A 72,089-nucleotide genomic window follows, 5' to 3' on the forward strand; every position below is an offset into this window, starting at 1 on the left:
TAATACTACTGATAGGATATTGGCATGCAAACCCAATAAGACAAAAGGTAAGGGACAAGATAACATGAGAAATGGGACACACAAGAATTTACGTGGTTCACCTAATTGGGCTACGTCCACAGGCAAGTATAGAAGGATTTTACTAAATAATGTGGGAATACAACTTCTCTCTAATAATAGGAGAACAACAAAAATCTCTTTATTACTAAGAGAAAAACACCTCACTTATTATCTCACAAATACCTCATAATTTTGTGGGATTACTCTCTCCTCACCCTCTCTTCTTTCTCTCTACTTGCTCTCAAGTTTCTTTCTTGTGGTGTGTCTATAATGCTTGGATGCATTGCCTATTTATAGGCAAGCATTCATGCAAAAGACAAGGAATAGGGCAAGTAGCACCAATTTGGTGCCTACAATTTTTTATTAAGGTGTAAAAGGATAATTTTACTTTCTCCCACCATTATTGACTTGGGTGGTTGGCTTCACAATAGGTATCTTCCTTGTAAGATGATGTATATGCTCTGAATTATGTGTCTCTATGATCAATATCCATATCCATAAACAGTGCTCAATTTCATGGATGGTGCTTCCTTTCTTTTTTGAAATGTCAAGTCTATCTGGTTCCAAGGCAAAGCAGATCAGGCATCTACTTGCTGCATCGTAGACATTGGTTTGGTATGAACCCCTTTGTCTTTATCCCATTTGTTGAGCCAAAGAATGCATTTGATGAAGGAAAACGGTTTTTTTTTTCCTTATTTATTTGTTTATCTGACATGAGGAAATGAGTAGTTCTCAGAAACAAGCATTTGTCCTTGCAGTATTATGATTGATTGAAGCTCAAAGGTGACACAACTTATAACTGATTATAGTTTCCAAGTTCCAGCAGAAAGGACTAAGGCAGCAAGTTCTGCTTTCTTTTTGCAAGCAAACCACAAGTAGTGACTTTTATTCGGAAAGAAAATTACAGATTCTAGTTGACAGACTAATTAAATCCAGACACTTCTTGCGTCAATCGAAGTGTGGTTTTGCAATGACGTGTAGGGGAACTGTCCTGTGCATTGAGATGCCAAAAGCTTCTGTATTGTCTATATCCTTTGCTGCGAGACCAGGAGGAAGCTTCCAATCAAAGCTGTGGAGGAGTTGAGCTAAGGCAATTTCAACGGTTGCGACTCCAAATGTGATCGCTGGGCAGCTTCTTCTACCTGCTCCAAATGGTATCAGCTCAAAATCTTGCCCCTTGAAATCTATACCGCTGCCCATAAATCTTTCTGGTTCAAAAGTTTCTGGATTTTCCCACAGTTCTGGATCCCTCCCCATTCCCCAGACATTGACATAAATCCGAGTTTTAGCTGGAATGTTGTAGCCATCAATTATAACATCTTCTAAAGATTCCCTTGGGACTAAAACTGGAGCGGCAGGATGTAACCGGAAGATCTCTTTGATAACAGCTTTCATGTAGTTCAGCCGGGGCAGATCACTCTCTTGCACCACCCTTCTGTCTCCGACAACACTTCGTACTTCAGCTTGTGCTTTCTCCATGACATGAGGATTCATGATAAGCTCTGTCATTGCCCAATCAAGGGTTATGAAGGTGGTATCTGTTCCTGCAGCAAACATGTCCTGCAACAATAGAGCAATAATTATACCCTTTAGTTGTAAGTTGTGTGCAAATGAACTCATCTACAAGTAATTTGATGCTTGGAACACTGAAGTTGAAGCCTTGAAGTATAACTAGACCAATAACATCTTCACTGACCAAGATGACAGCTTTAATGTTATCCATGGTGAGAGGGATTTCAGAAGATCCATCCTTCTGAATATCAAGTAGAATGTCAACAAGGTCCTTCTTCTGCTCTTGTTTTCCCTTAGAACTGCGGTGCTCAGCTATCACCTCATCGAAGAACTGATCAAACCGTCTGAAGGTGTACTGGAGTTTCGATTTCATTCCAGTTAGACTGTGCACAAACTCTATTGAAGGAAAATAGTCTCCAAGACTGAATCCTCCAAGCAGTGCTTGAAAATCGTCAAGCATCTTTTGGAACCCGTGCCGATCATACTCTCCCCCTCCAGAGAAATCCCTTCCCAGCGCAATCCGACAAAGAACATCATTGGCATATAGTGCAATCATCGAGCTTAGATTGGTGATGCCAGGACAAGATCCCGCAATCCGACGAATCAAGCGAGCAACTTCTTCTTCTCTAACGAAGCTGTACCAACGGACACGCTTGGCGCTGAGCAGCTCAAGTATGCAAATTTTCCTTATATTCCTCCAGTAAGCACCATAAGGAGCAAAACCAATATCAGTGCAACCATAGAACAAGTGTTTGGCCGAAAAGAGCTGCGGACGGCTGGCGAGTACAAGATCATGAGTTTTCAGGACTTCTTTTGCCAATCCAGCTGATGAAATCACTACAGTTGGGATCTCCCCAAGCTGTAAGAAAATGATGGGACCATACTTCTTGGCAAGCCCTCGGAGAGAGATGTGTGGCATATTACCAAGCTGGTGAAGGTTGCCAATGATTGGCAATTTTGCAGGGCTTGGTGGGAGATTGAGCTTCCTCTTTTTCAGCTTCTCCTTCATGAGAAACTTGAGAACTATTACTAGAAAAATAGTTACAACGAACAAGGCAGTTTTGGAGCACTCTTTCAGCCATTGTAATAAAGCCATTGATGGATCTTTTCCCTGGACAATTCAAGTCGTTTGTAGTGTTGATACTACAAATTAAACAGAGACAAACCCCTTTATAGGAAGTGATATGACTGAAGTTTTGCAAGAAACAAATCCCTATCCTTGGTAGGTGGATGTGCTACATGCTCTCAAACACCATTTATTAGAGTTTGGAACGTGAGCAGGGTAGACTAGTCAGTTGCAGCCGCGCTACTGCGAGGAATTTTTCATTAATATTACTGAACTTAGTCAAGATTAGCGGGTAAACATGGGATCTATCGACTCGGCCTCTAATAAATCAAGCTGGCTTTCATAGCAAACCATGTTGGTGGGGTTCGATTTCTTTTCTAAAAAAAATTAAAAATGATGTGAATTTAATTTATTTTATTATTTAATATTAAAATAAAATTATTAAACTTGACGAGAATCATAATTTAAATCATAAATTAAATTGATTAACTCATTTAACTTCCGATTTTAATTATGATTATAACTGAGTTTAACATTTTAAATTTTTAAATTTTATCTTTTATTTAATTAAATAATTACAAAAAAAAATTGGCAACAAAGACAATGAACAAAATTATTGTTACGGAGAAATGTATTCTTTTCATTCAAATTATCCATTTTTATTCATGTAATTTTTTTTAACAACAAAAATTGTTTTTTTTATTGGCATCATAGTTAATTAAATAAAACACTAGAAAAACGTCTGGAAAAATTACAACAATTTGAAATAAAAACTAAAAAAATGTATGGTTTAATAAAAAATACATTTTCTTATTCACACATATATATTGTTTTTCACTATTGAGAAAAACATTTTTTTTTCATGAAGAGAATTTTTTTTTAAGCAAATACTAATTGTAATGTGAAAACTGGCATCAATTAAGAAATTAAAAAATATGACTTGATGATCTTCCAAAACATATGGAAAAATAAATGAGAAAAATAAATAATAATAATAATAATAATAATTTTGCAGAGGAGGCCCCATTAGCGATCTCCGTGATGGCCGCCGTCGTCTTCAGCCTTTTCCATATGAAGTAATCATCAACTTGGGCTTGGCTATTCTTGTCCAGTTGTGCTCGTTGCCCCCTTTACACATTTTGTTATCAATGCTGAATATCAACAGCAGAAAATGAATTATTTTTTTATTCACTCTATCATAATCTGAATTTGAATCCACTGAATCTTATAATTAATTAAATGATCCATTATTTAAATGGACAAAATATGTCATTTCACTGTAATCTGTTTATTCACTGAAAAGTATTTTTTTAAAAAAAAATTTAAAAAAAAAATTATTTTTTGATATTTAAAAATATAATAAAAAATAAGTTAGAAAAAGTGTCATAAAAAATATAATAAAAAATAAATTAGAAAAAGTGTCATAACAAATAAGTTAAAAAATAACTTATTAATATTTTATTTTTTTAAAATTTATTAAAATAATAAAAAATAACTCTTATAAACTAAAAAGTTGAATAAGAATGAAATTGAAAAAAATATAATTTCATAAATTATTTCAAATAAAATAAATAATAACAAAATAATAGAGAACAAATATAAAAAATAAAAATAAAAGATGAAGAAATTAAAATAATAATAATTAACATTTCATAAAAAATTTATCTATCAAATTTGTTTTTTATTTTGAAAAATAAATATTCAAAACAAAAAATATATAGCAATCAAAAGTTTAAGGATTAAATTTGATATAATCAATAAATAATATGATATTTCTAAATTTTTCACAACTTTTAGAGAGTGTTTTCCGCTCAAATTTTACAGGAGAATACTTTTTTGAAAAAAACCAAGCCAATTTTTTTTTATGACTAGAAAATATTTTATGTTAATCAGCTTTTCTAATAACAAATAAACACAGAAAAATTTTAGAAAGTAGTTTTCCAGAAATTATTTTCCAGAAAACCAACATAGTCAGTTGATGTGTAGTAGCTCTTGTTTTTTAAAGTATTTTTTACTTGAAAATATATTAAAATAATATTTTTTTATTTTTAAAAAATAATTTTCAATATTAACAAATTAAAATAATCTAAAAACATAAAAAAAAAAAAAATCAAAATTTCCCCATCCCCCACTCTAACGTAATGCCAAACGATAACACCTCTTCAGTTTAAAGATTTTAAAATTAATTGAGTGTTATATATACATATAAACAACAGCCTCTTCAGTTTTTATGGGGAGTTTGGGATCCAATTTTCATTTTCTGATACATAAAATATCACCCCATTTTCATACAGTGAGATGGTATTTTATGCGCATTAGATTCCCACTTGTGATAATGCAAGAAACAGACTATAAACGTAATATCCACTCACTGAGAGCTTCAAAAAGTTTTGCAGCCTTTCTTGGTTGTTTCCCGTCTGCAGTAAATCTTACAAGGTGGAGAATGATGACTTCCAAAATACTGAGCTCCCTCATACCTTACTCAATCAATATGTCATTGAATAAAATAATATAAAGCTTTCAGTGAGCCATGTCTCTTGTCCACTTATCATGACAACTAGGTTATTTCCTGTCTTATCGCTCTGACTTAGGCCACATTTTGTTTGTCGTATCTATTAACATTGTTCTCTTTTCATCTTCTTCTTCCTTTTCTTTTTCTTGTTTCAATAAAAGTTCTCCTTGCATAATTAACAATACTCTGGAATGTTTAGGTTTTTACTGTAGTAATTTTTTTTGTTTTTTTGGTTTAAGTTTTTCACTGTAGCAATTTTTTTTCTCTTTTGTTTATTCTTTTTTTTACATGTTTTTTTCCCTATTTTTTTACCTAAAATTGACTTAATCTTTTTTTTTTAATTTTTTTAAAATTATATTTACTAATTTTTTTAAATATTGAGCTGGTTGAAAATTTAACTATGTAGATTTTTTGTTAAAACATTGTGAATTGCTATAATATTCGCTTACATTATTTTTTTATGATTTATTTATTTATTTATTTTAATAGTCTTTGTAGATTTTATTTTTTATACTAAATAGGTTGAGAATTTATCTTTGTAGTTAAAAAAACAATATGAATTGCTACGGTGTTTCTTTTATATAGTTTTTTTTTTCTGTAATGTTTTCCTATATATTTTTTAAAAAAATTATCTTTATCAAATTTATTTTTTCAATATTGAGCTGGCTGATAATCTAGCTTTAGCTTTCCCCACATATTTTTTTTATTTTTTTATTTGTTTTTTTCCAAAATTTTAATTTTTTACATATTTTCTATTTTTTGTTTTGTTTTTTTCAGAATTATTTTTGTTGATTTTATTTTTTTACTATTGTATTAATTGAAAATTTATTTTTTTTATTTTTTTAAACACTATAGCTTTTCCCATGTGTTTTTTTGTTCGTTTTTTTCTTTTCTTTTACATTTTTTTTTATTATTTTTTTACTATTGTATTAATTGAAAAAAAAATTTTATTATTTTTTTAAACACTATAGCTTTTCCCGTGTGTTTTTTTGTTCGCTTTTTTTCTTTTCTTTTACATTTTTTTTATTTTTTTTACTCAAAATTGACTTCTTTTTTTAAAACAAAAATAGTCTTTGTCGATTTTTTATATATATTGAGCTGGTTAACAACTTAACTTTGTAGCTTTTTTCAAAACAAAAACACTATAGATTGCTATAGTATTTTTCTTACATGGTTTTTGTTTGGCTGCAGTGTCTCCCTACATGTTTTTTTTTAAATTATCTTTATCAAATTTGTTTTTTCAATATTGAGTTGGTTAAGAATTTAACTTTAGCTTTAGCTTTCCCCATATGTTTTTTTTAAATTTTTCCTAAAATTGTCTTTCTTCTTTATATTTTATTTTTTTCATAATTTTTTTTATTGATTTTATTTTTTTACTATTGAGCTGATTGAAAATTTAGTTTTTTTAATTTTTTTCTTTAAAACATTAAATTGTTATAGTATTTCTCTACATGATTTTTTATTAAATAATTTTCTTTTTAGAATTTTCTTTGTTAATTTTATTTTTTTCATATTAAGATAATTGAGAATTTAGCTTTGTAGTTATTTAAAACATTGTAGATTGTTACAGTATTTTCTTATATTATTTTTGTCTTGCTATGGTGTTTTCCCACATGTTTTTTTAATTAATGTTTTTTTTTCAAATATGTTTTTGTCAAAAAAAATTTCATACTGAGCCGATTGATAATTTAGATTTTTTTCTTAAAATATCGTTAATTGCTACAGTGTTTTCTCATATTATTTTTAAATTTTTTTAATTGTCTTTGTTGTTTTTATTATTTTTAATATTAAACTGGTTAAAAATTACAATTATAGATTTTCTCATGAAACACTATAGATTGTTATCGTGTTTCCCTGCATGTTTTTTTCATTTCATTTTTTTTATATTTGTCAAAATTATCGTTGTTGATTTTTTTAATATTGAGCTGGTTGAGAATTATAATTGTATATTTCCTCACAAAACACTATAGATTGCTATCGTGTTTTCTTAAATGATTTTAATATTGAGCTAGTTGAAAATTTAACTTTAACTTTACCCACATGTTTTTTTTTCATTTTCTTATTATTTGCTTTTTGCTTTTTTTTTCTTCCAAAATTGTCATCTTTTTTTTTTTAATTTTTTTTGTTGATTTTATTTTTTTAATATTAAGCTAGTTAAGAATATAGCTTTGTAGTTTTTTCCTTTAAAATATTATAGATAGTAACATTTTTTTTATATGATTTTTATCACAAATCCACGATAATACACATAATGTATCGTTGCTTAACCATTCAACTAGTGGTAAATAAGTTTTGTTCATATTATTATTCCCTAATAAAAATAGAAACTAAAGTGGTTTCACCTATGAAGATTGGTTTCACCTATGAAGATAGTGTGTGTATAAAATGAATGATTGAAAATTCAAAGAAGAAATCCAAAAATGTTATAAATGCAACTCCTGCAACTTACTCTCCTTTTACTTAAAATCTAATGAGCTTAGAAGAATATGATGTTATACTTGGTGACAATGTCAACATAGAGAGACTGATAGATAAAAAGGTGCCTGAAAAAACAAGTTAAAAAAACAAAGGTAACACAAGCTCTCATGTTGGTTCAATCTTATAGGATTATATATACATATAGAAATAGAATGTAAGAAGATAGAATTTTTTGAAAAATCATAAACTTTAAAGGAGAAGAACATAGGCGAAACATGAAAAGATACAAATAGAACAAGACATGATTGCTATTAGGTGACATAGACACAGATAGAACAAGACATGATTGTTATTAGGTGACATGCCGACGCAATGTCGCGGGGTAATTTTACCATGCTTCCGTTTAGTGCATAGGATCCTCACTTCTATCACCAATAATCCTTTTTCCAAAACATAATACATTGCCTACTAAAACTTCGAGCATATAAACATATTTGTCAAAGCATACATTATAATATTTCACAGCTTTATCAAAGGACCTATTCCATTGGTCTATGATTTATAATTCATTGATAATTATTTTACTGACAACATCACCGATAAAAATCATTTATCAGCTTTCCTTTCGTTGATAATATCTCATTCCATCACTATATCAATCAGTTAAAAAAATTACCAATAATTTTACAAACGAAAATTGCACGCCAAAAAAAATCCCCGCTTGAAATATATCAATGGATTTATTTTATCGAGAGTGTGTGAAATACTAACAGACTATTTCCATCAATAAACTTGTTAGTGGTTGTGAAATTTGCACCAAGCTACTGTGAAATGCTGATAAATTACTTTCGTCTATAAATTCATCACTAAAATTGACATTTCCCGCTCGGTGAGTATTTTTAAATATTTAGAAAAAATTATTTAGAATACATAATATAAAATTATATAAATTAATAGTAAAAAAACCAATTATGCAAATAATTTTTTTATTAAATATCAAAAAAATTAAAATTAAATAATATTCATTACAAACTGAATGTGTTTCAAAAAAATATTGAATTAACTATTAAAATTAAATAATATTTATTATAAATTAACATAATGGTGAGCCTGGAGGAGGAGGAGGCTAGTTGTTATACAACAAAAAAAAGGAGGCGCACATGAATCACCACTCTAAGATGTCATGTTCATGACTATTTGGAGAAACTGTTCATGATTCGCTTTGAGTTTTGTATACTCCACCAATACGTGGTCGTATTTTTCAGTAAGTTGAGTCATGTGTTACTGCAAGACCATAAACTTCTTAAATTGGGTGTTCGATACTAAGTGGGAGCTCTCAACGGTTAAGACACTATAGGTCACCCGTAAGTTCTCGACCATAACGTTGGAGAGCCTATACACCTGATTTTTATCGGGTCTACCGGATGATCTAACCTCCATCCATAAATCTGGATTAAAATCTAGATAAGTTAAAAGATCGTCCCCATATCTCTTCCTCAACCGGTTATTATAGGTCTCTTAACAATGAAAAAGGTAATCATCATACTCAATTCAATAAAAGTAATAACTTATGAAATAAAATGGTTGAACAAACATACCACAAAGTGTTGGGCATAATTGTCAACGAACTGTTGCGCCCTTTTTTGGAGGTCTTGACTCGACATGTTCATCTCAACAAATAGCTCCATCGGGTTCGACTCACGTCCAAGAGACGTAACCTATAATGAAAAAAAATAATTAACAAAAAAATAATTTAACAATATATTTCATTTAAATTAATCTTAACATCTATTTCACATGTACAACAAACAGAACAGAACTGCCCATGTGTGTTGTCACCGAGCCATGAATTGACTGATTTCGGTTGCCAGCACCAGACTGTGAGTGTTGTGTGAATAGCTCAAACATCACGTGCTAAAGATAGATATATTGCAAAAGAAAAAAATTGTATTAACGTAAGTGTCCTAGTTAGCTTACGGGTATTTCAACTAATTTTATGGATCCTGAAGTTAATGATCATGTAAATCTCTAATTGCCTTAAGATTTGTAAGACTCAAATTAATAACCTCTAAAAAATAAACTTAAAACCTAACCAGTTAAACTATTTTTTATCACTCATAGTTAAACTATTTTTTATCATTCATGTTGATGCATTATTTAACTCAATAATAATTATAATATTGGAGCAGCTGAATTGGAGAGAGAGAGCCCAAATCATTGAAATTTGGAAATATTGAGCATTGCCCATTTAACACAAGGATAGCTTTGTTTATTTTTTTGTTTTAATAATATTTAAAAAAAATATATTTTTTATTTGAAATTAAAATATTTTTTATATTTTTAAATTATTTTAATGTTCTGATATTAAAAATAATTTTTTAAAAATAAAAAAATTACTTTTATATATTTTTAAATAAAAAATTTTTTAAAAAACAATTATTAACACATTTCTAGACACGCAAAGTAACAATATCATCACACATCTCAGGCCCACAAATCTTCCCTTGGTTTCTAGATCATCCACGAGAAATCTTTATAACCCAACTATGATAGATGGCATTAGATCATGGTGCCAAGGATGTGGCTCGTTCTGTGACCGGAGCTCAAAGGTTTTACCAGCAAAAGCATGCACGGCAAAATGACATAAATTCATTATTCTGGTGGTCTCTGATTGGCTACCAATGACAAAAAAAACATGCATATGTATCTAGATGCCAGCGAAGAAAAGAAGGATAATGAAAAATTGACAAGAGTTTGTCATTGCTCGTTCGCATTGATCATGTATTAAAGAATGTGAAACTCGTGTTTGGTATTGTGTTAATTATTATAGTTATAATTATAATTTAAAAAAATTATTTTTAGTTAAAATTAATTTAGTATTTATATATATTTAATTAAAATTATAATTGAAATTGATGTTAAATAAAAAATAGTTTAATATATTTGCTTAAATATACTTTTCAAATTGAGATTATAAAATAACTACAAAAGATATATATTAATATTGATCGAATTGAGATTGTAAAATAACTATAAAAAATATATATTAAGATTGATGGTTTTTAATTTAAATATTATAGATTTAATTACCATTATTATATAATTAAATAAATAATATTTTATATAAAATATTTTTTATTATTTCATTAACTTAGCTACAATTTCATCACGTATGAAATTAATCTGATAAGGACTATAGTTTCCATATTTTTTAAGCGTGCAATAAAATCAAGTAAAATATTATCAGAAATAAAATTAAAATTGCGATCAAATTTCACAAATCTTACACTATCATGTGATGTTCTTTTAATTTATGTAGTTTTATTAAATAATATTAAACATTAGTTTTTTGAGTAAAATATAATTTAAAAAAATTAATTTTTTTACCGAATCAGATGCGGTCTAATGAATACTATTCATGTGAACATTGCTAAAAAAATTCACTTGACACTATTCACTTGAAGTGCCAGGTGAATGCTTCTTGCATTGTAGAAAAATTATAATTCACCTAGCATCACATGACATGGGCACTGTTGTGAATAATACTCATGTGAATTACAAGATAAATAGCTCTTAGCTGCTGCTTGCAGAACGCTGGTGTAAGGGGCAAAATTATGAGGTCCACAAAATGGTAAATAGTTTTTTTTATGTTATTAAATGCCTAGTTTATGCAATTCGCTTTAAAAGCTAAAGTTATTGTATAAACAAACACCAACTCAAGATGTAGGTGTTTGTTTAATTCAAATAAATTATTTATATTTTTTTAACTTAACCTCAAGAAGTATAATTGAAGTGGTCAAATTTTAGGTTTATTTTTTACACTAGTTCAAATCTCACAAATTTTAGGGTCACTCAGGACTTATATGGTCATTAATTTTAAAGCCTGTAAAATTAATCGAGATACATGTAAATTGCCTGAACACTCGTATTTTAAAGCCCGTAAAATTAATTGAGGTACATGTAAACTGTCTGAACACTCGTATTAATAAAAAAAATAAACTATTTATGTTTAAATGAAAAAAATTGATCACATTTCTAAGAATTACTAAATCTAAAACAAAAACAACTCATACCCATATAAGTGATTTGCTTAATAGGAATTAAATTTTCTAAAAACACAACACCAACTTATCAATTGACTAATCAACACAAGTGATTAAACATGAATTTCACATAAATCTCGACCTATCTTATCTTTCAGAAATACTAATAATTAATTACTGTATACTTGAAAAACCCAATCTCCAAACTTACAAGAAACGATCGATAACTTCGTAAGGGTGATAAAGTCTTGAACTTTGAGAGGCCAAACTGAACAACATCCATCCACTATACATTTTCAGCATTTTCTTTCTTACTTGTCAACATGATGATAAATTAATCAATCAAATACTGAAAACCTAGAAAGTTCAAGTTCAATATCTGATGTGAGAAATGAAATCCCAAAAATTGAGACTTTCAACTTCCACAATAATCACAAGTGAGTATGCTAGCAAGATAGCAACAGAAACAAACAGACATAGACTATACTAACTTGGATGTTGAATCTTTAAGAATTAATTTCAGAAACCTTGTCTCTCTTACCAAGCTCACACCATACTCGACCTTTCTTATCCATAGCAATCTCTCTTTATGAAGCTCAAACAATTCTAAAAATATTTACCCAGGGACGAGTAAATGAGCAAATGTTTGTCATCATTGTGTTAAACTTCGTTAGCACAGATTTAGATGACCTCTCGTACAACATCGCTATAGTTGAACTGTTGATTGCTAGGAAAATTGAAGCCAAGAACAAAAGACAACCCAAAAACCAAGAACAAAACCAGACATTACACAAGCAATGGAAGTAGTTAGTCAATACATGACAAATCCTAGTAGAGAGCATTGAAATAATATTAAGAGGATCTTAAGATACATCAAATGTATTTTAGATGCCACATTATGTTATGGAGGTTCAGAATTTACTATCAGATATTATATTGATTCAGATTATATTGATAACCTTGAGAAAAGAAAATTCACTATAAGTGAAGTGTTCATAATTGTAGAAGGAGCTAAGAACTGGGTTTCTAAACTTCAAACTGTTGTAGCTTTATCTATAATGAGAGCTAAGTGCAAGGCAACTACACAAGTTTGTAAAGAAGCAATATCGATAAAGAAATTTATGGAAGAGCTTGGACACAAACAGGAGAAGATTCATTTGTATTGTGATAGTTAGAGTGCCTTACATATTGCAAGGAATCCAACATTTCATTTAAAAACAAAATACATAGATGTTCAGTATTACTTTGCTCGCGAAGTGGTGGAAGATGAAAGTGTAGATTTTCAGAAGGTTCACACAAAGAAAAATCCAACAGATGTTTTGACCAAACTAATCAATATTGACAAGTATACATGGTGTAAATCCTTTTATGACCTAACTAAAATGTAAGCAACATGAATGGTAAGTATAAAAAGGATATAAGAATCACAAATGATTAATTATGAAGACATAATTAAATCATCAAAGTCTTCAAGTGAGAGAATGTAATGATAGTTGGGCACCAATTGGTGCTGCCAAAGTCAACAATATTGAAATGACAGCTGGGCAACAATTGGTGCTGCCAAAGTCAACAATATTGAGCACCAATTCGGTGCCACTTGTCTTTTGCATGAATGTTTGCTTGTAAATAGGTAATGAATCCAAGCTTATTTTGCACACTATAAGAGAGTAGAAAGATACAAAGAAGAGAGAGTAATCTCATAAAGTTTTAAGGTATTTGTGAGAAAGAAAGAAAGGTTTTTTCTCCTAATAATAGAGAGATTTCAGTTGTTCTCTTATTAGTAGAGAGAGGGTGTGATTCTTACGTTACTTAGTAAAATCTTTTTATACTTTTCCGTGGATGTAGTCAAGTTTGGGTAAACCATGTAAATTATTATGTGTTTCATTTCTCATTTTATTATATCTCATGTCTTTTATCTTTTCAGATTTGCATGCTGGTATCCTAAGACCTTCAAATGCACTTAACGAAAATATAGAGAGCTTTCTGGCTGGCTGTGTCAATTAGAAAGTTTGTAAAGTTATTGTAGTAGTTTACTTTCAAGTTAAAATGTTATAGAATTGCGAGAATTTCTTAAGGCCATTGCTTGAAATATTATTACAAGTATCCAAATCCTGTTATCTCTACAGGAAGAAAGAATCCCACAACTCTTGAAGAAAAAACAGATCTCATTACTTTTAAAGAAAAATAAGATGCCACTACTTTCTAAAGAAAAGAGAGATCCCATTAGAATGACTACCGTACTCTTTTCTTCGCGGATTGAGGTGATGAATGCCTCAACTAAAAAGAATCAATCGAGGCTTTTGTCTCAATAATCAAATCTCAGTGTGGGTTCTCTATTAAAGGATTTTTTACCTGAAACATAGCATAATTTATGAAGAACACAATGAAGTCATGTTTTTATAGAAGCGTTGAATATTTTTGGCATTTCACATATCATGAAGGAGTATAAGCTGGTAGCCATTACAATTTCTGTTTTTCCTCCAAGGACTTTTATATGGGAATTGGCAACTATCTAGTGGCTCTTTAAAGCACAAAATCGAATGTTCTTTCTCCATTCCTATAAGAAAACTTTTCTTTATCCTTTTGCAAACCCTATATACCATCCATGAAAATTCGCTTCATTTTGGATAATCCTATTTTTCTAGGATATTAGTTGCCATTAAACTATTTAAATATATATATATATATATATATATATAACTCTTTTTCTTCATAGCTTCTCTTTTCTCAAGGCATTTGATAAAATCATCTCCTGAAATTTTATCTGCGTCAAACAAATAAAGCAAACACTTTAGATTTTCTAAATTGAATAGACAGTTGGCTCAATTATGTTTTTTTTTCATTAGAAGTGCTCAAATTAGACACCGTATGATTTGCTATGCTATGTTGGAATTGAAGGGCGTGTCCTAGGCGATGACTTTAAAATTCTAAAAAAATTCACTTTAATCCTCAAACTTTCATATTATAATATAATTTTGGTATAAAAATTTATTACTTTAGTTTTTTTTTCTTGCACAAGAAAGGGGAGAGAAAGATCACTAAATAGAGATCACTCAATTTATATGATAGTGAGAGAAACATTTTATTGCTAATTACTCTAATTATCAAAACAATCAATGTTTTTATTGCTAATGACTCTAATCATCAAAACAATTAATGTTTATGTAAATAATTTTTTTTGATGAGTAGAAAAATTAAACTTAGATATTTTTCTTTCTTTTTATCTTAAAAGTGTTTAGAAAACATATATGAGTTTAGAAAATATTTTGATTTGGGATTTTAAGACAATTTTCTAGATTTTTTAGCCTATAAATGAATTTATGAAGGAGCCTAAGGTGTTTTCTAATTATTTTAAATAAAAAATAATTTAACAAATCAATTTTATAATAAAATAAATTCAATCTTGATTTTTCAATTATTATAATGACTTCTGTTTAAATAAATTCAGGCAATATATTATCAGCTAACTTCTATTTTTTAAAATCATTTTAGCATATTACATTTTAAAAACATAGGCCACCTTCCTAAATAGACAAAGCCCAAGAGCATCCTAGCTTCTTTATTGTTTTCTTTTTAGTTTTGGTAATTTTAGCTTAAAAAAACAATCATGTTTTTTTTTTTATATGTGTTTTTTTAAATTAATTTTTTTAATTTATATTTAAAATAATATCCTTTATCACTGATTTTTTATTTTTTAAAAAAATTATTTTTTTATATGCATTTAATTTTTTAAGAAATCTGTCTAATTCATATATATAATTTTCATGTTTTATATAATTGAAATTTCTTTTTAAAAATAAAAAATATTTATTTTTTTACAGCATTTATAATAAATGCAACCTTGTGAGATATGTAATTTTCTTTTTAATTTTATGCATGTGTTTATTTTTATTATGATTTAATTAAATAAAAATTAATATTAATAAATAGAGTTATTGAATATAATGGATTTTATTGTAAGATGAAACACTTTAATTTATATTTGTCTCTCAAATTTTCTATATATATAGTTATAATTAATAACTTTTTTTGGTTTAGATAGATAATTCTTAATTTATTTAATTAAAAATATGTATAAATATTTTAATTTATACTTTATTTTTTATATAAAAAAGTTGAAAGGACCTGTATTTTTTTTTGAAAGAAATGTTCCACTTGTAATTAAAAAAAAATCTGATCTACTATAAAATATGAGTTATATAAGAAGTTTTTTTTTATTAGCTTGAACTTTTATTGCAACCTCTTATTTTATTCTTATTTTATTATTGAGAACTTTTATTGCAACCTCTTATTTTATTATTAATGGATATTTGATTTAGCGGTTGAATTATAGTTTTTATATATTTTTTAAAAAATATTTTTAATTTTTATATATTTTTAAATTATTTTAATGTATTTATATGAAAATAAATTTAAATATATTTTTTAGAGAAAAAATTTTGAAAAAATATTGAAACAGTTGTCTAAAATAATTCTGTCAATGAATAAACAAAAAATAAATAAAAAAAAAAGAAATGGAAAATGATATTATGTTATCCAACCATCAAATGAACGGTTAGGATCAATTCTTTTGACCTGCGTGTTTGCAACGCTTCGAAATTATTGCCATGGTCAACAAAAGCTATCTCAACTCAACCACGGTTAAATCCTAACTGTAGCCACCAAACCGAACCGTGGAATCAACAAACACATGTCAGACTCAAATCCACGGATAAAATCAACCCACGTTGTCGGTCAGTTCCCATATTAACTTCATCCCACGTTATTTATTATTCACATTGAAACAAGGGTTAGCTAGAATTCTCTCTGCACCAAAAATCGTGAAAATTCTCTGGATTTCTCTTTGATCATGGAGTTGGAACACGTGACCGTCATTCCCATAACGCACCTGGATCAACCAAGGAAGAGAGCGCGTTTTGGCTGGGACGTGCCTCAGGTATTATCAGCGTTTGACTGTTTCAATTTGTTCTTAATTTGATAGATCTGATGTATTTTAATAGTTTTTGAATAGATCAAATCCTGAATTTAGTCTCGGTTCGTTTTCTTTTTTAAAGATTTGGATCTTTGACTTTTGATTTTTGATCTGTTTCGATTTGTTTTTATTTGCTTACGATTCTAGTTTTGCAGATCTTTGTTGCAATTGAATTATTTTTGCATATGGCTTATACTTATTTATTATAATGTATTTAATTGTTAATAATTTTGTTTTTAGTATGATGAGAATTTCTGTAATTTTTTTAATAGAAATTCAGATAAATTCGTGTTTATTTTTTAACTAATTAGTCAGATTAGAAATGGGGTTGAGTTATGGATAATCAATTTTATATGATTTTTTTTTCAATCCAGATTTCTGTTCTATTATGCAAGAAATATGATATGATATGATATGCATTTTTTTTTTTATAATTTGTTACACTTACAAATGAGTTCTTGGAAAATAGTGAAAGGGGATGCCGAGGGTGATTGAAGGTATCAGGTGAAAAGTTTTGATTTTAATATATTGAGTGGTACATAAATGGATGGCTGTGTGTAGGCCCAGGTAGGAATATTTTGTGGACAAGAGGTTGGAAATGTAGCAAGCTATGCATCTTCAGGAGCAATCTCAGGCCATACTAGTTCTCTGTTTGTTAAAGGAGTGGCTCAAAATGGTTCTCCCCCATGGAGGGAAGATGACAAGGATGGCCATTACATGTTTGCGCTTGGAGATAATTTAACTTCCCGCTGTAAATACACTTTACCACCCATACCTTATAAACAATGAATATGCTTATTTATCAAGTCCTCAAGTTGCAAACCTTTTGCTACTGGTGGGGCTTTGAGGAACTTTTTTCCACCAATTATGGATATAATAGCATTAGTCTATTTAGTTAATTTGACTTCATTACTTTGTTGTATTGAAGTCCTATCAAGGAATAGGTTCTTCTAATGTAGTGAGAACTTTATACGATCCCAAGTTGTTGGAATTCTCATTCCATAGTTGCTAGATCGTCCTCTTGTCTTTGGAGATATTAGAAGTAATTCTACTGAGATTTTATCTTGACAGGTTACTTGTGATAGTCTCTGACCAAGGTTTTTTTTTTTTTTGGTTCTCTCTTGCTTCTACTGTTGCAGACAAGATACACAGCAAAATGGGAGAAGGTATGCCCTGTCACCAATTCACATGCCTTGTAGTTTTCCTTAATCACACATTGTGGCTTTATACTATCTGTTCCTTGTATAGGCACCTTCGGTCAGGTTTTGGAATGCTGGGACAGAGAAAGAAAGGAAATGGTCGCCATCAAAATTGTACGTGGCATCAAGAAATATAGGGAAGCAGCTATGATAGAAATTGAAGTGCTGCAACATCTTGGTAAACATGATAAAGGGAGCAACCGGTGAGTTTCCCTAATCTGTCCTAACCTGCTTTGTTGCCATTGCTGGCCATGTGACCTGCTTTCTTATGCTTCTGTGTCAATGGTTAAATGGGTTTATTCCTTGCAGTTGTGTGCAAATACGGAACTGGTTTGACTATCGTAACCATATCTGTATTGTAAGTATATATGATTAGTTTGTGATGGATTAATTTCCCCAATTCACAAATAACTTGGGGGTTAAAACTTGTGGATGAATGTAAATGGTTTTAACAGGTATTTGAGAAGCTTGGACCAAGCTTATACGATTTTCTTCGCAAAAACAATTATCGCTCATTTCCCATTGATCTTGTCCGTGAGATTGGCAGACAACTGTTGGAATGTGTAGCATGTGTGTATTGATTGCTTTAGCTAGTTTCTTTTTTTTCATTTTTTTTATTTTTTCTTTCCTTTCTTTTTTCTGTCTTTTATAATATTAATGTTTAGTTTTTAACTAAGATGGAGATACATAAATTCACTAATGTTTTTCTGACTCAGGCAAAAAAATTTCTTTCATTTGTCTCTCTTTAGAGTAGCTTGCTGCATTGTTCGGTTAAAATTGAGTAAGGGTTTTCTTGTGATTCATTTACTTATGTTGGTTCTGCACTTCAAAACTTGCAGTTATGCATGACCTGCGTATGATACATACTGATTTGAAGCCTGAGAACATACTCCTGGTTTCTTCTGACTATGTAAAAGTTCCTGATTACAAGGCAATGCTTAGCTTCTTTGCTTGTTATTTTATGTTTTGCTCTTGCTGTGTTCTGTAGTTTCCATATTGCATTTGCTTTGTCCTTCTCCAATTCTTTCTGGATGACTTGGCTTATTAAGGTCGTTTACATATGTTGCTTTGCACAGAACTCATCTCGTTCACCAAAGGACATTTCCTACTATAAAAGAGTCCCAAAATCAAGTGCCATTAAGGTAATTGATTTTGGTAGCACAACTTATGAGCGACAAGATCAGAATTACATTGTATCAACACGGCATTACCGCGCACCAGAAGTTATTCTTGGTAATTCTTGGTCATGTTTTCTCTGTTTATTTTTCCTTTTCCTTTCCTAGTTTTGAAATTTCAACTTCCAATTATTATTACTGCAGGACTTGGATGGAGTTATCCTTGTGATATATGGAGTGTTGGTTGCATCTTAGTGGAGTTATGCACTGTATGTTTCTGTACCTCTACTTAGCTTTTCTTGTTTTCTACTGTGCACTACAATGGCTAAATGCAAATGATTTTGTTACAACTTTGCATATGTTGAACAGGGTGAGGCTTTATTTCAAACACATGAAAATTTGGAACATCTTGCAATGATGGAACGAGTGCTTGGTCCTATACCACAGCATGTACTGAAGAGAGTGGAGTAAGTTATATGTATATCTATACATTGATATATGATCACATGTTATCACTTAAGCTTTCGGGCTCGTAACCTTTTCTTCTGCTTTCATAGTCGACATGCTGGGAAGTATGTTAGAAGGGGTAGGCTGGACTGGCCAGAGGGAGCTGCTTCAAGAGAAAGTATGAAAGCTGTTTTGAAGCTACCCCGACTTCAGGTTTTTGTTTTTCCTACATATTTTGTTGTGTAATCGCTGAGAATGTTGTTCGTTAATTGTTTTTATATTCTTACCATCTCTTTCCTGCTTTTTTTTTCTTTTTTCTTTTTGCAGAATCTAGTAATGCAACATGTGGACCAGTCTGCTGGAGATCTTATACACCTCCTGCAAGGACTGCTTAGATATGATCCCTTGGACAGGTTAACAGCTCGAGAAGCTCTGAGACATCCCTTCTTAGCAAAAGTTCAGCATAGGAGGTGAGGAATAGAATGGTCATGCTAAGAGCTGAGGGCCTGTGATTGTGTACTGTGTTGTTGCTTTATTGGGGCTGTGGCAGTTAATCCAGCTGACAGTGGTGAAGTTCTTACGTTAAGAATCTGCGTTGCCTATTACACCCCAACCATTGGAGAGGTTGGCATCTGTAAGTATCTTTGGCATAAAACTCAGGCACCTCTGCTTAAATGTCAGGAACCGCTGCTGGGCGTCTCGCTTAGTGTGCTTGCTGGGTTTGAATGTATTGTTAGAAGTTGCTAACCCAATTCCAAGAGTGTACGGTAGGGAAATCTTGTTGAGAATTATTAATAGAATGTTGATTTGGAAGCAGTCCGTCCAATTCTTTTTACCGTTTTTGGTTGATTAAACTGCTCCATTCGTTTTATTTTCCTTTTTAATTAATAATGACTATAAATAGTTCTAGTTGGGAAAGCTTTGTTTAGAGAATAATTAGTAATGTTTTATTAGTTTATGCAGGCGTCTGCTTTTAAGATAGTCGGACACAAATCATTTGAGTGCTTTCCTTTTGAAGAAAAATTAAAACATAAAATAAAGGAATACATTTTTTTTTAACAAACTAAAAGAAATAAAAATATTGTCACATAATATTTCTTTTTCGTACTCATTTTAAAAAAATATATAAAAAATTAAAAAATAACTAATAGAATATCTCTGATTACTGTATCCACCACATCTATTCTAGACTGCATAGAGTAATGCTTGCCCTCTTGCTTATTCCTTCCCCTTCCCCTTTGCTCATTCAAGATCTTCATATGGAAGGTAACCGCACACTGACCTCATCTCTGCTAATGTGGAGAAAAAAGAAAAAAAAGAGAAAAAAAAGAGAGAAGCCATGCTATTCCTCAAGAAAAAACAACAGTTGTTTCAATGATTGAATCGTTTAAAAAAAGAAAAAAGGTATTTTAAAAAGTTGAATTTTTAAAAAAGGAGACCGCAAAACACAGTTGTTTTACACGTCTTCCAGCTATTTAAAGCGTTGTTTTCCCATCAGGATGAGCAATAATGCATATCTTCCAATAATTGAGAGTGTTGATTATGATGCTTTAGTTGATTTGAAATAAATCAAATTTAAATTGATGGTATTACTTAATTAAATCCTTAAATAATAAGTTATCAAAAGAAAATCTTGAAAGAATTATTTGGAAGATCAGGTGGATCCCTTAATAATAAATAAATTTCTCGACAAATTAATTAATCATATCGAAAATCATTATTAATTAAGAACTAAATGCGACACCATCCTTCCCCGGATCATTTTTTTTATTTGGGATGAGCTCGAAAATTAAACCCCCCATCGACCATCAAATTCTGGCCAGTCACAAACTCAGAATCGTCAGAAGCAAGAAACAGCACTGCGTCAGCTACGTGCTTCGTTTTCAACACACCTTTCAAGTAATAAGACGACTGAAAAGCCTTCTCCGCCTCCTCTACTCCCATTTCAAATAGCTTGCATGCTAGAGGTGTCGCCACCGGTCCTGGAGACACACAGTTGACTCTTATCCCATGCTCACCCAACTGATAACTTGCACATTTCATCAGTGCCAAAACCCCGCTCTTGGACATGATATAATCTGTGAACTTGTCCTCTGCAAGAGTCGCAACGGCGCTTGATGTGCATATGACGCTGCCCTTTACACCTCCTTCCACCATGGCACGCGCCGCGTGCTTTAGGCATGCTGCTGTGCCACGCACGTTTACTGCAAAGAGTTTGTCGCTCGAGTCCAGGTCGAAGTCAAGAACATTTTGCTTACCACAGCTTGCAATGCCGGCATTGCAGAATATCACGTCAAGGTGACCGTAAAGTTGAACAGTGGATTCCACAAGGGATCTGACTTGGTTTTCATCAGTTACATCACAGTGGATGTAAGTGGATCTGTTAGATCCGATGGATTCTGCAAGCTTTTGGCCCTTCTCATCTTGAATATCTGCGATCACGACCGCTCGGGCGCCATTTTCAGCGAAGGCAAGCACGGTGGCCTCGCCTATGCCACTAGCACCTCCCGTGACGATAGCAACCTTGTCTTGAACCTTGTTCTTGCAAGGTTTTGTAGATGCCATTTTAGCTACTTTGTTTTTGAGTTCTGCAATGAATTACACGAATGATTCAGAGTTTAGCATGTTTATATGAAGAGAATACTTTGACTCTTAGCTAGTATTGTGGACCATCAGATTTATCTGCATGGAGATTTGAGTTAAAGGATAGTTGTGAGATTGGTAATATTAGTTTTTTTTTAAAAAATATTTAAAATTATATTAAAATAATATTTTTTATTTTTTTAAAATTATTGTTGATGTTAGAATTTTAAAAAAACTGGAAATATTATAAAAAAATTAATTTTAAAATATAAAATAATTTTTTTTCAAAAACATTTAAAACGATAATAAACTTACGCCAATTGAAAGTCATACACGTGATTAACGGCTGTTAAATTACAAAAAGTAGATGCATGCTCGGCCGACATTATCCTTAAACTGTTTTTCTTATGCCGCTTGTCTTTTTCTTCGACGTCCATTCATTTTCCTTTTTATGTTATCTTGCTCATTAATTTATGATCAATTATGACCGTGAGATGGCATTACTGTGATGATCACAACAATTTTATGGTGGTAGATATTATATGATTGTTTGGGAGTAATTTTTTAAAGTATTTTTAAAAAACTTTTAAATTTTTTTGAATTAATATGTTTTTGATGTTTTCAATAATTTTTAATAAATAAAAAATTTTATTAATATATTTTTCTGAATGAAAAATACTACAATTATACTCTTAAAACACGTTGTATAAATGATGTTGTTGCTAAAATCACTTAAAGATAAAGATTCAAATATAACTATTTATTTTTTTATCTTAATAATTTGTTTTTTTTTCATTCAAATAAAATGATAAATTTATTGGATTTGTTCTAATACAAAAAGTCTCAACAATTCCTATGATGTAATTGTAGCTTATCGCCAGAAAAAAATTTAATTTAGCGAGCCTTTTATGGTTTTGATGATAACTAAATCAAGGTTTTATTGCCCGAGGAGAAGCTCCCATGGAAGGAAGATCATTTTGTATTTTTAGGTACCTATAATGAGATCCATGGACACTATCTAATAGTAAAATTTATATAACATAAATTCTTTTTATATATATTTGAATTATTGTTGATTATATTTATTTTTATCGAGAAATTGAAGAAACTAGAAGGAAAAAAAATCTTTCAATTTAGAATTTATAACTCTTTGAGACTACCTTTTAAAAAATTCAATTTGTTTTGGCTAGCAGCACCTACGGCACAGCACTATAAAATTTCTCCATCTAGTATCACCTTCTTCTTCTTTTTAATCAAAATTTCTTTGTCAGATTTTGTATCTTTATTTTATTTTCTATTCCTCTCATGTTTGTTATTTTTTGCATTATTCTAAATCTGTTAGTATCAAGTTTAAGATTCCACATTCTATTTATTTTGCGAGGTTGCTATGCATGTATCTACTCAGAAATAAGAGTCTAATTATTGTTTCTCCTTCTGAGAAATAAATAATGAAGAGCAAATAGCATATTCATCAAGGAATCAATGATCATTTGACAAGTTGATGATCAATCTCCAAGATTTTCTTCTTGTTTCGCTGCCCAAAGTCGTAACAGCTTTTAACAAAAAAAAGAGAAAGAGAAAATAACATATATCTGATGTTTTTTTAATGAAAAAAAATTTAGTTTAAAGAGTTTTTATTGAGTTTCATTATTGGTATAAGATTAATTATAAACAAAAAAAATATTCTTACCTCTAAAAAAATAATATTTAGTGCATTAATTCATGTTGCACCACTAATGTTTCTAATACAATATAGGGATTCCTTTTAATCCAAATCATAAGTAGACTGCTATTTAAATATTGGGAGTTGACTAGAGAATTTTTAAAATTATTTTTAGATATTCATCAATTTTAATGAAATGTATTTTTCATCATAATATATGAATTATGGAAAGCCCTTTCACTTTTCAGGATTATTAAATCTTGTCAGGGTACCTACATGGATCCTTTTATATAAGAATTTTTTTAGGCATGCAAGACCATAATAAATTTCAAATATCAAATTTATTTATAAGAGTAAATATTTGTCATTAGCCATAGATTGACTATTGGTTAAAAACCCATCAAAAACTTTAAACCATATGAAGATCACATAATACAGCTTATCGTTTTCTATCCACAATCAATTTCTTACCCTAGAATTTTTTATAAGACTAGTATATTTGGGTCTCCCAATAACGCTGAATCAAACAATCAGGTGACAATTCTTTGACCCTCGACATTGCTTGCCCATGTGCAACAATATCTATAAAAGACAAAAAAATGGATATAAGTAAAAAAAAAAAACTTACCATCCACTTTGCATGCAAAACAAATGGAATAGAGCCATCGATGTGCATTGCAATAAAACCATGAACATGATGATTCCGGTTCTCTGCACTGAAGTGTGATCGTCACACAAAATGTTTCTCAATAACATGCTAAATATATGTTGCTCACCCAACCTTTGAGACATACAAAACCTTTGAGACATACAGAGGTTTGAAATCTTTTCACACCATTATGTCATTCCAGCCTAAAATCTCTTTTTCTTTCATATATTTTTAGTTTTTTTGTTGCGCTACCTACAAAAAATCATGCAACCTATATAATATAAATGAATTATATGTTAATAAATGAAAAATAAAATTGAATAAAAGGATTAAGAAATTTTATCTTGATTCTAATCTTATCTAGTTGCAGCGTGATTCTTCTAAATCTTTTTTGCAATAGCATTGTCAACTTTATCCCATTCAAAATTTTTCTTGCAATTAGAATTTGTAAAAGAAAATTTTCATTAATATTAATAAACTAATCAAATTAATATAATAAAAAAATATTTAAGTTAATACCAACTTTAAACCCTCTAAATCATGCATGAATCATAGGTTTCCATTTAGGATATTAGAAAACCTGACTCATTTAAAACAATGAAATTTTTATCGATGATTTCATCACTGATGTTATGGTTCTGGGCTTGGCAGTCTCAATATTTGTAAAACTAAAATTATATTTGTTAATTGAAATTAGTTTTTCAAAAATTATTAACATGTCGCTTTGTAGGAAAAACAAACTTACATTGAAAGGTCGTTCTTCCAATGAGCCTAGTACTTTAGGATAAATGAATACCGCTGTGAAGGAAGCCCCCTTAACGTGACGATATCACACTCAACGAGCCCACGTCAAGGATGGAAATTTGTGTCTCAGGTGCCTGTTCTTGGTAAGAAAAAATTGATACTCAAGTCATAGAAAAACTCGGGTCATATTATTGATTTTTAATTTTAAAAAGTAGGAAAAATTTGCGACTCGAGTTATAAACTTGATGAAATTCAATAAGTTTGATTAATTTAACAATATGATTAAAAAAAGGTCATTGACAATAAATAAAGCAAATAAAAAATTAACAATAATTAAATATAAAAAATGAATTGTCAATATCTTGGTCGAAATGAAAAGAAAGAAAAGTACATTAGAGATTCACCATTGCTTTGTTGTGGGCATCGTCTCACCACTAGAAAGAGCTCACCAAGATGGTTCTAACACTAGGATGAAAGGCTGCAAGACAACACCTAAAGAGACCGCACGCGCCATCAAAACAACGACCCAAAAAGAAAACCAAATAAAATATCATGAAATGAGTATCTCATGCTTATATTCATCAACTAATTTTGAGTTAATTGAAAACAATTTTTTTTTTAAAAAAAAAAAGACGAAGCTAAATTTAACAAAGAATGACAAATAAAAAAACTCAAGATAACTTAGGTCATTTTAAAAATTAGTGAAGAATCCTATACAAAGAAAAAAAAAGTAACAGAGCCTAATCTCCAATTAAATAATTTTTTAAGGATGAAATTGAAAAAACCATGATCTTAAAAAATGGGAAAAAAAACCATATCAACCCAAACAAATCTCCTAAACCTGAGTTAAACTACCAAATTCACAACTCATAAAGTCTTAAACCTGAACTCAATCAAGAAGTCAAATTCTCAACCAATTTAATATTAGAAGATGAAATTAAAAAATAAATATTAATTTAAAAATTATCATTGTAAGAAAAATAACAATCAAAAGAATGAAGATCAAATGTGATAAAAAAAATAAAAGGAGAATGAAATCATAAAAAAAAAATCTTAAAATTATCTCAAATAAAACAAATAGCAATCAAAAGAGTCTGGACCAAATCTGACAGATGAAAAAAATTAAAGGATTAATTTGAAAAAAAATTATTTTTATAAATTATTTGAAATAAAATAAATAAATAAAAGATGAACCAAATCTGAAGAAAAAAATTTATAGGGCTGCTTTGAGAATTTAAAATGTTAGGTTTGAAAATTGAGAAGAAGAGGGGAAAAAAAAAACAAAAATGTCATTGATGGCAAACTAGAGGTTAGTAAGCCACGCGCGCTACCTAGAACTGGAGAGAGCATCAAGATGACTCAAATACCATCCAAAAGCTAATGTTTGACTTTCAAACATCTCTTTTGTTTTTTAAATTATATTTTATATTTATCAAAATACTAAATTATTCCTAAGTCAATTTGTACATATAAAAAAACTAGTTGAAAAAAAAAAGAGCCTCTGTATGCAAGTAAAAAAACAATATTATTTTTAAAGATAATTTAATTATTTTACTACATTGTAAAAAATGAAAATTCAAAACAAACCTAAATGCTAGTTAAATAAATTTTTTTAAAGTAATTTAGTTATTTTAGGGTGATGTAAAAATATATAAAAAATAAATAATTACTAGCTGATAATTAATAATGACTACTTGACTTTAAAAAATAAATTGTATTACCCTGAAAACCTAGGATAATAATTTTCTTTATAATAGTAAAATGATAAATATACTATAATAATCCACGGTACGCGTCAATCCTTTTTTGAAAAAATAAATAAAATAAATACCCTATTGCTAGCTAGTCCTCCTGCAGAACAGACAAATTACCTAGGTAATTAAGATACGATCTTCATCGTATTTTATTTGAAGGGCCCATTTTCTCATAAAAAAAATTGTTTCGTTGAGTTTTGAATACAAAGTCCCAGATCACTACGTACCAAACTAAAATCATCATCGTGAATCATGTGCCTTAAGATCTATTTCATATATCAGAGTCCAGCTGTACATACCTCTGTTTTGAATTTCTTAATGTTGATGGTGGCAAGTTGGCAGTGGCTTTATGATATTAGGTCCAGTATCAGTTGATTTATCAAGCTGGAAATGATGCTTTGTAATCAGATTAATGCATCTCTGGTCAAGCAACTGGGATTTGTTAAATTTCTAGATAATGCATGCTGCCTGAAGTCTACTATTTTAATGTCTAGTTGGAGTCTCTTCCTCTAATGTGAATTGTAAAATACATGTTACTATTACCATCTTCATATCAATTTTTAGTTCATAGGAGAAACGTGTAAACATCTCAACAGGCAGGCAGTTCGATTTTCTGTTCAATCATTTATGAAAAGCTGCTGTATTGTTAGTTTTATAGGAGGAAAGAATGGATCCTTCGATTTTTTTGCACCAGTATTGGCTAGAATTGGATAGGACAATCTTGCTCGCTGTCATGGTTCTTCCATTTATGGCTTTCTGCACCATTTATTTCACCAAGTCCATTCAGACAGACAAGCTCAACTTACCTCCATCCCCATTGAAGCTGCCAATGATAGGAAATCTTCACCAGGTAGGCAGGCTCCCCCATAGGTCACTCCGTAACTTGTCTGAGAAGTATGGACCCTTAATGCTCTTACACCTTGGCAGTTCTCCAGCTCTCATTGTTTCCTCAGCAGAGACAGCCAAAGAGATCTTGAAGACACATGATAAAGCTTTCTTGGATAAACCTCAAACAAGGGCTGGAGATGCTCTCTTTTATGGAAGCAGTGGCATAGCATTTTGTTCTTATGGTAACTATTGGAGACAAGCGAAAAAAGTTTGTGTCCTTGAACTCCTGAGCCAAAGAAGGGTGCAGGCATTTCAATTCGCCAGGGAAGAAGAAGTGGAGAAAATGGTTGAGAAAATACAGATTTCATGCCTCAGTAAAGTTGCCATTGATGTTGGTGCGGCGTTTTTAACCATCTCTAATGACATACTATCTAGATCTGCTTTTGGAAGGACATATGAAGAAGTAGATGGTCAGCAGTTGGGAGAATTGTGGAGGACGGCTATGGACCTGATTGGAGAGTTCTGCTTAAAAGACTTCTTTCCCTTGTTGGGTTGGATGGATGTTATTACTGGTTTAGTTTCTAAACTGAAGAGGACTTCCAAAGCACTTGATGCTTTTCTCGATCAAGTGATTGAAGAACATTTGGTTTCCAGGACTGAAGATGACATAACTGATAAGAAAGACTTGGTAGATATTCTACTTCATATTCAGAAGAATGGAATGACCGACATTGATCTCAGTCGGGACAACCTCAAAGCAACCCTCATGGTCTCTCCCTCTCTCCTCTCTCTGTGTGTTTTTCTGTGATTGCTCACCTTCTGCTGAAACTTGATTCCTTTTCAAATACAGGATATGTTTATTGGAGCAACAGATACTATTGCAACCACCATGGAATGGGCAATGGCAGAACTAGTGAGTAATCCAAGTGCACTGAAGAAAGTCCAAGAAGAAGTAAGAGGTGTTGTCGGAGAAAAATCCAAGGTCGAAGAAATTGATATCGATCAAATGGATTTCTTAAAGTGTATTGTGAAAGAGACTCTGAGGTTACACGCGCCTCTTTTTATTGCCCGGAGAACATCTGCAAGTCTTGAATTGGAAGGCTATCACATCCCTGCCAATTTGAAAGTGATGATCAATTCGTGGGCGATTCAACGTGACCCCAAATTATGGGATAGTCCTGAAGAGTTTATCCCAGAGAGATTTGCAAATAAATCAGTTGATTTTAAAGGCCAAAACCACCAATTCATTCCTTTTGGTGCTGGCAGAAGGGGTTGCCCCGGAATTGCATTTGCAGTTGTAGAAGTTGAATATGTTCTAGCTAATATCTTGTATTGGTTTGACTGGGAGTTTCCTGAAGGCATCACCGCAGAGGATTTAGATATGAGTGAGGTGTTTACACCAGTTATTCGTATGAAATCACCTCTTCATCTTGTTCCTGTAGCCCACTTTCAAAAAACGATCAGTAACTGATACGAGGTTATGTTCTTATTATTAAGCTTTCTTTCCCAATCTATGATGGCTACAAAATTTATGAGCCATATCGACAACTTGATGTTTTCTCTCCAAAATTTGTAAGAGGATTCTTAATAACCTAGCTGGGAACCAGCAACCTCGTGAATTTCTCATCATTAGCTTTTAGAACAGGAGGCATTGCTATAAAACTAAGACAAGACTAATTAATCTAGAATATGATGTTTTTTAATCCTTGCATGTCCCCTTTTTGCAGGTAGGGACATCATTTGCTTCACTGTTCCTTAAGTTTCAGTGGGCTAGTTTCCAGCAAAGCGTTAGACGCAACATACGGCTTGACAAACCGATCCTAAGTGAACATTAACAAATACCCTAAATCATGAGGTGAAAACTCGATGCAATTACGCTGTGGAATACAGATTTGCGCGGCTTGGGATGGGGTTAATACTGTTTTTTTATATAAAATTAAATTATTATTTTACTTTTTAGTTGAAAAATTGAAGCCTAAAATATTTTAGTATTTTTTATAGACTCATTGATTTTGTTACCTGTATATTTTATGCAACATCATCCCACCTTTTAATGCAAATAAATAAATGGAAGATATTTTGAGCTCTTTGAAGGTGCAAGAGGCAGCGTAGGGACTTGATCAGGTGTAGCATTCAGTAGCATACCTAACTAAGCAGCTAGATCAATTTTTAGAGGGAGGAACCAAAAGGAAAGGGGTGTGTCATATACTTATCTCGAGCCAAACCAAACCTCAAATTTATTCCTACAAATCCACATGGGCATCGTGTTTATATAGAGAATGGTGTATAGGATAAAAAATACATTAAAGAATTAATTCATATTTACTCCTTTTGTAATTGTGTTTCAAATTATGAGGAAATTCCTTTCTTTTATGGGAATTCTTTTCTAAAAAGAAAATTATTAGATGGTTATTAATGATGGCAGTGTCCTTTCTATTGAATAAGATTTCTTGTTATTGAAAGTATGATTTGCAAGACATGATTTTTACTTATGATGTTGAAGATTGGCGATATGATACTCAATCCCAGAAAGTTCATGCCGGTAAGTTGAAATTTTATCATGGTGAACTATGAAAAAAATATTAATTTTGAAGTTTGTGTAAAATAATTACGAAGATATTGTATATAGTGCGTATGAACAACAAAATTTCTTGCATCTGTACTTGTGCGCGTTTAGCCTAAGATATTGCTAAATAGGGTGTAATGGGTTAGTTTGCATCTCGCAAACAAAGGAATGGGGATATATTATTACATGGTGAGACTAAACGCACAAGCAAAAAAAAAAAAAAATCATGTTATAAGATCCAATAAACTCTTTATAATCATTTTATAATAACTTCAATATTAATAAATTTTTTTTTGGCCATGATGAAATTCCAGACTTACCACAACAAACTATGTTCTACTGAACATCGAAAAATAAGAAAAATTCTAAAACAGCAATTTTTAAGGATAATTTGGACACTATTACAACCTCGGGGAGCACTAGCTAGCTAACCTTGTAAGATCCATTGAGGAGAAGCACACTACTTTGAGACCGCTTGGAGGAGTTATTGCCGTAGGTCTACTGCTGATTTTTCTGCAGCCGAGGAGAGGCACACTGCACTAAACTTGCAGCAGAACAGACTCGGTGACAATATCCTTGAACTCGATCACTGCGTAACTCTTTGAAGATAAATAAATTTAAGTCTGCGTTCGATAGGGGTCGGTTACAGCAGCTAACTCATCATTGAGTTGCTTAGCACGCTGAAGATAGGCTGTAGCAGCATCATGTTGGCGGAGCTCTTGTAACCCCATGTGAAGAGTCATGGTGCCAGTATTAGAGGGAGAGGGAAGGGCGAGCTCCACTGTTTGCCAAATACTCTTCGAGGTTGAAAAATCTACCACCAAATGGAAAACATCCGAGGAAAGTGCTCATCAACAACTTATCTTGTTACCCAGGAACTGAGAGCCGGATTCGGATGTCAACAATTGGATGTGATGGAGGGCACGAGTTAGTTCCATCGACAAAGCCGAACAGCCTTGTCCTTGAAGGGAAAGGCCTCTTTGTGTTTTCCGATAGAGTTAAGTTACTTGTGTTTTATTGCGGCCGGGCTGAATTTTTATTTTAACATAAACAATAATATTCAGGAACTACTTGCCGTGTTTTAAAAAAGAAAAAAAAATCCATGAATCAAGTCATAGATTTAGGGTGTTCAATAAAATTATATGATAAAATAATAATAATAATAAATGGACTGAATTTAAACAAAAAAATAATGATGATGATGACCTATGGAAAGAAGATCACTTGACAAAAGGAAAAAAAATTATTATGTTCATTCCTAAGACAATTCTATGCTAATTAAAAGATAAAATAAAAAAATAAATGATCTAAGTTAATCATAATTAGCATGACAAATTTGAATCCAAATTATAATGTCAGGCTAACCTAAAAAAAAAAATGATGTTTAATTTCCAACTATTCAAATTTAGATTCATGAAATAAAATAAAAAAGTTAATAAAAAAAACCCTAAAAAAATAAAACAACAACAAACTCTAGTAAGGCCATCAAACTCGAGAGCTAGATGAGCTAGATTATATAAACGTGATAACCTTATAGAAATAAAAATAATAAAAATTATGAACCTCAATTCTAAAAAAAAAAAAATTGTTGAAAGATAGAGCTGAAAAAATATTCAACGTTAAAAAAATAACACAAAAAAAGATTTGAACTAACTTAGGCAAACTCATCATCAAACATATGATCTAAGTTATGTGACCGGGATAACATCATGAAAAGAAAAGTCTAAAAATCATGAAACTCAATGTTTGAAAGATGAAATCTAAAAAGAAAATCGATGTAAAAAATAAAAAGAAAACAACTTTGTTAATTTAGACTAACATTTCATACTCATGGGTAGAGTCACGAGAACAAGTTCACCAAACCAAAAAATTACAAAATATAATTCTCAAATAAATTAATATTAAATAATAAAATTAAAAAAATAAAAGCAATTAAAAAAAGTATCAAAATAAAAAAGTAGAAATAATGGTGACTAAATTTGACGTAAAAATATAATGAAACAATATGCTAAGGGATGAAATTGAAAAATAATTATAATTAAAAAAATAAAAAATAGCAATAAAAAAAATAAGGATTTGGTTTTACATAAAATTCAAATGTAATAAAATGCTAAGGGATAAAATTGAAAAAAAAAAGATTCAAAAAAATAAAAATAATTAAAAGAATAAAGATCAAATTTAACACAATAAATAAATAACATGACACCTTTAAATTTTTATAGGGCAGGGTGATTCATAAAGAGAGTAGAGAGAAAATAAGGAAGAGAAGTAAAGAAGTAAAAAATCCTATTAAAGTCTAATCATCATGCTATTACTAACATGCACCACACCACAAAAAAAAAAATCATCACATGATACTTTTAATGTTGTCATGAAAGTTATTGTTTGCCTGTTAAAAGACATGTCAAGCATCTCTCTAATAAAGCAAAAGCCTCCTAGTTGATGGTGCATGCGTTACACAAGCCACCCTATTTTACATGCTTATTTACCCTAGTTTCTATACTTGTCTTAGTATTAATTTTGATTTCTAAAAACTTAATTGTTTTAATTTAGTTGAATTATGTTTTATTTTGCAATACTTAGAATCGATTTAGCACCAAAAATTCTCCTTGACATTGCAAGATACCTGCATTAATGCAACCAAAATAAAATACCAAGTCAATATTCGAATAAATCCAATGAGAAGGAATCAAATTAAAAAAAAAAAGTTGAGGGGCTAAAATAAAAAATATATATAAAAAAAGGACTTGAACTTCCCCTTTGATTGTGCAAATAAGTCCATGATTTTGGTTTAAAAAATGGTCTAAATACTTATTCATTCTTCAAATTCCATCCCAAAACTATAATTACTTTAAATCAATTAAGGCCATGTTTGTTATGAGGAAAACCAATTCCGGGAATTCATTTTCCTCAGTTTCCCATGTTTGGTATCAATATAGAAAACTAGTCAACGGAAACTTAATTCCGGTCAAAACTTAAAACTTAACTTTATCAAAGGAAAGTGTTTTCCTTTTGATAAAGAAAGGAAAACACTTTCCTTTTTTTCATTACACACATTACTCTCAAATTCTCAAATCACGGTCTCTCATTTCTTCGTAAACAATTAGTAAGAAGCAAGCAGGAACAAGTGAACAAGTGCATTATTTTTCTGGAACAATTGAAACTCTTATTTCAGGTATTTGTTTTCTTTTATTTCCTTTATATGTTTTTATTTTTTTTTCCTTTATGTTTTTATCTTCTTCGTTAGATCTACAAGAATTAAGACACGAATCCTTCATTTTCTTGATAAATCTGTTACCTGTGATATTTTTCCCATAACATAACACAGTTTCTTCTTCATCTTCCCTCATCACATTCGATGTGTTCAAAACAACCCAGATTCATTAAGCAAAATATAAAAATCACATATTTTCCAGTATTCCTCACTCACACCCTGCAGAACCGGCAAATCAAAGCAAAATCAATCAAAGTAAAATGCCCAAATTTTTCCAGTAAAAAGCAGTCACCATATCAAGGAATTAATCAACCCTTGCTCTCTTTTTTTTTTTCAAGTCTTAGTAGAAGTTGTCGGGGGAGAGAGGGAGAACTGTGAAGGAGGAGCGGGTCTTTAAGGTACAACCCTTTTGCCCGTTGAAGCTTCGATCTTTGTCCTGGTTTTTTTTTACACAGAGAGAGGAAGTTAAGGAATTAGATAAAGAACATGGGAAAGGTGAGAGAAACCAAGAGGGAACAGGGGAAGGGGAAGGCAAATGAGAGAAACCGAACAATCGAGAGAAAACAGGGGAATGGGAAGGGGAAGGGGAGAAATCGAGATAAATCGAACAGGGAAAAGGAAAGGGGATGACAGAAACCAAACAGGGGGAAGGGAAGGGGATGAACAGAAACCGAACAGGGGAAGGGGAAGGGGATGACAGAAAATTTAGGAACAGGGGAAGGGGAAAGGGATGACGGAAACCGACAGGGGAAGGGGAAGGAGAAAGGGATGACAGAAACCGAAACTTAACAGGGGAAGGGGGAGGGGATGACAGAAACCGAACAAGGAAAAGGGAATTAGAGGAAGGGGCATGAGAGTTGATTGCAGGGAACCACCGAGACCAAGAGGAAGTTTAATAAGGGAAATTAACAAAATCAAATATAAAAACGTTGATGCATGATTTTTTTGCCACAATTATTGCTTTATTTTGCTTTGATTAATTCATGATTAATGTTTAATTATATTTGTTATGTATTGATAAATTTATCAAATTCATGATTAGTGTTTAATTATATTTGTTATGTATTGATAAATTTATGGGACGATGCTAGTAATTATATAGATTTTATTGTGCAATGTTTATTAATCGTTGTGAACTTATGAATTGTATAATTTTCAAAACGGTTTTATCATCGAGAAATTGAATTTTATGGTCTTAAATAATATATTCGAAGACCTTGTTTGTTTAGGGAATCAGATATCATTGCCATAACTATTATATATTGTCATCTTCTTTTAACATAATTTATTGTATTGATTGTGTAAGTATTTTATATGCTTTTTTTGATATTTATTTCCCTAAATTATTAGGTTTTGTTATCAGAAAACTTCACTTTCATCTCATGGATAGTAAGATAATTCATGTAGCATGTATGAGAGCAGTTGTAACTGTGATAGCAATAGGGGTAGTTATTATTGAACAAGAAAGAAATAGAATTTATATACCAAGAGAACCACGTATAAATGCAATTGCTCAACGAGAATTTTATATTGACAGCATTTTGAATCGAGGTGATAAACATTGTGTTGAATAAATTCGTATGAAACCTATTGTTTTATATAGATTGTGTGATGTTCTCACAAGTCGTGACCTATTACGCTCAACTCAAAATGTGTCCATTAGGGAGCAAGTAATTGTATTCTTACAAATTGTAGGCCAAAACCAAAGATTTCGTTTCATTAGTGGTGTATACTATAGGTCTGTTGAAACTATCCATCGTTACTTTAGAATTGTTTTAAAAGCAATTCTTAAGTTATACAAACACCTTATTAAAGATCCAGAGGATACAGTTCCAGCAGAGATAATGAATAATCGAAGATTCTATCCTTATTTTAAGGTATGAAAACAATACCAATATTTTTATACATTAATTAATTACATCTAGAAGAAAAGGTTATAAAGTATTTTTTTTTTCATGTTTATATAGGATTGTGTTGGAGCAATTGATAGTACCCATGTTCCTGCAAATATTCCTGTTGAGATTCAAGGAAAGTTTCGAGGTCGAAAAGAAGGAACAACACAAAATGTTTTAGCAGCTATAACTTTTGATTTGAAGTTTATATATGTATTAGCTGGCTGGGAAGGAAGTGCCCATGATTCACGGGTTTTAGGTGATGCATTATCAAGACCTAATGGTCTAAAAATTCTAGAAGGTATATAATAAAGTATATATTATATGCAATAAACATATGAAATGTCTTATTATATAAAGATAGTATTAGTTTTTTTTTTAATTTGCAGGGAAATATCATCTTGGTGATGCTGGTTACGGTAGTCGAAAAGGAATCATTTCTCCTTTTCGTGGAGTTCGATATCACTTGAATGAGTTTATAGAACGTTCACCAGAAAATAAAAAGGAGTTATTTAATCTTCGACATTCTTCATTGAGAACCACTATTGAGCGAGGGTTTGGTATTTTGAAGAGTCGTTTTAGATCAATTGATGGAAATCTTTTTGGTCTTATGAAACACAAGTAGATGTTGTGCTTGCATGTTGTATTATTCACAATCATATAATGAAGGTTGATCCTTATGACTTTTTTATGGAAGAAATATGTTCGGATAGTGAACCAATTAGATGAACAATCAATTTAAGTCAACGGGAGGAAAGGGAAGAGAATAGAGAGTGGATAAAAAAAAGAGAAATGATTGCCTCAACCATGTGGAATGATTATAACACTTAAAGAAACTAGTAATTGAGTGTTAATTATATGTGTTTGTTTTTATTATGTCTTGCTTGAGTTTGTATTATATTTGTTATGTATTTGGAGCAGATGTTGACTTTATTATAATCTCTTTTTTAATTATTAATTGTTAGTTTTATATGAAATTTATTAAATCTAAATATTGTATGATTTTATTTTGTATAAATTTATAATTTCTTTTTTGTAGAAATGAGTTCCACATATAATGAAAAATGCAAGGGCAAACACTTCACATGGTCTAAGCCTATGTCTCACATGTTGCTTGAGATATTAGCTGAGCAGGCACTTAAAGGAAGCAAACCTTCTTCCACCTTTAAAGCAGAATCTTTTGTTAAGGTGGCTACAGAAATAAGTCAAAAGTTCAATGTGCAATGCGAGCCTAAGCATGTGGACAATCATCTCAAGACTGTGAAAAAAGAATGGGGAATAATAACCAAGCTTAAGAATAAAAGTGGCTTTGGATGGGATGATTGTTTGAAGATGATTACAGTTTTGAAAGATGTATATGATGAAGAAGTAAAGGTATGATAAATATTATACTCTTTGTAATTTTTATATTTACTTTTGTTTCTAAAATATTATACAATGAACTAAAAAATTGCATATTCTATACTTTATAAACAGGCACATCCCAATCATGACAAGTATCTTAACAAAAAACTTGATATGTACGAGATAATGATAATTGTTGTTGGAAAAGACATGGCGACCGGAAATTATGCCAAATCATATGTTGATGTCAACTTGGAAGATAACACTGAAGAGCAATCAATTTCAATTGAAAATGAAGGGGAATATGAAGAAACTTCTAAGGAAAAAGAAACATCTTCCTCTAGTACACAAAAGAAGCAACATAGAAAGAGAAATCGCATGTATGAAGATGATGGTGTTGAAAAGTTGTTTAAACAAATTGGAGATGTAGCATTTGCAATTCAAAGCCTCAGCAAAAATCAATTTGATGTTAATGCGCTGTATACGGAAGTGATGAAAATTGAAGGCTTTGATGAGATCACTCTTGGGGAGACATTTGATCATTTGGTCCAAAATGAAATGTTGGCAAAAGCATTTATGGTAAAAAAATGCTAACTTGAGGAAAATTTGGGTTCAGAATTTTGTGAACCAACACTACTACAGGCCTGCTTGCTAAGATGGTTTGACTATGTTAAACATTTGGGTTCAGACTATGTTTGTTATTTGGTGATTTGTTATTTGACGAGTATGTTTACTTGTTTAATTCTGTCTAGCATGTTTATGTTTGTAATTTGAACTAATATGTATGTTTATGACATCGAAACTTAATATTTATGCATGACTATATTTGATGTTAGATATTTATATTTATTTCTTTATGTTTATTTGATATATATTAAAGGGATAATTGTCTTTACTAGAAAAAAAAACTTTATCTAAAAAACCCATCAAAATATTTTTGTATCTATTTATCTTTTAAAGAATTTTTCATACCAAAAAAAAACTCAAATATATAACTCTTATCATAAACTAATTTGGCTTTCTATGTATGAAAAAAAACTTATTTTAAGCTTTTAAAATTAAAGAAATATATATTAATAGGTTTAACTTAAAATATATTCACAAGCTTATTTCTCTATAATATGATATGACATTTATAGTTATATTTTATAAAATAAGCTATGTATAAATATAAGATATAATAAAAAACATTCATCATTATACTTTTTAGATTTCATTCTTTTATTGTAAGTGATTAAATATTTATATTAAATATTTAATATATATTAGATAAACTTGAAAAAAAAATTAATTCATTAATAAATTATTTTCCAGTTCATTTTTCATAACATAACCAAACACTGGAAAGTGTTTTCCAGTTCATTTTCCATAACACTGCCAAACATTGAAAAATATTTTTCTGGAATTCATTTTCCAGAAATTCACTTTCCCCGGAATTCATTTTCCAAAAGGAAACAACTTTCCTGCAAACAAACGGAGCCTAAATTGAACTTTGTTTTGTAAAATCAAGAATTAACCAAGAAATGAAACATTTCCTTGACACCTTAAGATTTCCATATACATGCATGAAAACAAAAATCACCAAGATCAATTTCAAGTTAAAGGAATGTCAATAGACCAAATAAGAAGAAAAAAAATTAAGGGACCAAAGCATAAAAATATCTATAAACTTAAAAAACAAAACCCACTCTTTGAATGAACTATGGATTTATTCACAGGCTACAGTAGATTATCGAGGCCTTTTAGTTTCGTTTATAACTAGTCTGCTACGATGCTACAATGTAGGTAGGATTCAAAATTAAGTTTTAAGCAAAAACAAAATGTGCAAACATTGTAAATGCATTTTTTGGCACCATGAAAAATTTTAATTGAGAATTAAAAATTTAATATTTGTGTTAATAAAATAAAAGAAAAATGATATAAACCACTAAATCAACAAAAAACAATTGTCTTGTAATACATGGGATTTAAAAAAAAATTATTCAATTATATAAAAATAAAAATGAATTTTCATGAGAAAGATAAAAGTTTAAATTCTAATGAAATACCTAATTGTTAACATAAATTCTCTTTTTGTTATCAATGTATTTTTTCAACAAAAAAAAAACTATTTTTCTTTGGCTATGTTGTTTATTGCATAGAAACTATTTTCAAATTGCCTATGGATTAGCAAAGTCAACTTAATCATGTTGAAACAACTCTCACATATTTTGATTTTAAACTCAGGTTAGGTAAAAAATAAAATCGAAAGACTTTTTCTATCAACTTTATCATTTTTTTAATTTTATCTTCGTATTTGTTATTACTCATTTAGGTTGATTTTGGACCAGTCAGGTCAAGCATTAGGTAAAAACTCATTACTCATTCGGGTTTATTACTCATTAGGTAAAAAATCAAATCGAAAGACTTTTTCTATCAACTTTATCATTTTTTTAATTTTATCTTTGTATTTTTTATTACTCATTCAGGTTGATTTTGGACCAGTCAAGTCAAGCAGTCACATCAGAACAAGTTCAACATGATTTAATTTTAGACTTGGACTAGGTTTAATCTCATCTTTTTTTTTCTCTGAAATTCATAATTTTACATTTTTATTGATCAACAAAAATGTCTTTGGAATGACCAAGGTTGACCTAATAGGTCAATTTTAATAATAATACTAAATAATTCTATATAGTCTAAATATTTTTTGTTATATTAAAAAAGAAAATTTCTTTGACTCACAAAATACACAAGCTTGTAAACTAATAAAACCAACATGTATATGGAAGTTAAAATAAGCATACAACATCAATAAATAAACTTCTTCATTATATTAAAAGAAACTAATAAGTCTTGGAAAAATGTTGTTCATATAGTCCGAGGGTTACCAATGACTAAAACAATAGAATGATTTTTTTATCCTGCACATGAAAAATCATTGAATTGGTTATTGGAGGCAATATAGTCCTTTTACAAGGTTCAGTGTTTATTATTAAATAAACTAGAGACAATTTGTTTTTTTTTATATTTTTAAAGCACATTAAAATGACTCCATTATATATGAAAGTAAAAATTATAAAACTGGTGTTCAAAGGCTTTTTATATTTTCAATCTGGATTTTTGTTTATATTTAAGTTAATTGACAAACAATTTAATATTTGAAAAAATATAAAATATTATTAAAAAAATAGTTGGTGCGTATATAGAAGGCTTTTGCACCCTTTAGGTAGCGCGTGTAGCGCTTCTTTAAGGCTGAAAACTAAATTTCATCGTTTTATTAAAAGCATTGAGCCGAGATCTTTCTTTTTGGATGTAATTGGTTGGTTCATCTCTACAAGTGGTTTGTTTTTCCCTCTCTCTTCCCCTTGAAATTCACACTAGTTTTGCAAAATTTTCGAGTTGTCCTCTGATTTATAAAAATTTTAACTTCGGTCCTTTGTCTTTTGATTTTGATTTTTTATTTTTTGATTTTTTTTAATTTTGATTTGTTTTCAAATATATCCTTCAATTTCAATTTGTAATATGTTATTTGTTTCAATTTGATTCTCATTCTTTTGATTGTGTTTTTTTATCCTATTATTGAATTAATTTTTCTTTTCAATAACACCTTTCATTCAAAAATGTATAGCTATCTTCTAATTTATTTGTTTAATTCAATTTTGATTCTCATTATTTTTATTGTTATTTTTTGTTTTGGATCCTTTTATACAATCAATTTTTTTTTTTAATTTTATTATTCAATAGTTGATTGGTTTGGAATCAGACTTCATGATTTTTTCAAATCGGGTGTGTCATAACCCAATTTTTTACCATTTTATTTTAATTTTTTCTATTATTTTTTTCATATTTTCTGAAAAATGATAATAAAAAATTGAAAAAATGAAAAAAAATGATGATGAAAAACAAATAAAAATAAAATAAATGAAGAATGAATTAAAATTTGGGTTAAGGGCAACATGATTAGATGTTTTAAGATTTAATTAAACTTTGGATTAATTTTATTAACCAAATCAAGAGTTTAATTAAATAATTGATAATTTTAGGACTTAATTGAACTTAGAATTAGTTTAATAAATGAAATCAGGCCTTTAATTGAAAAAATATCAAATTTTGGGGCTGATTTGGGTCAAAATTACAAGGAATTAAAATCCAAGGCCAAATTGAAAAGGTGGTGGTACTGTATGGAGTTTAATTGATTTTTCCAGTGGTAATATTGAAAGAATTAAAAGTTGAAGAGTTAATTAAAAACTAAATTGAAACATTCAAAAACGAGGACTGTTTCGTAAAATGCGCCGAAATGCAGTGGTCCAATTAAAGTTTATCTAGGGGACTTTCTTACAAAGCTTTCAAAACGTCAAGGCCCAAAACGCAAATGGCCATTAACATCAATATTGTTCATCTTCTTCACCCGACCCTAAAAACCGGATGCCCAACGATGCATCGCCATTACTCCTGCAATAACAGTCACTTTATTACCTGGGTAACGGTGTGGCATGTCTGGCTATAAAAGCTAGAGAAAGAAAGCAGGAAGGGGCACGGAGAAAAAAAAATACAGAGAAGGAGAGAAAAGCAGAGGAGCGATACAGAGACGAGAATGAGGCCCACCATCGTCTTCGTCCCTTCATCTGAGAAGCAAAGGAGACGTAAACCCAAAAATAATAATAATAATAATAATAATAATAAAGAACATAGGGATCACAAAAAGGATTTTGAAGAGAAAACAGAGAAAAAAAGAAGACAGGGGAGAGTTGGAAAAGGGAACAAACAGGGAATTGAGAGAAAACTGAGAGAATCCGGGGAAAAGGGAAACAGAGGTAGAAACCCAGGGTAGAGCAAGGAAAAAAAAAAGAACAAGCAGAAAAAGAAGAACCACGCAGAACCAAAGACCACTGATAACCGGCATCCCCATCGTCTTCATTCTTTCATCTCAAGAACTGGGACAACAGAATATAAAAACCAGAAGCAAAGGAGACGTAAACCCAGTGAAGAACACCAGCGGACGAAAACGCAGAGACGGGGAACCAACATTGACCATCAGCTTCACCTTTCTACAGAACCAGGCTCCAAAACCGGAGGCAGCAGAATAAGGAATCGGTAGCAAGAAAAGAGACGCAGAAAAGGTCAAGGAAAGAAGAACACTAGCAGACGAAATTCGGCTTCTCCTTCTCCAGCACCAGGTACGCTCATTTCCTTTCTTTCTTTGCAAATGAGTTTGGTTACTACGCAAAGATAGTTTAATTACCTTCATACTGTTCATTTTATTCACGCGTGCCTTCGCTTCTCCAGCCGGGTCACTAACTTGTAGCGGTGACCGGCCACGTAGGCTGGGTCCAGCCCACCTGCATGAGCTGAGTCCAACTTAGTCTGTTAATTTTTGAATTTTTTATATATAAAAAATTTAAAAATATTCGTAGATCCTTTTGAATTTTTTTATAAGTCTCTAGCATTTTTTTTAGTATTTTATTGTGTAATTAATCTGTGAACTTTTATTGTGAAATGTAAATTCAATTACGATATTTTTTATAAAAAAGTAAAAAATATAAAAATATACAAGTATATATTTAAATTTATTTTATTAGTTTATTCAATTATGCTAGAGTTAGAAACACCATTCATTTTTATTTTCGGTTACGTAAAACTTACCAATATTAGAGTTGAAAGTATTTATAGTCGAATATTTACTAATACCAGAGTTATAAATATTACAAACAAACCATCAAAGCATAATTCAATAAGCTGTTAGTAATTTAAGACAAAACCAGTGATACAGTTTATCTCAAGTAAGGTGTACTAAGGGTACTAATATTGTCCCTAGCTATAATCAGTCTCATATCATAAAATCTCTATTGACCAGTATGAGTTTTCAATAACTATAATACTAGGTGACGACTCCTTAAATAAGACATTTTCTCACCAAAGAGCTAGATGCCAAAAATATATTCTTTTCAGTGATATATTTTTAAGAGCCGCCGCAATGTCAAATATGACAGGGTTTTTTCGGTTTAATGACCCAAGTCACAAATTTAAAAATTAACATGGGTTGATGTTCTTTTTTCATTTTTTTTTATACTTATTTTCTTTTCATCTTTAATAATTTGACATTGGTTTTCTTTTTAAAATGGATTTTATGATTTTTTTATATTTTTTTATCGAATTATTCTAATCTCATTAACTAGCTCCTATTACTTGGGTAACATGTTATCATGTTAACTCAAGTTGACTTAAGGGTTTTTTGGTACTTATTTTCATTTAATTTTATTATTTTTATATTTAATGTCTTGATAATTAAGCTACATCATTTTTTAAAATATTTTTTCCAATTTATCATGATCACTTTCTTTTCTTATTTTATCCATTTGCTATCATTTTTTACTTTTTAAAATAATTACAATAAAAACTAACATATTTAACTCAATTAGGCTTTTATGATTTTTTTTAAAAATATATATTTACAATACCTGAACTTTGTTTATTAAAAATAAATAAATAAATAAATAATTTAGACTCAAGTCATAGTGCGTATAACATAACACTAATTGTTATAATAAACACCACTTAACTAAACCTTAAATGATCTGGTAACAAACTCATTACAGTAGTTATATCTTACAAATAAAACTAAAATTCATTAGGGTTTTACTGTGCATTTTGTACAATGCAATCCACAATAAAACAACTTATGAGCCTTCAAGTATTAAAAAAAAATAAACACACTTACGAGTAGGATCATATTTTCACATATTTATTGCATAATATAATTACTTTTAAACCCTTAAAAAAACAAGCCAAATTTAGATTTTTATATTTTTTGTACAATGTAATTACCTTATAACCCCTTGGATTAACTATTTTTTTCCTATGGTCAAAGGGCATTATAGGTTTTTTAACCTCACTTTTCTTGGAATTATCATATGAAATCAATGATGTTTTGGTTTTTTATAATTAAAAAAAAAAAACCAGTAGTTGATATCGTCTCACCCTCTATATGGTAGGTCATTGTGTGTTGGTCTACATGGTATGAAAGATCTTTAATGATGATTTTTCTCCTTCCCCCACTCTTTTCTCTCTTCTTTACTTCAAAAGATGTGCTGACTTTATAAAGTTGCAAGGTGATCTTCACTCATTTAATTGTATTGTATTGATTTATTTATTTTTTAATTTTATCCCTTAACATTTGATTTTTTATGTTTTTTACAAAATATGATCTTTATTTTTTTATTTATTTTTTATTTTTTTTATTGAATTTGATTTTTATTCTTATAATTGCAATTCCATTTATTTTGAGTTCTCTTCCTGACTAATTTTTTTTTATATAATTTCATCCCTTATTATTTAATTTTATTAATTTTTAATATCATATTTGAATTTTTTTTATCATGTTTTTAAAACTTGGCTCGGGATTCGACACCATTATATCCCTGGTTGTGGGTTAGGTCAAATAATCAGGGTTACTGAGATCAACCAAATTTTTTATTATGCATGCAAAAAAATATATTATTATCTTGATAAAAATAATAATGACAAAAAAATTAATAGGTGTTCACATGATTTTTTCCTAATTAATTGCTTGATTTTTTATTTAGCTAAAATGTAAAAGTGGTATTATTTTGATAAAAAATAATACAAAAAAATCAATTATAATCCTTATTTTTATTGATATTTCTTTGATTTGGATTCTTTCTTAAATTGTTATTATTTTTCAGTTTCACCCATTTTGATTTTGTTTAGTTTTTATATTAATTTTAGTATTCATTCTCTTGATTGTTGTTTTTTTTTTCCTTTTAATTTTGTCTTTTAATATTTTATTTCATTTCTTTTCTTTTTTTTTAGATTTAGTTCTTGTTTGCTTAATTGCTCTTTTTATCATTTTCTTAATTTGTTTTATTTTTTAATTTTATCCTTCAATATTTTACTTCATTTATTTTTTATTGAATTTTTTTTCTCAAATCAAATCCCTTATTATTATTTTTTCATTTATTTTTTATTATTTTAATTACTACTCATTTTCTTTTTAATTTTTTGATGGTGAAGAATATACTTCAAGATTTTTTTAGGTTTTTTATATGGTTATTTTCATCTCATGATCAGAAATATTAGTTTTGAAAATAAACCTGATTTAACTTTAATTATTTTAAAAAAATTTAGTTTCATTCTTTAATATTAAATAATCAAACTTTATTTATTTATTTTTTCAAGTTATCCCGAATAATAAGTTAATTAAATTAATTGATGAACTCAAGCTACCACTGTTTAAATATCTATCTTTGTATTAAAAATTAAACCGCCTCCCAGGCGAGAAAAGAAATATGTGGTCACTAACTAAAGGCCTTAAAAGACCCATCCGTAGTGAATTTAACACACCCCATGGAAGGGGAAGGACACCATGACATCATAAATTGTCTCCTTAGCTGTCAGTGCTTACGTAAAAGCATCAGAAATAGCCTTTCAGTAAAGATAGAAATAATAAATAAATAAAAATTCGGAAAATGGCGAGAGGGACACTGAACATGGCGAGAAACTTAGGCCCACCTGCCCTCCAGTAGGTGCAGCAACACCAGCTTGAAGATAAATCCAACAAACACCGCTGGGCCTAGCCCTTTCTATTGCTCTTGAAAGATATTTATTCATATAAAAAAAAAAGACCAATATTTTATTAATATTGCAAAAAACTGAAAACTACACATTTTGGCCTTTTCAATACTACAATCTTGGAGTCGTCCTTGTCTAACATGTATTTGGCCTTTTCAATACTACAATCTTGGATTCGTCCTTGTCTAACATGATGCAATCAAGAATAAATAATACTAAGCATAATTGAAATATGATTAAAAAAACACTCTAATAATACATATAAATTATTAGATCATGATCTTAAATTAGAATCTATTTGCGAAGTCCACTAATCTAGCAGTCAATCTTAAAAAATTCTAACGATATTTTATTAATATCTACCTGTATTTAAGAAAAGTATATGGTTAATTAACATTAGCCACTTCATTTTTTATATTATCAAGTTGATTAAAAAACTGTGAATTGCAATGTCTATATGTTCACGAATCCTGGGATATAGTGTGGTCAATATTATAAAATATTGGATTAATATTGGTTTATTTTCTTGTCTTTGACACATTTTTGTAAATATATTAGTCAAATAGCAGAATTGAAAAAAAATTTAATAAAATAACATGATTTTTACTTGTTACAATTGAAAAAACATAATTTTCATAGCTTAAAAATATTAAATGTGCAGGAGAGAGGAGTGAAGAAAAAGAAAATGAAAGAAATAAAAAGAGAGAAAGACGCTAAACTAGAAACACATTAAAACTCAATTACAATACTCTGATGTCATAAAAAATATTTTAATGAGATAAATTCAATAATATTAAAAAAATTATTAAAAATAATTCAAGTGAGTCATATTTATTACAAAAATTAATTAGATTATTCTCTACTATTAGTGATTTTATTTAATATCATTGAATTTATTTTGTTAAAATTCTTTTAATAATATTGATGTGCTGTATTAAAAGTTTTAATATCTCTTCAAAATCTTTTTTCTCTCTCTCTTTTTTTTCACCTTTAATATTATTTTTTAAAAATACTGTTATTTTGAATAGTAAAAAGTTATAAAAGTTAACAGGAGATTTCGTGCAAGGGCCACAACTCCTCCAAGATCTCGGATGAAGGCAGTAGTGGTTGCATGTAGCTTTCCATTCAACTCTCATTTTGACCAAAGAACCTAAATCAATATTGATAACTTCATGGTATCTCTTTCTTTTCCTTCTCTCCAAGCCTTTTGCATTTGGATTTTTCTTTGATTTTGTGCTCGTCCCTCATTAAAGACAAATAAAAACTTGCAAATCTAAACTTTAACTCCATGACTTATGCTTACACCAACCGAATAATATGACTTTTATATTCAATTCAATGAATCAAGGAACATGCAATGCTACCTCCAAATGTATTTGTGGAGATATGTGAGAGCCTCTCCTTGCGCATAAACTTGTGTTAGGTCTGAATCATTGAGTTAGGGTTTTTTTCCTTTTTATATTTTATAGCATTTAGCATCCACATTTGCTTCTTGCACCAAGAAGGTTAAATACAAGCACTATCGTCAAAATTGCAAGGTCTCGACCTCGATTGGTTGAATCTTGCTCTCTTAATTGGAGAACGAAATTACCTAGTACATTTGCTTTGCATATTTTTATAGATAAATTATTTTTAATCAATAAAATTAAAATTTATTGTTCCAAATCAAATATCAACTTAATAATAAAGTGTTTATTTTTTATATATATATATTCTGAAAAACTCATATAAAATTAACCAAAATAAATTATCAAATTAAAAAAATAAAAAAGAACAAAAGAAAAGAAAACATTATTCAAGTCAAAATGCTCCTCTTCACGGTGTACAATGGAGATTTAGATTTTTTACCGGATATTAATGAGGTACACCATACGTCAAATCAAGTTTCTTTGAATATATAAAAAAATATTTATTTTAGAAAAAAAATTAAAATATATAGAAATTAATCCAATATAACTTGATTCATTTAGAAAGTTCAAAGATAACTCAAACAATATAGAAATTAATCCAATATAACTTGATTTATTTAGAAAGTTCAAAGATAACTCAAACGATAAATATAAATATAATTTGATTAAAAAAACTAAATAACATCTTTTTTAAAATTTTATAACAAAAACATATTAGATCCATTCCGACTAATTTACAAAATTTACTACTTAGATGAGACCCTGGTAACTATTTGGAAAGCAAATAATAAATAAATAAATACAATTCTCAGTCATCCTAATACTGAAGAATGAAATTAAAAATAAAATTTAATTAAAAAAAGTTGAGGGAACTTGAATTAATTTGTTAAATCTGAATTATAAAACTAGTATAATCTCATAAAACACAAATCAAATAACAAATTATAAGGTTCAATTCTCAATCAACTCAATGTTAAAGATATAAATAAAAAAATCAATTAAAAAAATATAAAAAACCACCCAAATCAACTAATCAAACTTGTTATCTAATTAATAAGACCAAGATAGCCTCATATAATACAAACCAAAATAAATTATGAAGGCTTATTCTCAATTAATTTAATATTAAATGATAAAATTAAAAATAATTTAACTAAAAAAAAGAATAAAAAAATCTAGTCAACCGGTCTAACCCGTGATTTGAGTTATAAGATCGTGATAACCATATATAAAGAAAAAAAAATAATGTATAAAACTCATTTCTCAACTAACATATTGTTGAAAAATTAAATTAAAAAACAATAAAAATAACAAATAAAATGATCCAAATTAACCCGAATCAACCCGCTAAATTCAAGTCAGGAGATCAGGATAACTCTATAGAAAATAAACTTAATGTTGAATAATAAAATTAAATTTAAAATATTTATTTAAAAAAATAACAAAATCCAAATTAATCTAACTAACTTGCAAAACTCACGACTTGGATCATGAGATTATAATAAAATAATAGAAAGCATATTAAAAATAATTATAAAACTTGATTCTCAATTAACTGAATGCTAAAAGATAAAATTAAAAAAATAACCTAAATCAACATAGCTAATATATGAAACTTATGACATAGATGATGAAATTAATATAGCTTTGTAAAGAACAAATTAAAATAAATGGTAAAATTTAATTTCTAATAAATTTAATATTAAAAAATTAAATAAAAAATTTAAAGTTAAAAAATAAAAAAAATCCCAAAGACTTTGGAAGATAGAGTTGAAAAAAGCCTCGGCATTTATTACTGCATTGAAATGAAATGCCAAGGAGGTTTTTTCTTTCAACTCAATCTTTGAAAATCTCGAGGACTTTTTATTTTTTATTTTATTTATTTGAAGCATTTTAGCATGTGTTAATAATATAATTATAATAATAAATGCTTGTTCAAGCACTTCCATTTACAAAATAATATTTTTTCAGTGATTAATCTTGATTATTTAATTAAATAACTTGAATAACCTAATATACGTGTCTCCTCAGAAGTTGAGCTCAAGTTCAATTTGGTGAGAACTAATTAACAGGATGAGGTTCGATTTTCTTGAAGATCAGGCGCCGGCTACCTACCGTGTCTTGGTCAAATAAAAACAAAAGAAAAGGACAAAGGTCGTCGAAGGCTCACGAAGGGCTTCGATCAATTGCTTACTTTTCAAAGTGACTAATCACCGTCCAATTTGTAGTTAATATTTTTGTTTTGTGGACCCCAAAAAAAAGTAATAAGGAAGAATTGATTGCTACTCCATGTTTTATCGAAACGGCGATATAATTTCTCTTTTTTTAACAACGGCCAGTATTTCTTCCTTTCAATTATTGTATATTCGAAAACAAGTTTTGACGTTTTCTAATTGTCCATGCTAGTTTGCTGCTCGAATATGGATGTTTATTTTTGTATTTGAAAAATATTTAAAAAATATTTTAATTTTTAATTTTTTTTAATAATTTTAAATCGTTTTGATATACTGATATAAAAATTAAATTTTAAAAAATAAAAAATATATTATTTAATTGTATTTCTAAATATAAAATACTTTAAAAAATAATTACCACCACTACCTCAAATGCTATCCAAAACAAGCACAAAACAGTAAATTATGTAAAAATAAAAATAAAAATAAAAATATAAAAGAAAAGAATTTAACATTTTGTTTTCTTTCATGAAAAAAAAAAAATACCATTATCAAAGTTAAATCCAAACATTTTGTTTTCTTTCATGAAAAAAAAGAAGCCAATACCATTATCAAAGTTAAATCCATCATTCCACCTTCATTCCAATTTCCAATCTTCAATCCACCTTCACTTCTTTTCATTTTCTCAAGTTTTGTTTTTCCTAATAAAGGTATCTACTAAAGAATAGTAAAAATTATCTCTTCATTCCACCTCCACTTTTCTACATTTTCTAAATCTTATCAATTTGAAATTATTAGAATAAATTCATCATTTTATTTATACTCTTTAATTTTTCTAATAAAAAATAAGATTCATATTTTTTTTTCTTTTTCTAATTAAGTTATATGTGAGCAAACTTTATTGTAAGAAGATGAAGTTATAACTAGGTCAAGTCTTAAATAGACTATCCATATCCATATTAATTCATTTACAAAAAAGTTATTTTTTGTATTTTATGGCATGGAATATATAACTAAAGAGTTCATAGACTAACTTAACATATAAAACTCTAAGAAAACATTATAAAAGGGCATATGCATATTGTTGCTTTAACATATAATTTTTTATTTGGATGTTTGATTGGCACAAATTATACCAATCCAAAAGGCTTATTAAGAGGTCTATATCATGGATATATACTCTAAAGGCCATTTGAGAATATTTTTGATGTCAAAACTCACTTAGAAGTCTATTTTTAGGCTCTTTTAGTATTTAGAACTCCAAAACCATTTTAGATTATTATTTGATTGGCACAAATTATACCAATCCAAAAGGCTTATTAAGAGGTCTATATCATGGATATATACTCTAAAGGCCATTTGAGAATATTTTTGATGTCAAAACTCACTTAGAAGTCTATTTTTAGGCTCTTTTAGTATTTAGAACTCCAAAACCATTTTAGATTATTATTTGATTGGCACAAATTATACCAATCCAAAAGGCTTATTAAGAGTTTTATATCATGGATAAAGGCTACCTGAGGATTTTTTTATGTTAAAATTCATTTACAATGTTTATATTTTTAGGCTCTTTTATGATCCAAATCTTCAAAATCACTTTAGATTATTATTATTTTAGAAATTTAACTTCTCTTTTCCTTTTATTTTAGTATTAGCATTGAATTTTGTTGTGTTTTTATTTCTTGTTTAGCCCATGGATAACTAAGAAAGACTATGTAAACTCTTTTTTTGATATTTGAAACTCAATTGTCAATTTTTAAAAAATATTCAAGTTTGTGAGTTTTCCCTATATTTTATTATGTGTTTTTTTAAGGGTTTTTGCGTGTAATAAATATCATTTCTTTTTTATATGGTTTGTTAAGTGGTATTAAAGCCTGATTTAACTTGACTGGTGGATAATAGTCATAACACCCATTCTAGTGACATTAATCAAAGAATGCAGGCCACAAAAAACATTACGAGAGCATTTTAAAAGGCTTTGAGAACCTAGATGATGCTTAGATTTCTAGAGAAAAGTTTTGGTTGAGAAGAAACTTAATGAGATAACAAATCGATTTGATCAATTGCTTATAGATCACACAAATAGGGACTATACTAATGCTAGGGTTGTAGATGGAGATTTATCTTGCAATACATCTAGTGGTATACACTCTTTCATAGAAACAAACCCATATGTTTAAGAGTTTTTGATGAAGAATTTTGTTGGAGAATTTGTTAGAAAAGGATACTTTACTGGGATGATGAAGCATCTAAGGATACTAGAAAAAGAGATGGATTGGATTAAAAGGGGGGATTTTATTCCTAGTAGAGAAGGGTTTAAGATGATTTGATCACACAAGGTAAGCCATTTGTTATATCTTGGTTTTGAATAAGGTAATTATTAAAGGATCGATTTCTACACCCAAACTTTGAATAATACTTATTTCATAAATATAAAAAATATATCGAGAATAGAAAAATAATCATAAATATACTTCTGATTTCATGAATCTAATAAGGCACAACCACTTATAAGAGATTAGGGCTAGATAATAATAGTTATTTGGATGGTTTGAAGCTTCTTATTAAAGATAAAATAGGCATATAAATGGTATATACTTAATGATGTACAAACCTAGCATTGGAAGAGAGATATTAATGTAGAGATGGTTGTATAGTACCAATATATCTAAGTCTACTTTTACAAACTGTATAAAGACTAGTATAACAAGAAATGAGAAGGGTAACATTGTTCAATAAAACCAATAAAATTCTTAATAATAAGCTATGAAGCTAAAAAGGTTAGTGGCGAGGAAGAAGAATGAAGTAGATAAGCAAGCCAACTCACATGTAACATTAATATAAATTGTTTCAAGTATGGTGAACCAGAGCATCAATCTAACAACTGTAAGAGGTAGAGATATACTACTATAAGACTATGATAAGGATGATTATGAGGAGTGACATGTCCTAATAGAGAAAAAGATAAGTACAAAATGGGTGAGAGACCTTTATAGTGAAAAAACCACTACCATTGTTAATGGCATCAGAGGATTCTTAACACCATAATTTATTTCATACCATGTCACTTAAGTACAAAATGGGTGAGAGACCTTTATGGTGAAAAAACCACTACCATTGTTAATGGCGTCAGAGGATTCTTAACACCATAATTTGTTTCATACCATGTCATTATTAATAATGGTTTATATAATTTAATTTTTGATAGTGGTAATTGTGAGAATATAACCAGGAATAAAGTTATAAAATTTGAATTTAACAGTTAAGCCTCATCAAGAACCTTATAAAACTATTTAGATTAAGGTTTTATGAGAAATTAGGTTGACTAAAATATGTAAGGTTTTGTTCTTATTAAAATAATATAAATATGAAATATAATATGATTTAGTGAATATGAATGCATATAGTCTGATTTTTTTTTATATGCCTTAATAATATGATGTAAATGCTAAACATATGGGTAGAGAGAATTTAGATAATTTTTGTATATACAACTACATGGAAAAACTCAACTCATAAGGTTTAAAAATGAAAGGAAAGGCTTTTTTTTTTTTTAACTAAAATCACTTCAGAATAGAAATTGTTTACTAATATAAAGAAACCAATGAGGTTTATGCATTGATTTTAAAAGCAATAAAAATATAATATTTAGTTAATGGTCTTGAGGTAATAAAACCACTAATATCATTTTAAAAGATCATGCTAGATGAGTTACTTGATTGCCTCCTACTTATAAGAGGATACAACATTGGATTGACTTTTTAGTTAGAGTTAGTTTACCAAATTTGTCATGATGTAGACTAAGTTCTAAAATTAAAGAGATATTTGCAATGAGGTTTATGCATTGATTTTAAAAGTAATAAAAATATAATATTTAGTTAATGGTATTGAGGTAATAAAACCACTACTTATATCATTTTAAGAGATTATGCTGGATGAGTTACTTGATTGCCTCATACTTATAAGAGGATACGACATTGGATTGACTTTTTAGTTAGAGCTAGTTTACGAAATTTGTCATGATGTAGACTAAGTCCTAAAAATAAAGAGATATTGGGAGAAAAGGTTAAAGAGTTATTGAATAAGAGGTGGATCTAAAAGAGTATCAATCCATAAGTAGTTCAAGTACTATTAACACCCTAGAAAGATAACAGTTGATGAATATATGTAGACAATCATTTTATTAATAAGATTATAATAGACTGCCATTTTTCTATATCTCATCTAAATGATATATTGGGTTAGTTGCATGGAACACAAGTGTTTTTCAAAATTGATTTATATGGTGGATACCATTATATTCATATATGTTTAGGAAATGAGTAGAAGATGACTTTTAAGATAAAAAAAATGTGTTATTTAAGTGGTTAGTGATGGGGTTTGGTTTGTCTAATATATCTAACACATTTATAGATTTATATGATTGATGAACTAAGATCTTTATTATTTCATTAAAAAGTTTGTGGTTGTATACATTAATGATGTTTTGATTTATAATCAAACAAAAAGAGACCATATTAGTCATTTAATATAGCTGTTAGAGGTGTTGAAAAAGAACAACTTGTATGTGAATTTGAAGAAATATAGCTTTATAATTGACAAATCATCTTTCCTAGGATATGTTGTCAACATAAAAGGCATCTATATTGATGAGTAAAAAGTTAGAGTCATTTATGATTGGCAACCTCTAATAATGTAAGCAAAGTATAGAGTTTCCATAACCTGACTAACTTTTACAGGAGGTTTATCTACAACTTTAGTAGCATAGTTTCTTTAATTACTAAGTTCATGATAAATAGTAAGTTTAATTAAGACAAATAGGCTAACAATAACTTTGCTTGATAAAAAGAATTTAAGCATTGTTTTATTTCTAGCTCTTTATTTATTTGATAAGTTGTTTCTAGTATAGTATGATACTTATAAAGTGGGCATTAAGAGTATTTTGTCCTAAGAAAAAAGAAGGCCAATTGCATATTTTAATGAGAATTTAAGTAATGCAAGATTAAAATGATTAAATTATAATAAGGAGCTTTATACATTTATCTAAATTGTTAAGCATTAAAAGCCATACCTATCAAGTAAAGAGTTCATTTTGTAATAAAATTATAAGTCATGAAATTTATTACATATTTAAAGAGATTGATAAAGGCTATTGATATTGTTTTTTACAATATTATTGGCCATGTTTGAAGAGAAATGTAGGTAGATTTGTGAATATTTTTCTAGACTTTTAATATCAAACTTAAAATATAGTTTCAGACATGCATTTACTTATTCTTGAAAATATTCAAGAGGATCCATTTATAGCTTTATTTTTTAGTTGCCTCATATCTAGTGGGGCATTAATTCTATTTTTGTTATAGTGGTTTATGGATTCTCTAAGTTTGCTCACTTTATTCAATGTAAAAAGACTTCAAATGCCATAAATATTGGTATATAGTTTTTTTTATAAGGGTTATTAGATTGTATTAAGTACCAAAATATATTACTTCTAATTAGAAAAGAAAGTTTCTTAGACACTTTTAAAGGATTTATGAGTCTTCTTATAAGTTTAGTAACACAATATATGCATGGATAAACATGTAGACTAAGTTCACCAACAAAACTCTAATAAGAAGTATATATGAAGATAAATTCAAGTTATGGGACATCTTATTTGCATAAGGTGATTTCACTTATAAAAGTGTCAAATATAAATCTACTAGTAAGTTTATATTTTATATTATGTTTACATAAAGTTTAACACTTGTTTTAGTTTTGAATTGTAAAGGGTCTAGGTTATAGTATTGTTATGGAAAAACATATTAAGCATATGTAGACCATTTAAATAGAGGTTAGGCAGAGAAAATAAATATAGAGTACAAGGTTGTTATAGATAAACATCATAAGAGCAAAATGTTCAATGAAGGTGATATGACGATTATGTTTATATATAAAGAGATGTTTTTATTATGCACTTATAAAAACTTCATTCAAAGAAGTATAAATCTTATTAGATCTTAAAAAGATTAATAAAAATGCTTATATTATTGATATGCCTAATAAAACAGGTACTTCTATAGCTTTTAATGGGTTATTTATTTATTAATATTATGAAGCATATGTTGTATTATTTCTAGAGCTTAATTCTAACTTGAGGTTGAGTTTTTTATAAGTTGATGGAACTAATATAAGGTACGTGGCTAAAAAGTTAATGGGCCAGTTTGATAAGAAGAAACCTAATAAGATATCTTGAAAGTGTAAACGTGTATTATCGCTTCAATGAGCTATACTTTTTTATCTGGTATTTGATTGACAAAAATTATACTGATCTGTAAGTGTTATTCAAAATTCCATATTGAGATGAAGTGACTAAGTCCATTCAGAGCCTTTCATATGGTCCAAAATCCACTTTGAAAACTTATTTTCAAACCATTTTATAATCTAGATCTCCAAGACAACCCAAAATTGCTTCTATTTTGGAAGTGTATGTTCCTTATTCAGCTTTTTATTTTATTTTTATATTTTATGATATTTTTATTTCTTATTTAGCCCATGACTAACTAGGAGAAACTATTTAAACTCTTATTTTGGGATTTGAAACTCAATTATTAATTTTAAAAATACAAAGACTTGTGAGTTTTCCCTGTAGTTTGTTACTATGTTTTCTTTTTAACCATCTTTTTTTTTTTTATCTTCTATAATTCTTACTAAGTTGCATTAGTTTCTCGTGATATTTGAACCCTACATTGTAATATAAGATGTATACTTACTTACCAATCAAGTCAAGACTTTAAGATGATGTCATGTTTTCTATATAATTTTAAAATGGATTAGATTTATCATTCATAACAATGCAAATTGAAGCTTCACGAAAAAAAAATCAAATTTAACACATTCAATTTATATATATATTAAATAAAATATAATCTTATATACTCACAACAACTTGTCTAAAACCTAAAATCTCCATACAATGTTGGAAAAATTAGTTTCTTGCAATTCTTTTATGATTTAACTCTATTGAAGAGTAACGTGCTAATAAATACAAAGTTAAGTCTATAGGACAATATAATATTTTTTTAATAGGTTAGTTTCATAAATCAAAATTGAATACTTTTAAAGTCTGTCTCATGCAAATATAATAAAAAAGAAAATTAGATTCAATAAATTTAGGCCTAAACAAGTTAAATATAATACAAACTCATATACCTAAAGTCCTTTTGCTTTAATCCTAGTAAGTCTACATAATATTAGGAAAAAAACTAGTTGAAAATGATTGGAATGCATACCAATTTCATCATCATGCTTTCATTATAATCTAGGTATGTATATCTTAAATTCATTTCAATACTCTTCATTTCACTCTAAACATTTTACTATCCCACCTATTAACAACCAAAGCCACCTCATTCGTGTCAACAACGAAGACTAATAAAATAATCTCTCCATTTCAAGTATACATTCTCTAATAACCCTATGCTACTAACTTTGTTCACATATAATTAGAAGATATTTTGAAATAGAAAAAGTAGATTATGAGCTAGTCTTTAATATATTATTTAAAAACAATCATGTATATTCCTAACATATTAGGTTTTATTGCTTCAAATGCACACTTTTATCCAAATCACCATCATAACTCACCACTTCATAAAACCCATATATTATAACAAACCTATTTATAATCATCTTTACCTCAAATTGACATTATCATCTAAGATACATCCTCCCTAAACAATGATGACCTTAAGCACCATAAGAGAATTATTTTAAACTATGTTTGTTAACAGGGGCAGATAGAGAAAAGGATGGATAAGATAAAGTGAAATAATGACAAAAAAAAAGGACAAATGAGTAGCCATCCATCTAGTATTTTGACTAACAAAGAAGGAAGACAAGTTCATTAATCCATATTAAAAATGTTAAAAAAAAACATTCGAAAGAAGGATAAGAATCACTCCTTCATTTCTCATTCAGCTTCCTTTATATATTCTACTTTTATTACCTCTTCATACACACACCCCCAGTCTTTGAGCAAAAGCTTTAAAAATTTAAAAACTCATTTTATAAGGATATATTGATTAGCTACTCCACAACTTTATTGGGTTAGGAAGTATAAGACTTTTTCAAAAAACCAAGTTAAAAAAATTATTGTCTTACTTAATAAGAAAAAATATTTAGAGAAACTATAACTACTTCACAACCTTATTGGGTTAGAAAATACAAGACTTCTTAAACAAACAAAGTTAAAGAAAAATAATTGCCTTACTTAATAAGAAAAAAATATATTTAAAAAGACTGTAGCTGCTCCACAACCTTAATGGGTTAGAACCATTTTAAAAGACATGAAAATAAATATATGACAATAAAATATAAATAGTTGGCTTAATAAGAAAAAAAAATTAAAGGGATCATCTCTCTTAAACTAAAGAGATGAAATCCAAAAATAAATAGGAAAAAATACCCCTAGCATCTTATAGTTTTGTCACAATTGCACTTTTCTACTAAGTTTTGGAAAATCATAATTAACATGCTCGGTCAACACAATTTTTCAAGTTGAAAACAAGACCATACTACCTTTATATATAGTATTTGAGAAACTCAAACAAAATACAAATAAAACATTCCTTTCCTCTTAACACAATTTATCTTTTTAAAAGCTTTGAAAAAACCTTGAATTAAAGCTTATAAATAGCCCTAATTTTTTTAATCATCTCTTTGAATCTCTATAAACCCTAAGTATTTGATCAATCTCATTAATAACAAAATTAATTATCTTATCCCTTGTCACATGTTATGGAACTAGGATTTGAACATGTCCCTTCTCATCTTATTAAACTGCAATATGAATCGTTACATATTTAACAACAATTATTTCCAATTCTATTCCCAATCTTTACACTAGCAAACCCTTAACTTGAACCCATCCCACAACTTGTCTATTAAGGTTCACTTTTCTTAATAGAACAACACCTCTCTTTTCTTAATAGAACAACAACGTCAATACCGAGAAATTAAAGATGATATTCATTACTATCATTGCACATTTGCAATCTCTAGTTTCATTAAGCCAATCACTTATGTGCCTCTTTCATTCATTTATCTCAATGGAACAATGCCAAAACCAACCTTAGGAACAATTATCACACTTTTACAAGATTTGGTTTTCCATTATTCTGATTATTTATGTGCCCTTCTCATTTTTTATTTGGTATTGAAGGCTTCAAATTTGGCTTTAACATTTGCACTAATGAAGATGTTATTGCTACAATAAATGATGTTGTTGTTAAATTTTAATTGTCATCGTTATCATTGAAGCTCCAATTATTATCGTTATTGAATCTTGGGTTGTTATTGATGTTGAAGCTCTAATTGTGATAATTATTATACTTATAGAGTGGATGAGTTGGGGTTTATGAAGTAGAAACTGGGAAGAGATGAAAAGATGTCATTTTTATGTTGGGAATTCTTAATGACATATTGGTTATTGATGATTGTTGAACTTTGGTTTGTAATTTTAAGCAAATAATAAAGATATGTTCTTAATAAGAAGGGCATGTTCTTAATGAGAAGGACAAGATGATTAACATGGACAGATCATCATTGATCGATCATATAGTTTTTTTATGACAATGATTGATCAATGTTGTGGTTAGTGGATCTATAGGTTGCAACTTATGACTATGACAGAAATGTTGATATTGATAATAATGGTTAGTGGCTGGTGGATATAGGGGAAGATCAACAATAACTAAGGTCTTATAAGGACTGTTTGGCTGATGGGGGATTAAACGAAAAGGAATGAGATAGTTAGGTTTGGTTTTTAAGGGAAAAGGATGGGTGGAAGAAGATGATTAGAGTTTTTTTATTCAATTAAAATTTGATAATATTTAATATAAGAGTTTTTTAGTCATTAAATGAAAAATAATGGTAAACATGTAAATAATTAGATAATTTTTTTTACTTTTTTTAAGCATGTGAGATACAAGATGTAAATTGTTATGCATACCTTAATGTTTAGGCTACAAAGTGTAATTTTTTAAAACTCTTACACGAATGTAATTTTGAAAAAACTATAAGATGTCATGTGTAATTTTTTTAAATAAACAATATGATGTTTTATTCTTATTTTATAGGTGTTTGCTTGAAGGAAATGAATGAGAATGTGAATTAAGTGTAAGATTAAAAAAAAAACTAAAAAAAATCAAGGTTTGACTGTTCACCTAGACTTATTGTATTGTGGATTGAAATATTGTAATGATATTTTTCTTGTATCAAAACAAATCATTAGACTAGTTATTGAGGGTAATACAGTCTTTTCCCAAGATCTGTGAGTCATTATCAGATTGATTAGGAACATCTCAATCTTTTCACATTTTAACATTACATTAAAATGACTAAATTAACCTTAAAAATAAAAATTATATAATTGATGTCAAGGGGCTTTTTTAACTTTTTATTTTTTCAGAGTATATGAACAACTACATTACCCTTAAAAGCAAAATTTATTTAATTGACAACTACATTTTTTATATTTTCATCTTGGTTTTTTTATCATAATCAAATTGATTAGGGGACAATTTGGTATGTTAATAAATATAAAATATTATTTAAAAAAGCTAGTTGGTATATACAATGCATGCGATAGGGTGATGAATATTTTCACTTTATTCAAATGACACATGAGGGGGCTTTTAGTGGCTGAATAATGACTTCTGAGGTGATATTTGAATCTTCTTGAAGAAACCACCATCCCTGATGGCCTAGATAACCAATGGAACTTAGGTTTGACATCTATAACATTTTATTTTATCCTTCTATCTTTTCTCTCTTCTTCTTGATTTTCATCTCTAACCCTTTAATTTTTTAAAGAAACCCTTCAATATGTGTTTCCTTTAGATTTGCTTCTTATTTTTTTATTATTATTATGTGTTTTATTTGAAATAATTTATAAAACTAGAATTTGTTTTTTAATTTCATCCTTCTTTGATTTTTTCATCAGTTAAATTTGGCCCCTATTTTTTTTATTTCTATTTTTTTTTTTTTTGATAATTTTTAAAATTAATTTTTTTTCGATTTCATCCTCATTCAGTTTTTTCCCTTATTAGATGCAATCTTCATTCTTTTGATTACTATTTTTTTACTTTCAATTTTTTTTAAGTTAATATTTTTTACTAATTCCATTAAATTTATTGGGAATTGAGTTTCTTGATTGAGCTCGGGTTTAGGATCTCACAGGTTACTAGTTTGGGAGATTAACGTTGGTTTATGAGATTCACCCAGGTAAGCTCATGTTTTTTTTTTAAGGTCATGTTTTTTTAGTTTTATCTTTCAATATTTATTTAATTGAGACTGAGATCTTATATATTTTTTATTTATTTTATATAGGATTTTCACTAATTTTAAAATTGACTTGGGTTATCTCGAGTCTTTTTATTTATTGTTATTTGTTAAATTGATATTTTTTAAAGAGATTTTGTTTTTGTGTTAAATTAAATTAATTGATTAAATATAAACATGAGATGCTCACTTCATGATATTTTATTTGGTTTGCTTTCTCAGTTGTTGTTCTGATGACATATACAACCTCTTTTGATGATGTTATGTGACTTTTTATACTGGCGTTAAAACCATTTTGGTGAATTTTTTTGGTGGTGAGTCGGTATCCAAGATGAAGTAATGATAAGTCTCAAATGAACTTTTTTTTGAACCTTTTTTTCTCCTCCTTCCTAGTATGACATTGTTAGCTCATTTTTTATAGTTAATTATTGCTAACTTTTTTTTTTTAATTTGTTTATTGTCAATATTTTTTTTAGTTATATTATTATATTAACTAAATTTATTGAATAATGACCCGAATTTCAAATTTTTTATAAGGCTCACAGCATAGTGCAGACTACCTATATAGCATGGATAAAAATTAAAAATAGTTGCAATTTTACGTGGGGAGGTGGGAATAAAAGCAAAGAATTGAATGGGATTCTCCTAAAACAGGAGAATAGTATGTTATTTATATTTATTATGCATTAACTACTTTTCTATTATCACCATCTCAATTGCTAATTATTGCTATCATCGTTAATAGTAAAATAACATTTTTTCTATCAATATATTATTGTTTTTATTGATGCTGCTGCAACATAATTTTTTCTTCATCCCCATGACTGTCACTTTTCTTCCAAAACACTTATAATGGTAACATTAATTTTATTAATTTTTTTTATTATTACTATTATTCCATTATTCCATTATCTATTTCTCTTTTTTTTTTTTATCATCATTACAACCACTTTTATAATCACATTTAGTATATGTATTGTTAGAAAAATATTAATGAAATCATTTTTATAATACTTTTTCATTTTTATCTTAAAAAAAAAGCGTTAAGAAGTTTAAATATCCCTTTTTATTATTTCAAATGAGGCATTAAATATTCCAAAATCTCATTATAATTCCTCTATTTTAATAACTAATTGTATTTCAGACATTTCATTCTGATAATTAAACCAGACATAAGTTGTTGTAAATATTTTAATATAATAATATAATCATTGTGTGCATTTTGAATGATTATTAACAAGAAGATGGTGTGGATAATAAGAGATGGAGTGCTGAATGTCGTGATAACATGATAGATAATGACGCGGGACATCTCTCACGTGGATTTTGACTCAAATATTTTTATTTTAATTATTCTTTAGCTAATAATTTCTTAATAATTATTAGCTCAATTGATTAAACAAGTTATTTTATTAGAAGACTAATAATAGCTATAATTTCTTATTTTATTTTCTTGCGCTTACAGTTCTCTTTAAAAAACTTAAATTTCACATTTTTCTAGCTTTCAAAATTAATTCCAACAAAAATAAATAAAATATAGATAATAATAATCACTTTTAATTTTATTATATGTTTCCTATTAAAAAATTATATGATTAGATATAACTAGTTTAATGACAAATAAGTTTTTTGAATATAAAAAAAAACGCTTAGATCTCAAAGAAATTTTTAATGTTACTATTGAACTTAATGTAAGTGAGTTAATTTTAATTTTTTTACCTTATTTTATTTTAATTCTAATTTGAAATTAACCCATAAAAAAATATTTTATATGATCTGAATAACTTAATAAATTTAAAGACAATTAAAAAGTATAATTTAATTTAAAAAATAAAAATAATGTTTTTTAATATTAAAATAATAATATATTACATAAATTTAGAACTTAAATAATCTACATTGCGATCAAATCATATACTCCTTAAATTTAATAACACCGCCTAAGAGCCATCCTTTATCCGATTGCGAAGAGAAACGCATGCAATTTGATAACAGTGTGCTTTATTTATTTATTTGTTTTATGGTCAGATTTGAAAAATAAAAAATCTTGGAAGTTTCTATTTTCTCGGGGTTGATGATGTTTCGCGCCTCCTTTCAGATTGTTTTCCCTTCTTAGCTGTTCAGATTCTCTCTCTGTCTCTGTTTCTGGCCTTGCAATAATACTAACAGAAGACCCTCCATCCTCTCTCTGCTTTCCATACATAGCCAGCCCTTTTTTCTGCTTCACACACACTTCAAGAACCCGCAAACACCACCACCATGTATTCCTCCGCAACTGCAACAATCTCCTCCATAAAAACAACCATCTCACCAAACCCTAAACCCACCAAGAAAAACCCATTTTTCCCCTTCGAAAAATCCAAACTTCTTCCTTTCTCCTCCTTCAAATCTCTTAATTGCATCCACTCACCACCTTCAAACCCAAAACCTTCAAATTTCTCACCTTTAACCTGCACAGCAGTCAACTTCTCCCCTTCACGGACAACTGAGCTTGTCCCAAGTAAGCTCCACCATTTAATCACCGAGTTCAAGTCCCTCTCTCAACCAATCGACCGTGTTAAACGCCTCCTCCACTATGCAACCCTCCTCTCTCCACTACCAGACTCTTCCCGGGTCGATTCCAATCGGGTCATGGGCTGTACTGCCCAGGTCTGGTTGGAGGCACAGTTAGACAAATATGGTAAAATGATGTTTTGGGCTGATAGTGACTCAGAGATTACAAGAGGTTTTTGTGCTTGCTTAATTTGGGTGCTTGATGGGGCGCTTCCAGAGGAGGTTTTGAAGGTGACAACAGAGGATTTGGCAGCTTTGAATATTGGATTGCATGGTGGAGCGAGGTCGAGAGTGAATACTTGGCATAATGTTTTGGTTATTATGCAAAAGAGAGTGAGGATATTGGTGGCTGAAAGAGACGGGAAGAAGGATTTTGATCCGTTTCCATCCCTGATTGTTGGTTCTGATGCGGCTCAGGCGAAGGGGAGTTATGCTGAGGCTCAGGTTAGGATTAAACTTTCCAACTTCTCTTCGTATTGATTGGATTTTGTGCAAAAGAGAAAGCAAGTTTGGTGTAGAATTGGACAAATGAGATTAGGATTGTAGAACAAAACTATTGAAGAGATCAGTAGTGTAATTTTTACAAATGTTGTAGACTGCTTATAGCAGCTCCGTCCCCCCCGGTCTCCTCGACAATCCTTATAGGTCCTGGGTACTGTAGAGTGAATTTTGAGATGATATTCTTAGAGGTTCTGTAATTAAATTTCTCTAGGACTATTCTTGTTCATGTTTAATAAAGGCTAATGATTTTCCTCTTCCTCTTTTTTCTTTTTTGTTCTTAATTGTTATTACATTCTCTGTTTTTTTTTTTTTCTTTTTTGGGTTAGTCAGATTCTGCCAGGGCCTGCGGGTTTCTTTTATAGGCTAGAGGCATTTATAAGAGAGATGTCTCTGCATTTCTATTCTGGATTAGCAACTGGGAGAGTGGGGCAAGGATTTTAGTAATGATGTCTTTAAATGATTTAACTTGGACTAGTTGTTTATGCTGTTGGTGATAAAATTTCTGTCTTCATTAAAATCCAAAGTTTATTTTAGTTTAATTGCAGGCAAGATACTTGTTCCCGGATGAATCTAAGGTTCAAGAGATTGTCAATGTGTTAAAGGAGAAGAAAATTGGTGTTGTTTCTCTTTCTTGCATGGATCCTGAAGTTCAAGGTATCTTGACTGCTGCACAGAAGCACTGGCCTCACATCCACATATCTGATTCGTTGGTCATGGCAGATAGTGCTGTTGAGATGGCTGAAGGCGGGTGCAAGTTCATCACTGTTTTGGGTGTGGATTTTATGTCAGAAAATGTGCGTGCAACCCTTGATCAAGCTGGCTTTGGAGAGGTATTTCATTCTTGTTGCTCGTTTTTCTTGTGTCGGTTTCCTTGGTCATTTCTTTACTGGTATCAAGCACCGTTTGTTGTGTTTTATATGGATGATGATGCATAAAATGATGTTACTGTAAAACATTCTTACGTCGTATCATGTTTTTGAATTTTGTACACAGAATTACAGATTAACTGTGGTGTCGGTGTAACATACCATCAAAGAAATTCATAATTTTCTTTCCTCGTGGCATTACTACTGCAGGTTGGTGTGTACAGGATGTCAAATGAGCGAATTGGTGGTTCTTTAGCAGATCCTGCATCTACTCCTCCTTAAATGAATTATCTTGGAGCCGCTTCAGGGTCTCCTCCATCTTTGCATGTTATCTACATTAACACCTCACTTGAGACAAAAGCTCACGCTCAAGAGCTTGTTCCTACTATCACTTGTACTTCTTCCAAAGTTGTGCAAAGTATCCTGCAGGTTTGTAGTTGTTACAAGCGTGCTTTTACCTTCCGAATCTTGTAATCTGGTGTTGAGCACCTAAAAAGGTTACCTTTGTTTCTTCTGTTTTTCCTTCTATCTCATTCATCCACAGGCTTTGGCTCAAATTCCAGATTTGAACATACATGGGTGCCGATATTGCAAAATTGTTCCTGCAAATGACTGCGATGACTGATGAAGAAATTGCCAAGATACATCCAGCGCATAGTGGAGATTCCATTAGATTACTGCTTCCACGTTTACATTGATCCGAGATCATACTGAAAAGTGGGAGGGGTCAGGCATTCCTAGCAATAGCGTAAGACATGAAAGCCTCACTAGAGAGTTATATTGATCTAAGACATACTAGAGAGTGGGAGGTCAGAGAACTCTTTGATGATGAGGTGATAGAAACTATAACAAAAATATAATATATTTTTTAAAAAAGAATTTTACATTTATATCCATTACACTATATTTTGAGATAATCTGAATGTCAAGTGTGAAGGAGATTCTTCCCTTTTATATTTTAGGTGATAAGTGCTTGTCTTGACTATCTAGATAAATTTAAATGAGTTATCCTATTTTGATTTAAGAGAGTGTTAAACCTTTTAGGATACACCAAACATCTATGAGTTGGTTCCTTCTAGTTTTTCCTCTAGATTTGATTCCTAGTAAGAGAATAATTCTGCTTAGAAGGTCTTTTAAATTAGTTATCTTGGTAAACATAGAGAGGCTCGTACCATAACACTTTTATCTCTCACTTATATATGATTTTCAAGGCCTCTAAGGGTATTAGCTCAAGTAACTCTTTTATTTTGAGCATCTTCTCATTAAGCCTCTTTAATTATATCTGCATGGACTTGATCTTTATATAGATAACACTAAATTACTCTGTAGATTTTCTCTTTGTGGGTATACTGGTGCTGAAACACCCTGCTAGATTAATGTAAAGGTCATTAAAGCCTCTAATGGAAACTGACCTTAAATTGTTATACTAGGTATGCACAGGTCCCCAAAAAGTTATATGGAGTATCTTATATATTGTGTCACTATTATAAATGACCAACGCTGAGCTACTTCACAAGTTTTGCACATGTTTCATTGGGTTGGCAAGGCTATCATAGTTATTCAAACTTATTTGTTTCTATAAATATAATCTTGATGGATTCAAATGTTCAATACCCATCTTGACAAAGAAGAACCCTAAACTTAACAAGGGCATTTTTTTAGATGCGTTCAAATATTGACCATCTCTTAATCCTTTATCTAATGGGATTTTGGAGAGCCCAAAGAGTTTTGTGTAAAATGGAATGATGGGTAACTAATATCAATCACACAATAATTAGAGGGAGACCGTCTAGGGTACCCACTTTATACATAGGTATTATAATGGCGTGAGTGACCATTTGAAGGACTTGGTGAACGCTAAAGCAAAACACTCTCTTTAAAGTAATTCTATCTAAGAATGGTTGGTTACGATGACTTTGGAGCATTGTGTATTGCTCAAGGTATCAAAATTTATTGAGATGGCAAGACTTAATTTTGTCTAAAGGTTACTAGCATTGCTTGAATGAGGAAATGCACTTGATTAATAAGTTGTTGAAGTTTTGGTTGAGAAACAATGGCTGTCATGACAGGAACATCCATCCTGCGTTCTAACCCAAGTGTGTCTTGATTGTTTGTTATGGAGTGCCTTAGAAATGTCAAAAATAAGCTCTAAATAACTTACGATATTTTGATTAGTTTTCTACAGACAAAACTAATTGATGATGTTTTAAAATTCAAGATGATTAGAAATAAGGTTTTTTGTGGTTAGATTTTGAGATTAATCAAGTTTTCTTGAAATTTGATCCATTCTCCACATCTTAAAAAAATAGTAGCTTGATGTAACAAGCCAAATACTTGTATAACACTCTTTTTTGATAGATTTGAAGACTCTTATATATTTAATTTAATATATTTATAGAGATAGAGTGCAATAATATACAAAAGAGCATTAAACCCCAATAATAAGGTTGTCTACTCTAGTTTTGGTATGTAATGAATGCTTTATAGGAGAAAATAATGTTATGTGTTGATGCTGAGAATACAAAAAATTATGAACCTTTTACCTAAATGGTTCAACCGGTATTTATACCTCCTAATTTTTGTCCTCTTACTTGAATAAAGGAGTTGAAAAGTCATTTCTTGATAATATTAATGAGAAATAAATATCTCTTACAATACATTAATGATGAATAAATACCTTTTGCACAAAAATTAATAAGGCATAAATATCCTCACATGAGTTAATAAGATGGAAATGTGGTATGTCATGAGAGGCTTTTGTACACCTAAGGGTATAGGTGAAGTATAGACTTACAAATAAAGTCTTTTGTATTACATGAAATAAATCAAGGAATACCTAACTCCTCAAAGGTAAGATGCCTAGAGTCCCTGACACTTTGGATCCAAACTAAAAAGCCTAACTAAAATGCCTTAATTTAGTAAACAATTGCACCTAGCATTAAGTGCAGGAGACAGACACTAGGTTTAGTAAAACAAATTTAAAGGGTCAGGTGTTAGATCCAATCTATAAGCCCAAGCCCAATCAATGCTCGAGTAAGGCTCAAACCATGATTCCAAGGCCCAATAGACATCAAGATGGTGTCGGGTGTAGGGTGCTAGGCAATTCCCGACACTAAGCTAGGTCACAATGCTTAAGCTTTAAGAACACTATGTTGTTTGGCCTTACATTGGGCATATACAATGTGCTTGAGTTCACGAGGCACCAAAAAAAATATATTAAAGGTCAGTTTTTGCCCCGTGCCTAAACATTGTTTAATATTAGGTTTAGGCCCAACGGTTATCAAGACATGCACATAGGTTTGGCTCTAAGCACAATGCCCAGAACAAAAGGGCGACATACAAAGCCTAGGCTCATTAAAAAAATCCAAAAAGTTCAAGTTTTGATCCTAAACCATAAACCCTGCCTAATAAATACTTGATATTAGGCCTAAGCATAACACCTGGGCCTAAAAGGTGCCAAGTCATGTGCATGATGTGGCGTCTTGCTCTAGGAGATACGAGGCAACAAGTGGCTAAGGGCCATGTGGCCAAGCGAGAGGCTTGGGTGCCATGCATACTGCATGGCACGATGCCTAACCCCAAAGGATGCAAAGTGACTGGTGGCTAGGGGTTAGGCCAAGTTGCTTGGTTCTAGCCCAGACTAACAAAAAGTTATTGAGAAATATTGATAAATCTCAATCCATCATTATTTTAAAATGGATTAATTCCAATTAGTATGAATAAATACTAGAAACATAAAATTGTTTTCATTATTGTCATATGATTAGTGGTTTTTCAAGTTAATTGTGCTAAATCATAAATTATAGAATAACATATTAAATATTGTTTGATATTTTTTTTTTAATTTTTGTTTTATTACTATATTTATGACCGGTGCTATGTTGTGGGTTGAATCAATTTATTTTTAAGCATAAAAAAGTTTATGATTTTAATAGGAAAAAATTAAACATTATGGAGATTGACCAGATATGACTTAATTAACTTGGTGGATCTAAAGTTAACTCGAACAATTGGTAAAAATATAATTTGACTTAAAATAAATATTTAAGATGATTTTTTTAATATAGATATTAAGACAATAATATATTGAATTGATTTGGTTCAACACATATTAACCAACCAATCTACATTTGAGATTATGAGACCATGATAACCCTATAACAAGCAAATTAAAACAAATTATGAAGCTTAATTTTCAATAAATTCAATATTTAAGGATAATATTGAAACAAATTTATTTAAAAATTACAATAAAATGATGAGTCAACTTAGGTTAACCTACCTAACTCATAACTCGAATCATAAGATTAGGACAACCCAAGAGAAAGTAAATTGAAACAAATTATGAAACTAAATTCTCAATCAACTTAGTGTTGAAAGATAAAATAAAAAAATAATTAAAAAAATAAAAAAATTACTTGAGTAAACCTAACCCGTCAAATTTATGACCCTAGTTATGAGACAAGTATAACCTTCATAGAAAATAAACTAAAACAAATAATAAAGCTTAATTCTCAATCAACTTAATGTTAAAAGATGAAATTGAGAAAATTCAATTAAAAAAATCAAATCAATCGAGTTAACTTGACAAACTAGTAGTTTACATTATGAAACTGAAATAAAATCATAAATTAAATTGAAAAATAGTTATGAAGCCTAATTACCAATAAATCTAATATTGAAAGATGAAGTTGATATTGAAAAATCTTTTTAAAAAAAGGATATAAAAAATGACTCAAGTCATTCCAAGTTAACCCATCACATTCATTACTTAAGTAAAGAGATAGATATAACCTCTTATAGGGTTGTTCACGGTTCGGTTCGGTTAAGACTACAAAACCCAACAAAACCGAGTAACTTAAATTTTAAAAAATTTAAATTGAACTGGACCGAAAGCTAGTTCAAATTGAACTAGTTTGGTTTAGTGAAACTTAGTTATTTTGCTATAAAATTGAGAAACATAATTTTATCATGTATGGGCTTTTCTAGGTTTTGCCAAAATTTTATTGTTCAAATCTTGCAAATATAACAAAGCCCCAAAAGTTTTAGCATCCCGATTAATAAGAATATTCATTGGTAAAAAAATTTACAAAAGAAAAGAAAAGGACAAACTAGATTGGAAGGCCAACCTTCTCCCGTGGACACTAGTTGTAATTGCACTTTTTACTAAGCCACCAATCTAAAGTTGCGTATGTAAAATTATCATTAGTTTTTGCTATAAAAGTTACCCCTTTAACAAAAAAAAAAAAACTAGATTTTCGCAATGGCTTATGTAGAATAAAGAGAGAAGCCAAAGAGATGGAGATGTGAGTTTTTGTTCAGCTAGATAATACGAGACTTGTTGTAGGCGAATGACTTAACTTTTGAGTTTTGAGATGGAGAGTAGAGGATGGTGGCTTTTTGTGCTATCTATTATGTTATTGTTGGGGTAAGGTTAACAATAATATTTATACCCTTTTTGTTTTTTGGTTAGTTTTATTTAGTTCATTGGTTTCAATTTTAAAATTAAAATCAAACCGAACTGACAAGATTTTATGATTTTGAAAATTGATTTAATTAATTTTTCATCTCAGATCAGTTTTCTCAGTTAAATTTTCTTTAGTTTTATTGGTTTTCTTGGTGATCGATCTTTTTAAATACCCCTAACCTTATAGAAAGCAAACTTAAAAAAATTACAAGGCCTGATTCTTAATTAACTCAATATTGAAAGATAAAATTAAAAAAAAATTAATTGGTCAAAAGAAAAAAAAAATTTAATTACCCGAGTTAACCGGTTAAATCTGCAATTCAGGTCATAAAACTAAAATAACATTATAAAAAATAATTAAAATAATTATAAATTTCAATCTCTAATAAATCTAATATTAAAAAATTGAATTGAAATTACAAAAAAAAATATAAATTAAGAATGAATAGTATCATTTAAGAAAAAGTATATTAAAATAGTCTTATCTTTTAGTGATTTTTTTTTAATAATATTGTGTACCGTTTAATGCGTGTGTGTGTATATAACTTTGCTCCAACCTCCATGCAAGATTCTCAAAATAAATGCATTTTAAAATAAGGTTGTTAATTACATTTTTTTTTGTCTAAAATAACTAAAATATTTCATACCAATTCAAAAAAAGGAACAAAACAGAAAATTTTTTATCTCATTTTAAATTTCGACCCGTTTCAAATTTTTTTGGCTAAATTTAGGTTAGAATGTTATGATTTCATTCCACGTGTTCTGTTTCAGTATTGAAAAGTAATTAAATCAAATTGAACTTGGTTCAATTTAATTAATTAAACCACCCATGTATAAAAAACTCATTTTTATTACTATTTTCAATAGCAATAATATTAATAATAATATTAAAAATTATTAGTACTATTTTTATTAACAATGATATTAATTTTTTTAAATTAGATTCATCACTAATATATATGGTTTATATTCATGTTGTTAACTTTATATTTAAGTAAAATAAGGGATGTTTTAGATTCTATTAGCTTTAATAACATTTACTTAACTTTATATTAAAAATATTTATGTTAAAACATTTTACTTTTATAATATTTTGATATTTTATTTAAGTTGAATTATTTTAAGTTAAGGATTTATTTAATCTTAATTATTTAAAAATATTTTACATTTTAAAATTATATTTATTTGGCATGATTTTTGTATTATATAAGATATAATTACTTTATTTTAAATTTAAATTTTATTTGTTGAATATATAAGCCCGACATGTGTAAACACTTTGAAATTAAAACATTCCAGACAACCTTGTTTTAAAGTGATGCTATGATTATGATAAATGAATTGTTTATGTGTGAATGACATTTATAAATCAGTCATACACTAGGTTTGTCTTGGCAGGAACGCAGATAAAAATTAAAATATTAAAATCACAAATCACAATTCACAATTGTCGGTCAAATTAATCCAAGCAACCACAGCAAGGTCACCGCCCTTTTCCAAACAAACCTGAGACTTCATGTCCAAATCCAACTAGAACACTGTGTTGTGACTTGTCGTTCCAAACAAACTAACCTTCCTCGTTCCATCACTGCTCTGTATCTGTCTGTCTCTGTCATCGACAAACAAACGTAAGCAACCAACAACGTCATATTTCTTTCCTTTTAGTTTTTTTTTAATCTATCTATGAATGAATGTATATGTTCTTGACTTTCTGTGAATTTTTTTTTTTGAGTTTTGTTTACTTTGATGAAACAGGAAGCCAGTACTGCTTCTGGGCTCTCATAATTATCGGTTTTTCTCATTAATTACTGCTATGGTGATTTCTGGGCTCTCATAATTATCGAAAGAATTTTGGTTTTTCTCATTAATTACTGCTATGGTGAATAGCGTAAGCAACATTAAATTCTGGGTTTATTTATCTTAAGTCGGTGGATGCTGTTTATAATGGATCATGTCGAACATATTATGGCGTAATTGTTATTAATTTATGATTTTTTTTTGGTTTTTTTGGTATGGATGGTTAGAATTTTAATGGAAATAGCATCATATGTGAGTCCCAAATCTGCTCTTGATTCCTTTTGGTATTGACAAAGAATGGGTTTTTTATTTGATTAGAGTCTTGGTGCAGTTCAGCTCTTATGTCATTAATTCCATTCAAACACTTTGTCATTAATGTCGACATCTCTGTCTGTCTGATTGCTATCGAGCATGCAGCTAGATATTATACATTTTAGTGTGTGTTGGATCAGGTAATCTAGGATCAGGTAGTCTGGGCGAAACTTTCAATTTGTCCTTAACTGCTGTTATTGCTCATAATTTTCACTCAGGCTCTGTTTGAAGAAAGATGAAAGAAAATTAAAGAATGTGAAAATTGTTTGTTTAATTAGTGGCCTTAATCGTAAAACCTGCAAATTTCTTCTAAGAAAACTTGCATTGGGTAGTAGCCTTAGTTAGAGGATCAATTCAGTGGTTTCATATGGATTCCTTGCAGTTAATACTGTATTATTTTATGTATCTACTGGTGTTAAATCCTGCATTATGCATAGTTCAGTGACTCATAACTGGCTCCTCTAGTTCAAAGGTCCAATCTCCTTCATCTGTTTATTTCTCACTATTCATCTTATGGTTAGGCTTAGGGGGTGTGT

General features: G+C 29.4%; 5 protein-coding genes and 1 pseudogene across 10 annotated transcripts in view; 4 read left to right on the plus strand and 2 right to left on the minus strand.

Moving 5' to 3' along the window:
- Positions 1–756: 756 nt before the first annotated feature.
- Positions 757–2,986, minus strand: LOC105136711 (cytochrome P450 71A1-like). Its single transcript, XM_011042150.1, has 2 exons — positions 1,757–2,986; positions 757–1,620 (listed from the first exon to the last, which is right to left on the minus strand). Exons 1-2 carry the CDS (start codon positions 2,666–2,668, stop codon positions 1,009–1,011), a joined length of 1,524 nt encoding a protein of 507 aa, XP_011040452.1. The 5' UTR covers positions 2,669–2,986; the 3' UTR covers positions 757–1,008.
- A 13,350-nt stretch (positions 2,987–16,336) lies between these two features.
- On the plus strand, positions 16,337–20,215 carry LOC105136713 (serine/threonine-protein kinase AFC2). Of its 3 annotated transcripts, none has more exons than XM_011042152.1 (12): positions 16,337–16,547; positions 17,145–17,334; positions 17,723–17,749; positions 17,832–17,985; positions 18,092–18,140; positions 18,238–18,352; positions 18,622–18,713; positions 18,859–19,015; positions 19,102–19,166; positions 19,267–19,364; positions 19,455–19,557; positions 19,672–20,215. In XM_011042152.1, exons 1-12 carry the CDS (start codon positions 16,461–16,463, stop codon positions 19,816–19,818), a joined length of 1,284 nt encoding a protein of 427 aa, XP_011040454.1. In that variant the 5' UTR covers positions 16,337–16,460; the 3' UTR covers positions 19,819–20,215. The 3 variants fall into 3 exon arrangements, with proteins under 3 accessions (XP_011040454.1, XP_011040455.1, XP_011040456.1); XM_011042153.1 differs by having other exon boundaries at positions 18,859–19,011; positions 19,101–19,166; XM_011042154.1 differs by lacking the exon at positions 17,145–17,334 and having other exon boundaries at positions 16,338–16,547.
- Positions 20,216–20,977: 762 nt separating this feature from the next.
- LOC105136714 ((-)-isopiperitenol/(-)-carveol dehydrogenase, mitochondrial-like) lies at positions 20,978–21,970 on the minus strand. The gene has a single exon (XM_011042155.1). The coding sequence runs from the start codon at positions 21,907–21,909 to the stop codon at positions 21,112–21,114; it is 798 nt and encodes a 265-aa protein (XP_011040457.1). The 5' UTR covers positions 21,910–21,970; the 3' UTR covers positions 20,978–21,111.
- Positions 21,971–27,200: 5,230 nt separating this feature from the next.
- On the plus strand, positions 27,201–29,058 carry LOC105136715 (cytochrome P450 71A1-like). The gene is made up of 2 exons (XM_011042156.1): positions 27,201–28,334; positions 28,416–29,058. The coding sequence occupies exons 1-2, from the start codon at positions 27,405–27,407 to the stop codon at positions 29,034–29,036; spliced, it is 1,551 nt and encodes a 516-aa protein (XP_011040458.1). The 5' UTR covers positions 27,201–27,404; the 3' UTR covers positions 29,037–29,058.
- A 33,000-nt stretch (positions 29,059–62,058) lies between these two features.
- LOC105136716 (quinolinate synthase, chloroplastic-like) lies at positions 62,059–64,952 on the plus strand (annotated as a pseudogene).
- Positions 64,953–70,862: 5,910 nt separating this feature from the next.
- The window catches only part of LOC105136717 (manganese-dependent ADP-ribose/CDP-alcohol diphosphatase-like), a 4,221-nt gene continuing 2,994 nt past the window's right edge, over positions 70,863–72,089 (plus strand). Inside the window, exons 1-3 of one of the 4 annotated variants that reach the window (XM_011042159.1) lie at positions 70,863–71,072; positions 71,200–71,235; positions 71,299–71,332. In XM_011042159.1, the coding sequence (XP_011040461.1) occupies positions 71,321–71,332 (12 nt within the window). In that variant the 5' untranslated portion in view covers positions 70,863–71,072; positions 71,200–71,235; positions 71,299–71,320. Of the gene's footprint in view, positions 71,073–71,199; positions 71,236–71,264; positions 71,333–72,089 lie in introns of all 4 variants that reach the window. The other 3 variants (XM_011042157.1, XM_011042158.1, XM_011042160.1) reach the window with 3 other exon arrangements.

The sequence above is a fragment of the Populus euphratica genome, unplaced genomic scaffold (genome assembly GCF_000495115.2).
Source record: "Populus euphratica unplaced genomic scaffold, PopEup_1.0 scaffold60.1, whole genome shotgun sequence".
Classification (NCBI taxonomy): Eukaryota; Viridiplantae; Streptophyta; class Magnoliopsida; order Malpighiales; family Salicaceae; genus Populus; species Populus euphratica.

Excerpts from the sequence above, each read along its gene's own strand:
- LOC105136711 (XM_011042150.1), bottom strand. The coding sequence starts at position 2,668 with ATGGCTTTATTACAATGGCTGAAAGAGTGCTCCAAAACTGCCTTGTTC. Across the intron at positions 1,621-1,756 it reads ACATTAAAGCTGTCATCTTG|GACATGTTTGCTGCAGGAAC; the intron begins GTCAGTGAAGAT and ends CTATTGTTGCAG.
- LOC105136713 (XM_011042152.1), top strand. The coding sequence starts at position 16,461 with ATGGAGTTGGAACACGTGACCGTCATTCCCATAACGCACCTGGATCAA. Across the intron at positions 19,167-19,266 it reads TCTTAGTGGAGTTATGCACT|GGTGAGGCTTTATTTCAAAC; the intron begins GTATGTTTCTGT and ends TATGTTGAACAG. Across the intron at positions 19,558-19,671 it reads TGAAGCTACCCCGACTTCAG|AATCTAGTAATGCAACATGT; the intron begins GTTTTTGTTTTT and ends TTCTTTTTGCAG.
- LOC105136714 (XM_011042155.1), bottom strand. The coding sequence starts at position 21,909 with ATGGCATCTACAAAACCTTGCAAGAACAAGGTTCAAGACAAGGTTGCT.
- LOC105136715 (XM_011042156.1), top strand. The coding sequence starts at position 27,405 with ATGGATCCTTCGATTTTTTTGCACCAGTATTGGCTAGAATTGGATAGG. Across the intron at positions 28,335-28,415 it reads ACCTCAAAGCAACCCTCATG|GATATGTTTATTGGAGCAAC; the intron begins GTCTCTCCCTCT and ends TTTCAAATACAG.